General features: G+C 49.5%; 2 protein-coding genes across 4 annotated transcripts in view; both read left to right on the forward strand.

Annotated features, from left to right (window-relative positions):
- Positions 1 to 11,009, forward strand: part of OTUD5 (OTU deubiquitinase 5) — an 18,855-nt gene extending 7,846 nt beyond the window's left edge. For 2 of the 3 annotated variants that reach the window (XM_063433158.1, XM_063433156.1), the window contains exons 5-9: positions 4,992 to 5,140; positions 6,211 to 6,396; positions 6,603 to 6,801; positions 9,364 to 9,477; positions 9,571 to 11,009. In XM_063433158.1, the coding sequence (XP_063289228.1) occupies positions 4,992 to 5,140; positions 6,211 to 6,396; positions 6,603 to 6,801; positions 9,364 to 9,477; positions 9,571 to 9,689 (767 nt within the window). In that variant the 3' untranslated portion in view covers positions 9,690 to 11,009. The remainder of the gene's footprint in view (positions 1 to 4,991; positions 5,141 to 6,210; positions 6,397 to 6,602; positions 6,802 to 9,363; positions 9,478 to 9,570) is intronic. The other variant, XM_063433157.1, reaches the window with a different exon arrangement.
- Positions 11,010 to 24,845: 13,836 nt separating this feature from the next.
- Positions 24,846 to 46,014, forward strand: SLC35A2 (solute carrier family 35 member A2). Its single transcript, XM_063433159.1, has 5 exons — positions 24,846 to 25,009; positions 29,597 to 29,782; positions 30,325 to 30,476; positions 30,619 to 31,280; positions 45,597 to 46,014. Exons 1-5 carry the CDS (start codon positions 24,916 to 24,918, stop codon positions 45,622 to 45,624), a joined length of 1,122 nt encoding a protein of 373 aa, XP_063289229.1. The 5' UTR covers positions 24,846 to 24,915; the 3' UTR covers positions 45,625 to 46,014.
- Positions 46,015 to 71,133: the final 25,119 nt, after the last annotated feature.

The following is a 71,133-nucleotide window of genomic DNA, read 5'->3' on the forward strand; positions in this document are numbered from 1 at the left end:
TATACAGCTTAAAGGGACACTATAGTCACCCAGGCATGTCATTAAAGTGGTCTGGGTGCTGTGTCCCAGTTTCAGAGAAATTGCAATGTTTAGATTGCAGGGTTAAGACTGTCTCTGCTGGCTGTCTACCAGAGGCGCTTCCTGCAACGACGCAGGACTTTCTCACACCTAGCGTCTTCATACACCCTATAGGAAAGCATTGAATCCGTTCTTTTCTATAAGGATGGCTTAATGCTTGTGCGACACTCACCGTGCCCATTTATGTCATGATCCTAATGTATTGCAGAACGATGACAGTTCTATGAATATTTTCACAGGATGTCAAAACACGGTCACTGCCAACCATTCTGTTTTGTTTTCGTGACTTTTCTTGTTTTACACACACTTAGTATGTATGAAACTGAAAACTAGGAATAAGGAATTAAAACAAATCCAATGCTTTCCCATATCACTCAACCTTCCACCTGGCTGGATAACTTCCGTGCCTGCTAACCACATGACATCATTAGCCATCCTAGTTAGTATTGGAAGCTACAGGAAGAAATCAGGAATTGTGAAAAATGTTTAAATAACTGACATTCACACACTTTAGTTCATCTGGAAATCTTGGGTAAGAAACCGCTTGAATCGTTGCTTTCGTTTGTTTAGATTGAAGGAATTTTCATAGTAAAATGTCTAGTGGTAACAGCTGATATCATCTGATATTCTCCATGTTCTGAAACCAAACGCAAACATGTTGAACGTTTTAATGTCAGATTTTCATTATCGTCCCAGGTTTCATACAGAAAGCTAGATAAACGTTTGGAAGTATAACGATATTTAGGTTGTGGAGTTCTCTTCATCCGAATTCCTTTCATCCATCAGCAAACTAGCAAACTAACAATAAACTTATGATTTGCCAAAATAGCAGGTCTATAAACATTAATATTCCTGTAACATTTTCCATCTCCGTAGCAACTGGACAAGAAATTGTTACATTTTGGCATGTAAGGCATCCAGATCGTTCCATGCACCCACCAGACCACAATTTCCAAGCGGTTCTGTAATTGACTCTGGTTCCGGATGCCCAAGATTCCGAAAAGGATATTTTAAGCCAACTCTGAAAATAGTGAATTGCTAAATATTTTCTGTTTGGCTGTTAAATATTACAGGATGACCGTTTCTTTGTGGATCCTTTAAGATGTGACCCCCAATTCAGTAACCACCTCAGATAATTAATGCTAAATTCCACCAGTTTCTAAAACTACGGTGGTGTCACCAAAACTGTGTGACAAGGATTAGTGTCACCTTGTGGGATCTGATCTGAGATAACACTCTTGGTATCTTGACAAACAGAGGGAAAGCATCATTCCCTGAACAGTCTTGTAGAAACATATCCAAAGCTATCACCTTTGGATCTGGGCACCAAAGGAGTCTATCTCTAGAGGTCCCCTTGGCTTCAAGATTTCCTGAAAACTTGACAATTAACATCCATTTGCTCCAATCCATTAAATATCTAAGATTCCAATCTGCTACTACATTCTACAGGCCTGGAATATATTCTGCTGTCAGGATTATTCATCAATTGATACAAAAAATAAAAAAACACAGTTACCGGCACGCGCTGCCCTGCACGCCCAGTTACCGGCACGCGCTGCCCTGCACGCCCAGTTACCGGCACGCGCTGCCCTGCACGCCCAGTTACCGGCACGCGCTGCCCTGCACGCCCAGTTACCGGCACGCGCTGCCCTGCACGCCCAGTTACCGGCACGCGCTGCCCTGCACGCCCAGTTACCGGCACGCGCTGCCCTGCACGCCCAGTTACCGGCACGCGCTGCCCCGCATGCCCAGTTACCGGCACGCGCTGCCCCGCACGCCCAGTTACCGGCACGCGCTGCCCCGCACGCCCAGTTACCGGCACGCGCTGCCCCGCACGCCCAGTTACCGGCACGCGCTGCCCCGCACGCCCAGTTACCGGCACGCGCTGCCCTGCACGCCCAGTTACCGGCACGCGCTGCCCTGCACGCCCAGTTACCGGCACGCGCTGCCCTGCACGCCCAGTTACCGGCACGCGCTGCCCTGCACGCCCAGTTACCGGCACGCGCTGCCCTGCACGCCCAGTTACCGGCACGCGCTGCCCTGCACGCCCAGTTACCGGGTTTCTGTCACTGTTTTTTTTTCTCTGCTTGACAATCTTGACAAAAGAAGTGAAGCTTGTCTTAAACTACACGCTTTGCAAAATTGTCAAGTGTATGTTGTGCATTGTACAAACACTCCCTACTTTGCTTTGTTTAAGAGACAAAGATCAGAAATGAAGAAACACAGAACAGGTTTTGGAAAAGAAGAGGAAACAATAGGAGAAAGCTAATTCTCAGGTGATAGACCCATTGTACAGCGCTACGGAATCTGATGGCACTATATAAATAATAATAGACACTTTAGTGACATTCATGCGTTCTTTAGCCATTATTTTCCAGGAAACCGAAACTACTCTAATTCTGGTGGTGGTATTTTGCAAATTGTTTGTAATTGAAGGGTTATTCTTGATTGTGATGATCAAGAAGGATTCTCAAAACAAGTACATTTTCTGTGTTACTTGCAGCATCATTTCGGTCCTTTGGACCTACTTTCATAAATTTGGGATCTGGCGTCCAGCTGAAAACATTTAGTATTTAACAGTTCAGATTCGATAAAAAGAGGTCGATCTTCAAGGGGCCCCAGAGTTTCAATATTTCCTCAAATATTATCTTGTCTGTCTCCCTATGGCAGTAATCTGTCAAGTAACTGCCGATACTATCTGTGGCTGTGTTGGAAAGTTTAGGCTTTCCCCAAACTGATGCCATAGATCTATCCGAATCACCAAGAATACACATAGTACACGTTGGATTTCTGCCATCTAATGAAGGAATTTAGAACTGGGTCTTACTGGAAATAAATGGCTTTAAAAGCCTTCTCGTGTCCTTGCAACTTGCATAATTGTACCTTTCCTTATTCTTTGACCGTTTAGTTTATCAGCTACTCTCTAAGGACAAATGAAACCGTGGTGTATAAATCTATTGTGTAACCTGTGATAAACTTTAGAATCCGCTTGTCTGATGTGATTAGAATGTCATACTGTCTACTCAATCATTCAAGGAAAGATTGGATGATATACAGGGCTATTTACTAAATACGAGTTCCAAATGGATTCTAAGCATCAAAACAACTTTATCTTAATGAAGCAGTTTTGTTGTATAGATCATGCCCCTACAGTCTCACTGCTCGATTCTCTGCCATTTAGTAGTTAAATCATTGTTTCTGTTTGTGAAGCCCTTGTCACACCTCCCTTGGCTGTGACTCACAATTTGCATTTAAAATATGGTTTAATTTTCAATCAGGTCTTACAGCACAGTGTATTTACTTTAGAAGTTTTCTCTGGCTCTATTGATTGAACTTTAATCACACACTGGAGGCTACTGCAAGCTCTAGCAGTTAACAGAGCTGGTGATAAATTTTAAATTAGACTGCAATAAAGGATGTTTAAAATGTAATCTCTTTTTCAGGAATCTTGTAGGAAGGCTATTCAAATTACTGCAAGGGGAGGTGTGGTTAAGGCTGCAAAAACAGTGGTTTAAAGGAACAGTCCAAGCGCCATAATAAGTAGTCAAACGGTTTAGTACTAGTTCTTCACGGCCCTCTTCTGCACTAAATCCCAATCCCCCCCTCTATACTAATTCCCAATACAATCCCCCCCCCCCCACACTAAACTCCGGCCTTTGTTTTAAAAAAAAAAACAATATTAGCCAACAAGCAGACTTCACTCACATTGCCGCTGCAAGTATGCAAATCTGGAGTCCAGCTTCTGGTATACCCCCAATGGCGCAGTCCGCACCCTGTGCCAAAGCCGTTCTTCCTGCTTCTTGAAACCATGTGAAAGTGGAGCACATTGATGTCCCGTCTGAATGTGACTTGGCGTTGCGTGCCTCGGTGTACCTCCAGGTCCTCCACTGTCCAACCGTGGCCGTCGCAACACTGACACAGACACACACACTCACTCTCTAATAGACGCATTCACTGACAGACGCACGCACGCACTCACGGACATCATTTTCCTTATTGCTCCCTACCTTTGGGTGCTGGTGTGGGGCCTCTCCATGGGGTCCAGTTGGGGATCTTCTCTTGGGAGCTCAGTCTTCCTGCTTCCTCATGCGCAGTTTAGTAATGCCGGGTGCCGGAATGACATCATATTCTGGCACCCGGCATCACTACAGAGGGTGCGTGCACAGTGAGGAGCAGGAAGACTGAGCTTTCTCGCTGCCGCCAGGGACATCCCCTCCGGCCGGTACTGGGTAAATTTTAGCAGCGTAGGCACCTCCAATGTGGTGAGAGCAGGTGCCTACTCTGCCTTAATAAGCATGTCTCAAACTTGCGGCTCGCCGGGCCACAAAAATATTCATTGTGGGCTGTGATTTTGACATGCTTGACTTACAGCATGATCTCATGGATATGGTGTTTGCAGTGTTCCTTTAATTCCTAAATAGGTGAAATAAAACGGTAAAATTGCTTTTAAAACTATTATCTTTTCCACTTTTATTCTGGATCGCAATACCTCGATTCATTTTACTGATGGATTGTGGGTAAATGTAATTGGTAATTGAAACTGATCCTTGGTGTAAGCTCCACCCGTTATCACAGTTATAAATGAACATAATGTAAAGGTATTCCTGACTCTTCTTTACAAATGTTATTCAAACTAGAAAGTTTAGGGAAAATAAAACGCGATTTCAGACACAGGGAGATATCGAGCAACAGATTAGGTGACAGAGCTGATTTAATAAAAATTATCTTTAGTGTGGGCATAGATATGTATGAGAAAATCTGAATAAATAACTAACTATTAATGATATACTATATAGCGGGCACTGAGCAGATCATGTATAGCCTATACTGTATACTTGTGCAGTTCACGTCTTGTCCGGAGGGCAGCATGCGACTAGTTTCTTGGCATGTAATTGGTGTGTGTCTTTTTCTAGAACCAATCAACACATTTCATGGCATCCAGAAGAATGAAGATGAGCCAATCAGAGTGAGCTATCACCGGAATATCCACTACAACTCTGTTGTGAACCCCAACAAGGCCACAATAGGCGTAGGCCTGGGGCTGCCGTCTTTCAAACCCGGGGTAAGTGCTGGTGACTACCATGGTGCTAAGCCTAGGCTCATTGAGAAATACACAGGGTTACCCACTCAAGTGACATTTCATAGTGAATTCAAAGTGACATCTCAAATTTGAGGCAAAAGTAGCCAAACTGAGAGCTTAGCTGCATAATTCCTCCAGAGTTTACATTTGAATTCCACATGACCGTGTTCCACATGTGCAAATAATGTGGTGGTTGCTCTGGAACATTTTTCTCACTAGTTTCTTTGTAAATGAAAGCCCTTGCTTCTGCATGACATGCTCATTCATGAAGAGCACGCACCCAAGTTATTAATAAGTATGGTATGGGGTACATATTCAAACATTTGGGGGGTACTGTATCAGCTGCACTTAAACCTATTCACAATCTATTCTCGCCTAGCTGCTTAAAGTGGCGCACTTAGCACCAGAACAACTTTAGCTTAATAAAACAGTTTTGGTGTATAGATCATACCCCTGCAATCTCACTGCTCTATTCTCTGCCATTTAGGAGTTAAATCACTTTGTTAATGCAGCCCTAGTCACACCTCCCTTGTCTCTCACTCTGAGAGTAAACACATAAAATAGTTTAACACAATGTATTTATTTTAGAAGTTTGTATCTCCTGCTCTGTTAATTGAACTTTAATCACACACAGGAGGATCCCGAAGGGTATAGCAGGCTTTAATCAGCGCAATAGATACAAAATTTTAAATTAAATTGACTGCACAAAAAGGAACTGTAAACATTAGATCACTCTTAACAGGAAGTGTTTAGGAAGGCTGTGTAAGTCGCAGGCATGGGGGGGGGGGGGGGGCGGCGGGGCGGGGATGACTAGGGCTGCATAAACAAAGTGATATAACTCCTAAATGGCAGTGAATTGAGCAGTGAGACTGCAAGGCATGGCCTATGCACCAAAAGCCCTCCATTATGCTAAAGCAGTTTAAGTGCCTAGAGTGTTACTTTAATGCTAAATCATGTAGTATAATGATGCCCCACTCTGTATAGTGCTTCATTGCCTGTATATGGGCACATGCTGCATCTCAGTGTTTGTTGTATTTGCTGTTTGTCTGCAGTATGCTGAGCAGTCACTGATGAAAAATGCCATCAGAACCTCTGAGGAATCCTGGATTGAGCAGCAGATGTTAGAAGACAAGAAAAGGGCTACAGACTGGGAGGCTACGAATGAAGCCATTGAAGAACAAGTAGCACGGGAGTCCTATCTACAGTGGTTAAGGGACCAAGAGAAGCAAGCAAGACAGGTGATGAGCAATATCTCTTCCTGACATTAGTTTAACCCCCTGAAAGAACCTGGGTTAAAACATTGTACCCTCAGGGAAGCAGTCCTGGCCTGAATTAATAACTTAATCCGCTGCTTAGTCCTGTTAAAAAAAAAAAAAAAAAAAGCTGCATTTTTCGGCTTCCCCTGCTTTATTCTGTCACTGATCTTTCTTCTTCCGTCCTACAGCCTCGTAAAGCAAGTGCCACGTGCAGTTCGGCCACAGCAGCGGCATCAAGTGGACCTGAGGAATGGAGCAGTCGCTCACCAAGGCAGCGGAGTACCGCAGGGTCCCCAGAGCATCCGGACATCCATGGAGAACACAGTGTGAAGCCTCCTTCCCCAGGGACCCTAGTATTAGCCAAGCCTCCCTCTCCCTGTGCGCCAGGTAACACTGCCACCATGTTCCCTTTCCGGGACCTCAGTCCGGGTGCTTTTAATAAATGTTGTCAAAACCCCTCATGAATAGGAATTAATAAGAGACAGGGCTTTAAATTGCGGGGTGTTGGTGTAGAGTGGGTTGTGTTTAAGATATGATGTGTGTTATTAGGCTCAATGATACAGATATGTTAAATTATAATTAAATACTTCTAATTGGCTAAATATTACAGCAAGAACTGATCGCATTGCTCTGTAGGCATAGAGGGAGCGTATTATTAGCCCTGCGTTAGGGGCTGGATGGAATATTAATTAGCCCCACAATAGATAATTCGCTCCGCATTGGGTAAGAAGGAGAGGATTGATTAGCTCTGCATTGGGAAAGCAGGAGAGAGGAATGATTAGCTCTGCATTGGGTAAGAAGGAGAGAAGGGGGTAGAATGGTTGTCCCATGCACTTGTTCAGATGATGGGGAGGAGTGGTTTGGCCCATGCACCCATTGGGATGAGGGAGTAGAAGGGTTGGCCCATGCACTCTTTAAACGAGGGGGGGGGGGGGGGAGAATAGTTAGCCCATGCACTTGTTGGCAGAGGAGGAGGAATGAGCCCATGCACTTGTTAGAGAGCGGAGGAATGGCTTGCTGAGCCACGTCCCTACCTAGAAGGGAGTCTGTTAAAATACAGAAAGACCCAATTCCCACCCAGTAACCGGACGACACACTGTCCTGGGGGTACAACAACTACTTTATTGGCCACATGCGTCTTTGTACTTTTCCCCATGCAAGGGGTGGATCACCCAGAAAGACCATGTCCCCTCCCATGTCCCCTCCCAGGGGGTCGCCTCCCAGTCCCTTTGTCCTCTATTACCGTCACTCAGTGTCCCCTCCCAGGGCCCTCCACCTTCCAGGGGTCTCCTGACGGAAACGGAACTCCAGTCCCTTTGTCCCCTGTTCCCGCCACCCATCCCTCAGGGTTTCCCACCTCCGGGGACAGGGGGTCTTTATCCTGGCAGCCCCAGCACGGGAAAGCTTTCTGCCTCCTGGACTCCCAGTCACAGCCCACCAAACCATCATTGTCCCCACCAATCTCAGGGACCGCCAGAAATGTGACTGCCACGAGCAGCCTCCATTCACGGTGTCCCTGGGTAAAACCAGGCAAGGGAAGCATCTCCTTTCGGGGCATGAATGCCCCCCCCCCGGGCGCCGCCCATCTATACCAACAGCGGCCACCCAGGGGAGCACTCATCAATTACTTCCCTTGCGGTTTCACACTTATGTTGCAAGTTGCCAACATTCTAATTGATTGGTGCGAACATTCCAAAGGTCCTCGTTTGGGAACCGAACGAGGTGGGAAGCAATCCACGAATGCTCCCCCTGGACGGAGTTCGTATCACGAACGGGCCGTCACCCGGGGAGGCACTCACTGAGGATTCCCTTGCGGTTTGTGGTTTTGACACCTCGTTAAGAGGTGCGAACGTTATAACCCAACATTCTAAATGAGTTGTCGGGGTGGTCTCAGTTCGGGAGGGGAATGCATTCTCTTTATGTTGAACCTCCCGAATGGGGAGCAGACACATTCATAAGAAATGTACAGGGAAATACACAGAATATAACACAGCAATTCATGACCAGGCAGCGGTCCCACCACATGGTTGGCCCATGCACTCGTTAGGGAGGGGAGGAATGGTTGGCCCATGCACTCGTTAGGGAAGGGAGGAATGGTTGGCCCATGCACTCGTTAGGGAAGGGAGGAATGGTTGGCCCGTGCACTCGTTAGAAAGGGGAGGAATGGTTGGCCCGTGCACTCGTTAGAAAGGGGAGGAATGGTTGGCCCATGCACTCGTTAGAAAGGGGAGGAATGGTTGGCCCATGCACTCGTTAGGGAGGGGAGGAATGGTTGGCCCATGCACTCGTTAGGGGGGGGGGGGGGGAGAGAGGAGGAATGGTTGGCCCATGCACTCGTTAGGGGGGGGAAGAGAGAGGAGGAATGGTTGGCCCATGCACTCGTTAGAAGGGAGGAGGAATGGTTGGCACATGCACTCGTTAGAGAGGGGAGGAATGGCTGGCCCATGCACTCGTTAGGGAGGGGAGGAATGGCTGTCCCATGCACTCGGGGGGGGGGGGGGGGGGAGAGAGAGGAGGAATGGTGGGCCCACGCACTCGTTAGGGAGGGGTAGGAATGATTGGCCTGTGCACTCGCTAGGGAGGGGAGGAATGGTTGGCCCGTGCACTCGTTAGGGGGGGGGGAAGAGAGAGGAGGAATGGTTGGCCCATGCACTCGTTAGGGGGGGGGGAGCGAGGAAGAATGGTTGACCCGTGCACTCGTTGGGGGGGGGGGGGGGAGGGGAGCGAGGAAGAATGGTTGACCCGTGCACTCGTTGGGGGGGGGGGAGCGAGGAAGAATGGTTGACCCATGCACTCTCGTTGGGGGGGGGGGGGAGCAAGGAAGAATGGTTGACCCGTGCACTCGTTGGGGGGAAGCGAGGAAGAATGGTTGACCCGTGCACTCGTAGGGGGGGGTGGGTTAATGGTAGGGTTGGAGGGGCATTCATTTAAGCCTGTTTGCTGCCACAGGCCCCAGCAACCAGCCATGTGCGGGAGGTGACAGAGCCACCTCACCCCTTGTATCCTTGTACCCGGCCCTGGAGTGCAGAGCCATCATGCAACATATGTCTCCCACAGCTTTTGGTGAGTGTTTGACACTATGGCATGGTCTGCCTGCGTCAGGCACTGGGGGGGGCGACCCTTTATGCCTCTAACAGTAATAATTATTTTCCTCAGGACTTCATTGGGATGAAGATGAAATTCTGGCTAAAGTCTTGGCTGTATCACAGCAGGAATACTTGGACACGGTGAAGAAAACTTCCTTACGCAGAGAACCCTCCCCCGACCACAGCTGATATCCTGGAAAATTATTTTGGCTGTTCCCTGTCCTGCCTAGGGCAACCTGTTATTTGTGCAATGCACTCAACTCCTGTCCTTCACTATGTCTGTCCGTGCTTGCCATCCCCTCCCTCTCTGTATCATGCTCTTCCTGTGACCTCCACATGTGTAAATGTACTTTACTGTTACCCCACCGAGGACTTTATAGCTGCATGCGACGGAGGAAATTCATCCATGAATGGGATGCTGCCTGATAGGTGCTTTTTAAACCCAAACCTCCTTCCTGTTCCCTTGGCGGGGGAAAGCCTGACTTTGTGTCCCCACCTTTACCTTTTGGACCGTAGTACACAGGGGAGATTTGTTTTTTAATTAAAGACTAAGTCGGCAGGTGTGTTCTGGGACTCTCCACACGTGTACCACTTTTGTAACTTTTTTTTTTTTTTTTTTTTTTTGTATCTTAAGAGGAAGATCCAATCACTTAGGAATAACTTTTCTTATTAAGAAGGAAATACCCAATGAAAAAAGAAGCATTATTGGTACTGCTTGGAATTAGCGAGGTTGCCTGTGGTGATCATGTGATATGTCGGGAGCTCGGCTCTCGGACATTTGATTTCACTGGTGCATGACTGTCACAATATGCGCTCTGCCTCAGAGACATTGATTTAGGGACACAGGAGCTCTGGCAATAATGATTCTGAAGAGGCCACTTTCGTGTGGATCCATGTTTCCTGGACGAGATGCTACATGGTGAACGCTGTAATTAAACTGACTGCCAGTGCCACCTGGTTTTGCTATATGAGTGAATGTTGCTGCACCTGTGTGTTTGATAAGCACATGGGGAGAGCAGTCGTATTGCTCTGGGAAGGACGACACAAAAGAGAGGATCCTGGTAGCAGTGGGCAATGTTTAAAGGCAGTAGGGCTCTATCTCCCTGATGTGGCTAAATGAGTGGGACATTCCATTAAATAAGCATAAGTGAAGAGACAGATGTAATATACCAACGAGGGCTTACTATGTGCTGTCTATAATCCAAGAACTCATCAAATGAGCCAGACCACCTGCTGTGTACGCCTGGTGCGGGCTCCAGCAATTAATGGCAAGTAGAACAGAAATGCCACCCAGTGTTTACAGGATACAGTCAATGTATTAAAGTGTCACTGACTTGGTATGTGTCCGTCAAAGCCAGGACGAGCGGAAGCTGAGTTACTATGTACAGCTAGCTGCACTGTGCTATACACGTTATTAGATCCTGCTATTGCGCTAAAAATACCCACCATCCTATTCTGGCATTATATGTACTGTGTACAAAAAAAGTCGCATTTAGAATTAAAAGAAAAAAAAAAATCTATTTTGCCTCTTTGTTCTCCTATAAGACTTGTTTGGGTACTCTGAGAGGGGTATCTTTGTGAGCGTTCTTCTTGAAGGGGGCAGCTTTCTGTCAGCCTGGTCTCTGGCGTTTCCTTTCAAGCCAGCATAATGTATAAAAGGTTTGGTGAGAGCTAGAGGGTCCACACAGGTTGCCCTTGGGGGATATACTGTACAGATAGTACACATAGACTTTTCATCCTTCTCTCTAAGCTTGCAATACACTCTTACGTACATTTCTATGTTTTGCACCGTAAATGGGGACATTCGTAGATTAAACAACAATTAATCGCTGGAGAAAAGAATTTGGGCACAAGTTGTCTGTAAACGTGTGCTATACTGGTGTTAGGAACAGGGTCCATTATACAATCTGCTTCACTAAACTCTGCCTTGACAGAACACAAATCCAAATGGCAATCTGTGATCTGGGGAAAATGAATTGTCATTCCTTTGGGATTATACATACAAGTATAATAACGAGACAATAACACAGCTTAATCATTGTCTGCGCACACAAGGAAAATATATATAAAAGGCACAATAGACATCACAAACCTATACAGACAGGTGAATTGGGCGACATGGTAAAATGAAAAGTATCTGATGTTGTGGTTCTGGATACTGCATTGTTATGGTGACATGCAGGGGTCAAGATTTCCAGAAACCCCCCTCCAGCGTATCCCATGCGCAGAGCCCTGCTGTACTGATCTCCTATTGGTGAAATAACATGTTTGTTTTGTGCAGTGCCAATGAATGTAATGTCATACGTGCACTGCATTTGTTGGTGTCTTGTCTCTGGACTACACATAGGTGGGATACCATAGAACGAATTTGGGCAGGGCTGGTGTGTTTGTAAAGGGCATTTTCTTGTGTGCTTTGTGTGTAAAGGTCTGTTTGAGGTGTGCTAGGTGCCATAGTATGTGTGTGTGCATGCAAGTGTAGGGCTGTAGAGATTCTGTGTGTGTTAAGGGCTGCAATGTATGTGTATTGGGGTTGCATTGTGTGGGTGTGTAGGGGTTTTAATGTTTAAGTATAAGGGGTATAATGGATGTCTGGGGGTTGCACTATGTTTGCTGTGGGTTGTATAGTGTGTGCGCTCATTGCTCTGTGTTTGGGTGTCGAGTAGAGGCTTTAATAATCAACTAACTTTGTTTAAAATGATATCCTCCTTGTTCTTCTTTTGGAGGAGGGGGGGAGGGCATTCCGCGGGCTGCCTACCCACCAGGTGCAGCAAGGGGGCCAGGAAATTTCTCTTTTGGAGCACTGGCAGTTACGGTCTGATTGCTGTGGGTTACCATGGTAACACTTGGACACAGGGAGTGGGAGCTCACGGGGAGGGGGAGACCAGTAGAATTATTTAACAAAGTAACAAATACAATGTAGAACAAAACTATCCCCCCAAATCCAGCACTACGTTCCTCGGAATAGTGGGCATCTTCAGAGCATGGGGGCAAACCGTACACTGAGGGCATCCTTGGCACAGGTGCGTTTCTGCATGTATGATTATATTGTTTTATCTCCAATAGTTGAAGATTTTGGCATTCGTTAGGACTTTGGTAACGCGTAAGATTGATCAGCTTAGGTCTAGTAGAAAGGTATAAATATAAAGTAAAAAAGGCACATTATCTCTGGCGACAGCCATCACGCCAGTCCCGCCTCCCTTATAGTGAAAAATAATCAAGGCATCTCTATGTATGACTGCAGGGCCGTATCAGGACAATGAAGCCCAGTATTCTGTCGCAATTAAGCCCTTGAGCTTGTTTTAAGCAGTAAGATAGGGATTCAGATCCTCCAAGAAAACCCATCAAATCACTAGTTGCAACCAACTCCGTAATGCTCCACAACTTGAGGTTTGTCCAAGGGCTCTTCCTGCAGGATAAAACTGATTGTGTTTCCTTAATGCTTAGAAGTCATGGACTGCTGTTTGCCTGCCAGTGTATGACCATGGAGATATCAGATCTGGAAATCTCTCACCATCGCCATTTCACAATTAAAATGGGAGCAAATTATTTTTAGAAGTTCCAAGATGTCTTCTTTTGTAGTAGGTGAATCGAGGTAAGTAAAGGGATTTTCGTTGGCAGGAATATTGTCCAATGTGTCTAGGACGTCATTATCGGAAGAGGTGGAGCAAAACTCTGGTTTGTGCGCCATTTTTGCCTGTGAACTTTGTAGTAACAAGAAATATCTGCATGATTCACCCGACTAGGCTTTCAACTTCTTATTCCGTTGCCCATGTTGATTATTGGTGGCTGAAAAAATAAAGTTGGTTTGGTGGTAAAAAAAAAATGAAAGAATTAAAAAAATGTATTAATAACATTAGTTCTTTAATAAACGTTTAGGTAACCGGGCCAGCGCAGATAGGATTTATTTACCTTTCAGCTCTCGCAGTGCCAGACTTCTCCATGAAGAGCCACCTCTCTGGCTGAGATCATCAATCTTACTTTCCCAGAGGAAAGCATATGGAGGCTCTTGCACATGCACGGCAAAACACTGCGCTGCACGTCTGACTAAAATAGGGTTTTATTGGGTGTAGCGGAGCCCTAGTCCTAGCAGGTACTCTTCTCCGCTCGATCCACAAAAGTATACTCTGGAACAAGTAAAACCCCAAAGGACTATCCCACCTCCTCCCTAGCAACTGGACGACACACAGTTCGGGGAGTACGCGACTTTTGGACCCGGTCCAATTGAAGGGAGAGGTTTACCAGTGTTTGCGCGAGTGCCTAGCCGAAAAGAGTTCCAGGCACTTGACGACCAAGTACCGCTGCCCACCTTCAGGAGAAGATGGCAGCCATTCTCTCTGCCACGTGTTCAGTTATACGAAATGGCGGCAACCCAGGGGAAGCACTAATTCATTGTTTCCTTTGCAGTTTCGCACTTGAGTGGCTGGTGTCAACGTTCTAATGGGGCACAGTGTGGTCCTCGTTCGGGAGACGAAGGGATTGTGTTTGTATGAAGTTTCTGCAACAGGGGGGTACCGACAGTTGAAAAAGCGTAATATAAAGTGTCTAGCAAGCGTCCATTCTGCTACACCATGGAGATTTACCCCGGGAGGGCATACCATGACTTGCGTTGGCGGGTAGAGATTTACCCCGGGAGGGCATACCATGGCTTGCAGTGGTGGGTAGAGCGCAAAATTTATACATACTTCAGCAAAAGAAAATCCTGTATAAATATTTTAATACTAAATTCATGCAGATATGAAGAGATGATACAAGTTACCTTTGACCTCTACAATTACTAGAGGTGCTCAAAGTGTTTGTCATTGGCATCCAGACACTGATTAGTATGGAAAACAGCTGCTCGGGTAATGTTGCCCAACGACTCCAGTGTGATCATTACAGAGCTGTGTGTGTGTGTTAGTATGGAAAACAGCTGTTCAGGTAATGTTACCCGACGACTTCAGTGGGATCGCTACAGAGCTGTGTTTGACACAGTGTGTGTGTGTTACATGGGGTGTGTAGGTGTGTTACATTGTTGTGGCGGAACCAACCTCGCCACTGTGAACTGGAGAAGCCTGGTGGCTAGCCTCCTGCCCTGCGACTATGGCCCTGGGGTGTATTAACCCTTTAAGAAGTGTATTTGGGCACAATGGATTTTTGTATGCTGTTCCTGGCCCTTTAAATACTTGGGAGCAGTATTACAACTTATAAACTGGCACTTCGAATGCAGTCGAAGTGCCGAAGTCGTCGAAGTGGCCATTTTAACTTATTCGAACACGGTCAGCGGTGTGTGCAGCCAAATCTATGGAACTGTTTGCAGCTACCCAATTGCACGAACACCGTTGACCCGTACCTTCTTCGACACCGCAGCTGGAGACTAAGTCCCGTTCGAAGATTCAAACACTCGTTCGAATGGGACTTAATCGTGTTCTCGGTGTAAAATAGACCGACCGCACAGCCCAAATCCATGGAACTGTTTTGGGCATGAAAATGTACCTGCGGTCGGTCAAAAGTGACTTATATCTATCTCCTGAATGGCTGAACGGATTCGTATGATTTTGGGGTATGTTTGTATTTGGAATGTGCTGATTAATAATATGTAACTGTTATTAATATTGGATGTATGGTTTTAGAGTTATGAAAGTTGGGTAAAAAGTATGTTTAAATTGTACGTATAATTGGGTTACCTCTCAGGATAAGGGGAGGGAATCTGTGGGTTGTAACCATTGTGTGATTGGGTAATGCATAATTGTATGTGGGCGTCTCTCTTGCAGGGGAGAATCGCATAAAAGCAGAGTGTGTGTCATTAAACCTGAGTTCTACTTTACCCTCAATTTGGAGTGCCGTCTCTTATTGGGGGAATCTGCTACAAGGGATTGCTATGCTTGCCATACACCCTTGCTAAATCACTGCTAAGCTCTTGTAAGAGCTGGTTCCTGTTTTGCTCTCTGGAGGAGTCTACAGTGGTTATGGTGTCTGCTGCAGTGCTTGGAGTCCTCGGGAAACGCTAGGAGCATTCAACGGAGGTACCCAGTCGGGGTGCCATGTGATCCGTTACAATTGTGTTGTATGTGGTCTGTACAGAGGTGTCACACAGTACAATGTCACGTGACTGCACAAGCCCCTCCAATTCCTCCAGTAAGATGGCAGTTACACTGTGTGTGTGTGTGTGTGTGTGATTTACACGGGATGTGTGATTAACACGGTGTGGGTGTGTGATTTTATCAGTATATTTACGGTAGCAGACATTTTGTAGGACAGAAATTAAAGTGTATACTGTAAGTCACCTTCAGAACAGCAGTGACTCCATTTTGTACCACAATGCAAAGACGGACACATTTTTTTTTCCATCTGTACTCTAGTCACTCAAGTCTGAACTAAGGAATGCGAGTAATGTAAACATTGGCAGAGATAAGACATGATATCTGCAGCAATAGGGGTTTAACACAACCCAGAGACAAATTATATATATATATATATATATATATATATATATACACACACACACATATATACACACACACACACTATCCACATATAACAAACTATAATTATATCATGGATTATATCATGGATATAATATCAATGAAGAAATTTCATATTATTTAGTGGAATATGTGTTATAGACATGTATAGATCACGTGTAACATTACTATGTGCTACACACAGTTTCACACAAGAAAACCAGACACAGGATTACCAATGACAGATAACACTAAGTAATTAACTTTACTTTTTAAAAACTAACGGAATCTTACAAAGTTCTATTGTATAGAGAGGTGAAGAAGAGTTTAGGACGTGTCAGAAATCTAACGTATAGCCAAAATTGCAGACACAAGTCTGGTTGAATCCAACCAAACCTCTTTGAAGTGTGACAGCTTTTTGATAGACTGGCATCATAAAGATAACCAAGATGACGTCAAATGCATCACAAAATTCGGTTAACCCTGTAACGGACCGTTTCACTTACAAGAGGATAAAACCCAGTTTAGGCGATATCCCCCTTTTCCATAGACCAGCAGCTACAGCAATCACCAATCTCCCGAACTGCAAACTGTACGAATTCTGGAAACTCCCGAACTGGAAACACACGAACCCTGGAATCAGCCGAACAGGAAAAGCATACAATCCGCTTACACTCCTGGCAGTCAGCATACAATCCAATTCCCCCAAAAACAAGACGACACATCGGTTTGAGGGTCAAGCAGAATCTGAGGTCTGGAACACCCAGCCTGCTTTTTATTACAGTTGTGGGTGTGTGGGTGTTACAGTGTGTGTGTGTTACACTGGGTGTGTGTGTTACACTGTGTCTGTGTGTGTTACACTGGGTGTGTGGGTGTTACACTGTGTCTGTGGGTGATACACTGGGTGTGTGTGTGTGTGTGTGTTACAGTAGGTGTGTGTTACACTGGGTGTGTGTGTGTTTGTGTGGGTGTTACACTGGGTGTGTGATTTATACTGTGTGTGTCTGTGTGTGTTACACTGGGTGTGTGGGTGTTACACTGGGTGTGTGTGTCTGTGTGGGTGTTACAGTGTGTGTGTGTTACACTGGGTGTGTGTGTGTCTGTGTGGATGTTACACTGGGTGTGGGTGTGTTACACTGGGTGTGTGGGTGTTACAGTGTGTGTGTGTTACACTGGGTGTGTGTGTGTGTATGTGTGGGTGTTACACTGGGTGTGTGTGTGTGTGGGTGTTACACTGTGTGTGTGTGTGTCTGTGTGGGTGTTACACTGGGTGTGTGTGTGTTACACTGGGTATGTGTGTGTGTTACACTGGGTGTGTGTAAAACTGTGTGTGTGTCTGTGTGGGTGTGTGTGTGTTACACTGGGTGTGGGTGTGTGTGTTACACTTGTAGTAGATTATTTTATGCAAACCAATAAGTTTGAATGACTATCTGTTCCTGTCCAAATTAAAAATAATAAAGTTGCGTGCACGCTGAAATAAATTCACACTGAGACACGTGGTTCAGGTTAAATGAAAGAACTTCGAGAAAATGTAATGGCATCTGTTAAAAAGTGGGTGCGCAGACCCTTATAAAGCACAATTACATCATAAGCATTGGCAGAGATAACATTGATTTATGCATTAATAATTGGTTTAGGTGTTAAGTGGTTAGTTAAATGCCCTCCCATCAAGAGGTGGTGACATCCTTGTCACGAGAGTGGACACAAGGTGTAAGTGTCATCCCGTTAGCATGAGGTGTCCCTTGATGGGAGGGGGGCTTTGGCAGCAATTTTGAGTAGTTTGCATTATTAGTTCGGTTAACCCTGTAACGGACCGTTTCACTTACAAGAGGATAAAACCCAGTTTAGGCGATATCCCCCTTTTCCATAGACCAGCAGCCACAGCAATCACCAATCTCCCGAACTGCAAACTGTACGAATTCTGGAAACACACGAACCCTGGAATCAGCCGAACAGGAAAAGCATACAATCCACTTACACTCCTGGCAGTCAGCATACAATCCAATTCCCCCAAAAACAAGACGACACATCGGTTTGAGGGTCAAGCAGAATCTGAGGTCTGGAACACCCAGCCTGCTTTTTATTACAGTTGTGCACATACAGGACACACCCAGGGGGAGGCATAAAACAACCAATCAAGTAATAGAACAACCCACACATCCCCTCCCCTCAGATAAGCAGTTAACATAATTTATTACATACAGTAAAAATACAGTTTCCACACATACTCTGTAACTTTAAAACCATACATCACATTCACATAAAAAAATACATATCCACAATCAATCCATTCAGGGGAACAACATATTAAAAAATGGAATGAATCAGACCAGGGGTTCAAAAGTTAGTAAAAGTATATTTTGTTCCCCCTGGCTGGCAGTATTTTAATCTGGCTCAAACAGTAAAAGTAAAACACCCCCACAATGCATCCTGGCTTCCTCCCTTCTGCCCTGGAGATAATTGGAGAAGTAATCCAATTATCTCCCAGGTCAAAGACAAAACTCCATTACACATGTGGGGACCTAAATACAGGATTATGTTTTAAAATATATAAAGTTACTTTTTATACATTAAACACAGACATGTAACATATCCCCAGATAGCTCAGGTCTGCGTGCACATTAGGTGAATGGCACGCAGACCACACAAATACAGTTTAATTGCCATGGAGCCAAAGTCTTTCCCATAGTCTTTCATTATATGAATAGGCTCCATGGCATAGCTATCTTCCTTAAACACAGCAAGTACCGAATGGCCCCACTGTGCTTAAAGGGCCAGAATGAGTGACATGCACTCTGTTAGGGCCGAATACATTTTGTAAAAGGGCCCAATCTCACAGGGCCATAGTCCAAAGGCAAGAGGCGGGCAAGCAGCCCCCTCCAAGGACACGTGGCGAGGTCGGTTTTGCCACAGTCTGTGTGTGTGTGTTACAGTAGGTGTGTGGGTGTTACAGTGTGTGTGTGTGTGTGTTACACTGGGTGTGTGTGTGTTTGTGTGGGTGTTACACTGGGTGTGTGATTTATACTGTGTGTGTTACACTGGGTGTGTGTGTGTGTGTGTGTTACAGTGTGTGTGTGTGTGTTACACTGGGTGTGTGTGTCTGTGTGGGTGTTACAGTGTGTGTGTGTGTGTCTGTTACACTGTGTGTGTGTGTGTCTGTGTGGGTGTTACACTGGGTGTGTGTGGGTGTTACACTGTGTGTGTGTGTTACACTGGGTGTGTGTGTGTGTTACACTGGGTATGTGATTTATACTGTGTGTGTCTGTGTGTTACACTGGGTGTGTGGGTGTTACAGTGGGTGTTACAGTGTGTGTGTGTTACACTGTGTGTGTGTGTGTGTGTGTCTGTGTGTGTTACACTGGGTGTGTGGGTGTTACACTGTGTCTGTGGGTGTTACACTGGGTGTGTGTGTGTGTGTGTGTTACAGTAGGTGTGTGTTACACTGGGTGTGTGTGTGTTTGTGTGGGTGTTACACTGGGTGTGTGATTTATACTGTGTGTGTTACACTGGGTGTGTGGGTGTTACACTGGGTGTGTGTGTCTGTGTGGGTGTTACAGTGTGTGTGTGTTACACTGGGTGTGTGTGTGTCTGTGTGGGTGTTACACTGGGTGTGGGTGTGTTACACTGGGTGTGTGGGTGTTACAGTGTGTGTGTGTGTGTTACACTGGGTGTGTGGGTGTTACAGTGTGTGTGTGTTACACTGGGTGTGTGTGTGTGTATGTGTGGGTGTTACACTGTGTGTGTGTGTGGGTGTTACACTGTGTGTGTGGGTGTGTGTGTGGGTGTTACACTGGGTGTGTGTGTGTCTGTGTGGGTGTGTGTGGGTGTTACACTGTGTGTGTGGGTGTTACACTGGGTGTGTGTGTGTTACACTGGGTATGTGTGTGTGTTACACTGGGTGTGTGTAAAACTGTGTGTGTGTGTCTGTGTCTGTGTGGGTGTGTGGGTGTTACACTGGGTGTGTGTGTGTCTGTGTCGGTGTGTGTGTGTTACACTGGGTGTGGGTGTGGGTGTTACACTTGTAGTAGATTATTTTATGCAAACCAATAAGTTTGAATGACTATCTGTTCCTGTCCAAATTAAAAATAATAAAGTTGCGTGCACGCTGAAATAAATTCACACTGAGACACGTGGTTCAGGTTAAATGAAAGAACTTCGAGAAAATTTAATGGCATCTGTTAAAAAGTGGGTGCGCAGACCCTTATAAAGCACAATTACATCATAAGCATTGGCAGAGATAACATTGATTTATTCATTAATTGGTTTAGGTGTTAAGTGGTTAGTTAAATGCCCTCCCATCAAGAGGTGGTGACATCCTTGTCACGAGAGTGGACACAAGGTGTAAGTGTCATCCCGTTAGCACGAGGTGTCCCTTGATGGGAGGGGGGCTTTGGCAGCAATTTTGAGTAGTTTGCATTATTAGTTTCAAAGTTAGTTTTTCAAGGTTCTTTTAGTAAACATACATTTTATGATTCAGCTGACACATATTTTATTAGGACCAAAATGTAGCTCAGTTGTAACAATGTTTCATTAAACAGAAACTCATTGTTCCACTGACGCACACTTCCTCCTGACACAGCATTCTTTAAAGACAATTTTTATGAGGCCTAAAGACAATTTTTATATGAGGCCTAATAATTCTACAACACACTGTGTGTGTCTGTGTGTGTGTGTGTGTGTGTGTGTGTTACACTGTGTGTGTGTGTGTGTGTTACACTGGGTGTGTGTGTGTGTCTGGGTGTGTGTGTGTGTGTGTTACACTGGGTGTGTGTGTGTGTGTGTGTTACACTGTGTGTGTGTTACACTGGGTGTGTGTGTGTTACACTGGGTGTGTGTGTGGGTGTTACAATGGGTGTGTGGGTGTTACAGTGTGTGTGGGTGTTACAGTGTGTGTGTGTGTGTGTTACACTGGGTGTGTGGGTGTTACAGTGTGTGTGTGTGTTACACTGGGTGTGTGTGTGTGTGTTACACTGTGTGTGTGTGTGTGTTACACTGTGTGTGTTACACTGGGTGTGTGTGTGTTACACTGGGTGTGTGTGTGTTACACTGGGTATGTGATTTATACTGTGTGTCTGTGTGTTACACTGGGTGTGTGGGTGTTACAGTGGGTGTGTGTGTGTTACACTGGGTGTGTGTGTGTTACACTGGGTGTGTGGGTGTTACAGTGGGTGTTACACTGTGTGTGTGTGTGTGTTACACACTGTGTGTGTTGGGGGGGTTACACTGTGTGTGTTACACTGGGTGTGTGTGTGTTACACTGGGTGTGTGTGTGTGTTACACTGGGTATGTGATTTATACTGTGTGTCTGTGTGTTACACTGGGTGTGTGGGTGTTACAGTGGGTGTGTGGGTGTTACACTGGGTGTGTGTGTGTGTGTTACACTGGGTGTGTGGGTGTTACAGTGGGTGTTACACTGTGTGTGTGTGTGTGTGTGTGTTACACTGTGTGTGTGTGTGGGGGGGGTGTTACACTGTGTGTGTTACACTGGGTGTGTGTTAGACTGGGTGTGTGTGTGTTACACTGGGTGTGTGTGTGTTACACTGGGTATGTGATTTATACTGTGTGTCTGTGTGTTACACTGGGTGTGTGGGTGTTACAGTGGGTGTGTGTGTGTTACACTGGGTGTGTGTGTGTTACACTGGGTGTGTTGGTGTTACAGTGGGTGTTACAGTGGGTGTTACACTGTGTGTGTGTGTGTGTGTGTTACACTGTGTGTGTGGGGGGGGGGGTTACACTGTGTGTGTTACACTGGGTGTGTGTGTGTTACACTGTGTGTGTGTGTGTTACACTGGGTGTGTGTGTGTTACACTGGGTATGTGATTTCTACTGTGTGTCTGTGTGTTACACTGGGTGTGTGGGTGTTACAGTGGGTGTGTGTGTGTTACACTGGGTGTGTGTGTGTTACACTGGGTGTGTGGGTGTTACAGTGGGTGTTACACTGTGTGTGTGTGTGTGTGTTACACTGTGTGTGTGTGTGGGGGGGGTGTTACACTGTGTGTGTTACACTGGGTGTGTGTGTGTTAGACTGTGTGTGTGTTACACTGGGTGTGTGTGTGGGGGGGGTGTTACACTGTGTGTGTTACACTGGGTGTGTGTGTGTTACACTTTGTGTGTGTGTGTGGGTGTTACACTGTGTGTGTGTGTGTGTGTGTGTTACACTGTGTGTGTGTGGGGGGGGTGTTACACTGTGTGTGTTACACTGGGTGTGTGTGTGTTACACTGGGTGTGTGTGTGTTACACTGGGTATGTGATTTATACTGTGTGTCTGTGTGTTACACTGGGTGTGTGGGTGTTACAGTGTGTGTGTGTGTGTTACACTGGGTGTGTGTGTGTTACACTGGGTGTGTGTGTGTTACACTGGGTGTGTGGGTGTTACAGTGGGTGTTACACTGTGTGTGTGTGTGTGTGTGTGTGTGTTACACTGTGTGTGTGTGGGGGGGTGTTACACTGTGTGTGTTACACTGGGTGTGTGTGTGTTACACTGGGTGTGTGTGTGTGTTACACTGGGTATGTGATTTATACTGTGTGTCTGTGTGTTACACTGGGTGTGTGGGTGTTACAGTGGGTGTGTGTGTGTTACACTGGGTGTGTGTTACACTGGGTGTGTGTTACACTGGGTGTGTGGGTGTTACAGTGGGTGTTACACTGTGTGTGTGTGTGTGTGTGTGTTACACTGTGTGTGTGGGGGGGGTGTTACACTGTGTGTGTTACACTGGGTGTGTGTGTGTTACACTGGGTGTGTGTGTGTTACACTGGGTATGTGATTTATACTGTGTGTCTGTGTGTTACACTGGGTGTGTGGGTGTTACAGTGGGTGTGTGTGTGTTACACTGGGTGTGTGTGTGTTACACTGGGTGTGTGGGTGTTACAGTGGGTGTTACACTGTGTGTGTGTGTTACACTGTGTGTGTGTGGGGGGGTGTTACACTGGGTGTGTGTGTGTTACACTGGGTGTGTGTGTGTTACACTGGGTGTGTGGGTGTTACAGTGGGTGTTACACTGTGTGTGTGTGTTACACTGTGTGTGTGTGGGGGGGTGTTACACTGGGTGTGTGTGTGTTACACTGGGTGTGTGTGTGTTACACTGGGTATGTGATTTATACTGTGTGTCTTTGTGTTACACTGGGTGTGTGGGTGTTACAGTGGGTGTGTGGGTGTTACACTGGGTGTGTGTGTGTTACACTGGGTGTGTGGGTGTTACACTGTGTGTGTGTGTGTGTGTTACACTGTGTGTGTGTGTGGGGGGGGTGTTACACTGTGTGTGTTACACTGGGTGTGTGTGTGTTAGACTGGGTGTGTGTGTGTTACACTGGGTGTGTGTGTGTTACACTGGGTATGTGATTTATACTGTGTCTGTGTGTTACACTGGGTGTGTGGGTGTTACAGTGGGTGTGTGTGTGTGTTACACTGGGTGTGTTGGTGTTACAGTGGGTGTTACACTGTGTGTGTGTGTTACACTGTGTGTGTGTGTGGGGGGGGGGTGTTACACTGTGTGTGTTACACTGGGTGTGTGTGTGTTACACTGTGTGTGTGTGTGTGTTACACTGGGTGTGTGTGTGTTACACTGGGTATGTGATTTATACTGTGTGTCTGTGTGTTACACTGGGTGTGTGGGTGTTACAGTGGGTGTGTGTGTGTTACACTGGGTGTGTTGGTGTTACAGTGGGTGTTACAGTGGGTGTTACACTGTGTGTGTGTGTGTGTGTTACACTGTGTGTGTGGGGGGGTGTTACACTGTGTGTGTTACACTGGGTGTGTGTGTGTTACACTGTGTGTGTGTGTGTGTTACACTGGGTGTGTGTGTGTTACACTGGGTATGTGATTTATACTGTGTGTTACACTGGGTGTGTGGGTGTTACAGTGGGTGTGTGTGTGTTACACTGGGTGTGTGTGTGTTATACTGGGTGTGTGGGTGTTACAATGGGTGTTACAGTGGGTGTTACACTGTGTGTGTGTGTGTGTGTGTGTGTGTGTGTGTGTTACACTGTGTGTGTGTGTGTGTGTGTGGGGGGGTGTTACACTGGGTGTGTTACACTGGGTGTGTGTGTGTTAGACTGTGTGTGTGTGTGTGTGTGTTACATTGGGTGTGTGTGTGGGGGGTGTTACACTGTGTGTGTTACACTGGGTGTGTGTGTGTGTTACACTGGGTGTGTGTGTGGGGGGGTGTTACACTGTGTGTGTTACACTGTGTGTGTGTGTGTTACACTGTGTGTGTGGGTGTTACACTGGGTGTGTGGGTGTTACAGTGGGTGTGTGTGTGTTACACTGGGTGTGTGTGTGTGGGGGGTGTTACACTGTGTGTTACACTGGGTGTGTGTGTGTTAGACTGTGTGTGTGTGTGTTACACTGGGTGTGTGTGGGGGGTGTTACACTGTGTGTGTTACACTGGGTGTGTGTGTTATACTGGGTGTGTGTGTGGGGGGTGTTACACTGGGTGTGTGTGTGGGGGGTGTTATACTGGGTGTGTGTGTGGGGGGTGTTACACTGGGTGTGTGTGTGGGGGGTGTTATACTGGGTGTGTGTGTGGGGGGTGTTATACTGGGTGTGTGTGTGGGGGGTGTTACACTGGGTGTGTGTGTGGGGGGTGTTACACTGGGTGTGTGTGTGGGGGGTGTTATACTGGGTGTGTGTGTGGGGGGTGTTACACTGTGTGTGTGTGTGTGTGTGGGGGGGGGGGGGTGTGTGTGTGTGTTACACTGTGTGTGTGGGTGTTACACTGGGTGTGTGTGTGGGGGGGGTGTTACACTGTGTGTGTGTGGGGGGGGGGGGGGTTTGTGTGTGTTACAGTGGGTGTGTGGGTGTATTGGGGTCACACAAGCCCCGCCCATTCCTCCAGTAAGATGGCCGCTGCGCTCCTCCATTATTCCATAAAGGCCGGAAGTGACGGAGCTCTGGTTGCCATGGTAGCCGCACCGGAAGTGAGCTGGCGCTGTCGCCGTGGAGCGGCGGACCCGGAAATGCAGTGTTACCGGGAAACATGGCCGGCTCGGTGGGAACGGCGGAGGGAACCATGGAGGAGAGAAACATGAAGGAACCCGGGGGACTGGACGGGAGAGCGCACTCCGGGGAGAGTGAGTGAGGGGGGAGGAGAGTGCACTCCGGGGAGAGTGAGTGAGGGGGGAGGAGAGCGCACTCCGGGGAGAGTGAGTGAGGGGGGAGGAGAGCGCACTCCGGGGAGAGTGAGTGAGGGGGGAGGAGAGTGCACTCCGGGGAGAGTGAGTGACGGCTAGTGTTAATAGCGAGTGAGGGGGGCGGCTAGTGTTAATAGCGAGTGAGGGGGCGGCTAGTGTTAATAGTGAGTGAGGGGGCGGCTAGTGTTAATAGTGAGTGAGGGGGACGGCTAGTGTTAATAGTGAGTGAGGGGGACGGCTAGTGTTAATAGTGAGTGAGGGGGGCGGCTAGTGTTAATAGTGAGTGAGGGGGACGGCTAGTGTTAATAGTGAGTGAGGGGGACGGCTAGTGTTAATAGTGAGTGAGGGGGGCGGCTAGTGTTAATAGTGAGTGAGGGGACGGCTAGTGTTAATAGTGAGTGAGGGGGGCGGCTAGTGTTAATAGTGAGTGAGGGGGCGGCTAGTGTTAATAGTGAGTGAGGGGGACGGCTAGTGTTAATAGTGAGTGAGGGGGACGGCTAGTGTTAATAGTGAGTGAGGGGGACGGCTAGTGTTAATAGTGAGTGAGGGGGACGGCTAGTGTTAATAGTGAGTGAGGGGGGCGGCTAGTGTTAATAGTGAGTGAGGGGGACGGCTAGTGTTAATAGTGAGTGAGGGGGACGGCTAGTGTTAATAGTGAGTGAGGGGGCGGCTAGTGTTAATAGTGAGTGAGGGGGACGGCTAGTGTTAATAGTGAGTGAGGGGGACGGCTAGTGTTAATAGTGAGTGAGGGGGGCGGCTAGTGTTAATAGTGAGTGAGGGGGACGGCTAGTGTTAATAGTGAGTGAGGGGGCGGCTAGTGTTAATAGTGAGTGAGGGGGACGGCTAGTGTTAATAGTGAGTGAGGGGGGCGGCTAGTGTTAATAGCGAGTGAGGGGGGCGGCTAGTGTTAATAGTGAGTGAGGGGGACGGCTAGTGTTAATAGCGAGTGAGGGGGACGGCTAGTGTTAATAGTGAGTGAGGGGGACGGCTAGTGTTAATAGCGAGTGAGGGGGACGGCTAGTGTTAATAGTGAGTGAGGGGGCGGCTAGTGTTAATAGTGAGTGAGGGGGGCGGCTAGTGTTAATAGCGAGTGAGGGGGGCGGCTAGTGTTAATAGTGAGTGAGGGGGACGGCTAGTGTTAATAGTGAGTGAGGGGGACGGCTAGTGTTAATAGCGAGTGAGGGGGGCGGCTAGTGTTAATAGTGAGTGAGGGGGGCGGCTAGTGTTAATAGTGAGTGAGGGGGGCGGCTAGTGTTAATAGTGAGTGAGGGGGGCGGCTAGTGTTAATAGTGAGTGAGGGGGACGGCTAGTGTTAATAGTGAGTGAGGGGGACGGCTAGTGTTAATAGCGAGTGAGGGGGGCGGCTAGTGTTAATAGTGAGTGAGGGGGGCGGCTAGTGTTAATAGTGAGTGAGGGGGGCGGCTAGTGTTAATAGTGAGTGAGGGGGGCGGCTAGTGTTAATAGTGAGTGAGGGGGACGGCTAGTGTTAATAGTGAGTGAGGGGGACGGCTAGTGTTAATAGTGAGTGAGGGGGGCGGCTAGTGTTAATAGTGAGTGAGGGGGACGGCTAGTGTTAATAGTGAGTGAGGGGGGCGGCTAGTGTTAATAGTGAGTGAGGGGGACGGCTAGTGTTAATAGCGAGTGAGGGGGCGGCTAGTGTTAATAGCGAGTGAGGGGGACGGCTAGTGTTAATAGTGAGTGAGGGGGGCGGCTAGTGTTAATAGTGAGTGAGGGGGGCGGCTAGTGTTAATAGTGAGTGAGGGGGACGGCTAGTGTTAATAGTGAGTGAGGGGGACGGCTAGTGTTAATAGTGAGTGAGGGGGGCGGCTAGTGTTAATAGTGAGTGAGGGGGGCGGCTAGTGTTAATAGTGAGTGAGGGGGACGGCTAGTGTTAATAGTGAGTGAGGGGGACGGCTAGTGTTAATAGTGAGTGAGGGGGACGGCTAGTGTTAATAGTGAGTGAGGGGGACGGCTAGTGTTAATAGTGAGTGAGGGGGACGGCTAGTGTTAATAGTGAGTGAGGGGGACGGCTAGTGTTAATAGTGAGTGAGGGGGACGGCTAGTGTTAATAGTGAGTGAGGGGGACGGCTAGTGTTAATAGTGAGTGAGGGGGACGGCTAGTGTTAATAGTGAGTGAGGGGGACGGCTAGTGTTAATAGTGAGTGAGGGGGACGGCTAGTGTTAATAGTGAGTGAGGGGGCGGCTAGTGTTAATAGTGAGTGAGGGGGACGGCTAGTGTTAATAGTGAGTGAGGGGGGCGGCTAGTGTTAATAGTGAGTGAGGGGGGCGGCTAGTGTTAATAGTGAGTGAGGGGGACGGCTAGTGTTAATAGCGAGTGAGGGGGGCGGCTAGTGTTAATAGTGAGTGAGGGGGGCGGCTAGTGTTAATAGTGAGTGAGGGGGGCGGCTAGTGTTAATAGTGAGTGAGGGGGGCGGCTAGTGTTAATAGCGAGTGAGGGGGGCGGCTAGTGTTAATAGCGAGTGAGGGGGGCGGCTAGTGTTAATAGCGAGTGAGGGGGACGGCTAGTGTTAATAGCGAGTGAGGGGGACGGCTAGTGTTAATAGCGAGTGAGGGGGGCGGCTAGTGTTAATAGTGAGTGAGGGGGGCGGCTAGTGTTAATAGTGAGTGAGGGGGGCGGCTAGTGTTAATAGTGAGTGAGGGGGGCGGCTAGTGTTAATAGTGAGTGAGGGGGGCGGCTAGTGTTAATAGTGAGTGAGGGGGACGGCTAGTGTTAATAGTGAGTGAGGGGGACGGCTAGTGTTAATAGTGAGTGAGGGGGACGGCTAGTGTTAATAGTGAGTGAGGGGGACGGCTAGTGTTAATAGTGAGTGAGGGGGACGGCTAGTGTTAATAGTGAGTGAGGGGGACGGCTAGTGTTAATAGTGAGTGAGGGGGACGGCTAGTGTTAATAGTGAGTGAGGGGGACGGCTAGTGTTAATAGTGAGTGAGGGGGACGGCTAGTGTTAATAGTGAGTGAGGGGGACGGCTAGTGTTAATAGTGAGTGAGGGGGACGGCTAGTGTTAATAGTGAGTGAGGGGGACGGCTAGTGTTAATAGTGAGTGAGGGGGACGGCTAGTGTTAATAGTGAGTGAGGGGGACGGCTAGTGTTAATAGTGAGTGAGGGGGACGGCTAGTGTTAATAGCGAGTGAGGGGGACGGCTAGTGTTAATAGCGAGTGAGGGGGACGGCTAGTGTTAATAGCGAGTGAGGGGGGACACTTTGTATTCCTGATCGGTTACTGTGAAGGTAGGTGAATGAATGGTGATTGGGTTTGGCTGCTGAGCTGGAATTGCTAATAGGAGAGAGCCAGTAGAACTGGTTTCTTAAGCAGCTTATCCAGGGTGGATATTGTCTTTTTTTAGTTTTATCCTTATTGTCATTGTTAAGGTGTTCAGGGCCGTGGTCACACACAGTCTGTCTTTGCCAATGATCCATTAAATACATGGGTCACTTGCTTTAAGGGTGTAGTCTAAGCACTATAGCCCCTTATAGTGATTATGGTTCTATTGGTACTATGATGCTGCCTCACAGTAGGGAGTGACATCTTTTTGGGAATTATTATAGACAACAAACTATGCAACAATGTGCAATGTCAATCAGCAGTGGCTAAGGCCTGTAAGGTATTGTCCTGCATGAAAAAGGTATTTTTAAATCGCTGGTAAGCCACAACTTGAATATGCTGTGCAATTTTGGGCACCTGTTCTAACAAAGGATATCATGGCACTAGAAAAGTGAAGAGACAAGCTACAAAATTAATAAAAGGAATGGAACATATCAGCTATGAAGAAAGGTTAACAAATTTAAACCTCTTTAGTTTAGAAAAACGTCGCCTGAGAGGGGATATGATAACATTATACAAATATATTCAAGGCCAATATAAACCATTGTGTGGAAATCTATTTACAAACCGGACTTTACATAGGACATGGGGCCATGCGTTTAGATTGGAAGAAAGAAGATTTCGTCTAAGGCAAAGGAAAGGTTTTTATACCATAAGAACAATAAGGATGTGGAATTCTCTGCCTGAAGAGGTGGTTTTATGAGAGTTCATATAGATGGTTTAAAAATAGAATATTCAAGGATATAATTTTTCAATGTAGGGTAATAGCTTCTTGATCCAATCATTAATTTGACTGCCATTCTGGGGTAAAGAGGGATTTTTTCCCTAGTTTGTTACAAAATTGGAAGTGCTTCAAACTGTTTTTTTTTTTGCCGCCTTTTGGATCAATAGCACAAAACAGATGTTACAAAGACGCGTCCATCAAGTTCAGCCTCTTTTCAGCTATGTAACCTTTAAATATAAGTTCATCAGGCGTCTGAGGTGCATGTGGCTACTTTATATGGAGATCCTGTTGTGCTTTAGCAATATCATTTATGTTCCTATTCATGATGGCTGTGCCTTTTGGAGACGGGGTGTGTGTGTAACATGGTTTGTTATTGTAGAGGAAAGGTTGCAACTATAAGGGGATCTGCTGGGGGGGCCCAATATCTTGTTTAGCTACTGATTTATTTGCTCTTTAACACAGGGGGAAATCGTCGCCTGAAGTATGTCAGTTTGGCCGTGTTGGTTGTACAGAATGCCTCGCTGATCCTAAGTATCCGATATGCACGTACTCTTCCTGGGGAACGGTTCTTCTCTACCACAGCTGTAGTAATGGCAGAGATTCTTAAAGGCATTACATGTCTCCTCCTTATCCTGGCCCAGAAGAGAGGTGAGGAGTTAATGTACATTTCTAATCCACAAATATTTCCACTGCAGATATTGGGCCTAGAGTTCACTCCACCTTTGTGAACAATAGAATCTGTTAACCTGAAAGAAACACTGTAGTCTCTTTAATGATAGCACAGTGAAGTGGTTATAGTGCTCTGAGTCCTCTGGCGCTGTCTCTCCATTCATTTTTGAGCAGTTTAACACTGAATGAGGGCCCCTGGCTTCCCATTGTTCTACCCCCACTAGAGGTGTGACTAAGGCAGAGATTACACACTTCCTTCTAGCCATACAGAGTCATACCAGAAATGTGTGCTGTGATAGGCTGATAGCGGTCAACTGACACACTCAGCCAACCACAGCTGCCTATTGCTACTCAGCTGGGGACTTATCTTTAAAAATAGTTTAACACTGAATGGGAAGATGGTGCCAGGGGACTCCAGGCAGTGATTTGAAGCAGTTGCAGTGCCTACAGTGTCCCTTTAATTCCTGCAATGTATGAATGGGTGCTAGTGCTTCTTGACTTATAATGCTGTTTTCTTTTAGGAAATGTAAAAGAGTTGGTTGTATTCCTGTACGAGTCGATCATTGTGCAGTACATAGATACACTGAAGCTGGCTGTGCCCTCCCTAATCTACACCCTACAAAACAACCTGCAGTATGTGGCAATCTCCAACCTCCCAGCAGCCACCTTCCAGGTTCGATCTCTTGGTTTCCAATCCTTCCCTTTCTCTCCCTCCTTCCTCCCTCCCCTTTGTTGCCGCCTCTTCCTTCCCCCTTCACTTTTATTTAATTTACATGTTTTTCACTTACTGATTTTCTTTCTATTTACATCGACAGGTCACATATCAACTGAAGATTTTGACAACTGCCCTTTTCTCAGTCTTGCTTCTGAGGAAGAGTTTATCCCGGTTGCAGTGGGGTTCTCTGGTAATTCTGTTTGCCGGTGTCGCTATTGTTCAAGCAGAGCAGTCTGGTGGCAAGGAGAGTGTGACGGCCAGCGATCAGAGCTATGTTGTTGGCTTGGTTGCCGTGTCTGTTTCCTGTCTGTCCTCTGGATTTGCCGGTGTGTACTTTGAACGCATCCTGAAGGGTAGTTCTGCGTCCGTGTGGTTACGCAATGTTCAGCTGGGCATCTTTGGCACTGCCTTGGGACTTGTAGCCATGTGGCAGAAGGATGGATCGGCTGTGGCTGAGCATGGTTTCTTCCACGGTTACACACCTCTTGTCTGGTGTGTCATCTTCAATCAAGCATTCGGAGGTCTCCTTGTGGCTGTGGTCGTCAAGTATGCAGATAACATCCTGAAAGGCTTTGCCACGTCACTGTCCATTGTGGTTTCAACTGCGGCTTCTGTCCATCTTTTTGGCTTCCATGTGGATGTTCCTTTTGCACTTGGAGCAGCACTAGTGATTGGGGCCGTTTATCTGTACAGCCTCCCAAGAGCACCAGACTGTCCTCCAGCACCTCAGACAGCCCAGCTTAAGGAGTCCTTCCTTCCCAAGTCAGTTCTCACCAAGTGACAAACAGTGTTACCCTGTGAAATCATGAAGTACAGTGGACTGGGGTGGAATTCTAGGAGTTCAGTTTGATTCGCTCCTAACCTATATCCTCTCTCCTCTCCCATAACTCAGCTTGCTTGTATTAACAGGCTATTTCCAATAACCATTTAGTTTGAAAGCAGTTCACCACCATCTATTCTATTGCTAATCAAGGCGTGGAGAGCCAAGATCCGAGAGATACATTTGGGCAAGGACAGCCGATATTATTTCTCCTGGCAGAATTTGAATTCTATGCTATGTTTTCAAATTGTGTAATCTAACGTAGAGATTGGCCAGGGACTGACTCCACCCTTCTAGTAGCTCTCTCCTCCAATGGTATCAGCCTGGTCACTGTCCACATATGTATCACGTGTGGTTTGGCAATATTGAACTGTAGGTATCACGTGTGTGGTATGGCAGTATTACATGGTGAGCTGTTTCTATCTGTAAATATTATACAGAACTATATTTGTATATATGGGGATGAAGTGATATGATAAATATATGGTCACTGGTGCGGAGAGGTGTATATAGGGACTCTGCCTGGGAAAACACTAATCGGTGTGATTGCATGGTACTTGGTAATGTGGTGTGTGTGTGTTGCACTGGGTGTTTTTCTGCCATTGCTGTGGTGCAGTGTATGCCAGTGTGGTACAAGCATACAGGGCAGTATATTATTGGATTATTGTAAATCAGAGAGCTGTTGGGTATCGTGGCAATGAGAGGATTTACATGGGGTGACTGCTTCTTCAATGCATGTTCATTTCTTTCTCTTGTACTAAAAATGTTTTAAATGTAAAATAAAATCATTTGTATTTATTCTACTTTCTCTTTTTCATTAGTGCCTGTTTCTTTACTGACCCATTAACCCTAAATTAGCCAAATCCCAGAATCACTGTTTATATTGATCGCTTACTGGACATCAAACTGACTCCACACAATCTGTTTATCTGTCTGTGTTGTGTATTAACCGGGGATGTGTCCTTTGTATTGTGTTACTGGCCATATGACTAACTTTTACCTCGCCCATACATTACTGACTGCTAAAACTGAAAACAAGATAGGCCCTCTCATAACCAGCAACAAAAGGACATTTTTGTTAGACTTAGAGTAAAAGAACAAATGTCATTGTTTATTTAGGGCTGATGTTCTGTAATGTGAAGCATTATTTTCTACAATCCACTCAGGGATTGCCATCTGGGACGCTGCAGCCAATGCTGGTTACCAAAACCCCACCCCTGCTGGCAAGTCCTCTGCTGGTTACCGAGACCCCGCCCCGTCAGTCCCCTGCTGGGTGACGATAGACCCCCCTGCCTAGTCAGTTTCCTGCTGGGTGTCGATAGACCCTGCCCAGTCAGTCCCCTGCTGGGTGACAATAGACCCCCCCCCGCCCAGTCAGTCCCCTGCTGGGTGTCGATAGACCCCCCCCGCCCAGTCAGTCCCCTGCTGGGTGTCGATAGACCCCCTGCCCAGTCAGTCCCCTGCTGGGTGTCGATAGACCCCCTGCCCAGTCAGTTCCCTGCTGGGTGTCGATAGACCCCCCTGCCCAGTCAGTTCCCTGCTGGGTGTCGATAGACCCCCCTGCCCAGTCAGTTCCCTGCTGGGTGTCGATAGACCCCCCTGCCCAGTCAGTTCCCTGCTGGGTGTCGATAGACCCCCCTGCCCAGTCAGTTCCCTGCTGGGTGTCGATAGACCCCCCTGCCCAGTCAGTTCCCTGCTGGGTGTCGATAGACCCCCCTGCCCAGTCAGTTCCCTGCTGGGTGTCGATAGACCCCCCTGCCCAGTCAGTTCCCTGCTGGGTGTCGATAGACCCCCCTGCCCAGTCAGTTCCCTGCTGGGTGTCGATAGACCCCCCTGCCCAGTCAGTCCCCTGCTGGGTGTCGATAGACCCCCCTGCCCAGTCAGTCCCCTGCTGGGTGTCGATAGACCCCCCTGCCCAGTCAGTCCCCTGCTGGGTGTCGATAGACCCCCCTGCCCAGTCAGTCCCCTGCTGGGTGTCGATAGACCGCCCCGTCAGTTGCCTGCTGGGTGTCGATAGACCGCCCCGTCAGTCGCCTGCTGGGTGTCGATAGACCGCCCCGTCAGTCGCCTGCTGGGTGTCGATAGACCGCCCCGTCAGTCGCCTGCTGGGTGTCGATAGACCGCCCCGTCAGTCGCCTGCTGGGTGTCGATAGACCGGCCCGTCAGTCGCCTGCTGGGTGTCGATAGACCGCCCCGTCAGTCGCCTGCTGGGTGTCGATAGACCGCCCCGTCAGTCGCCTGCTGGGTGTCGATAGACCGCCCCGTCAGTCGCCTGCTGGGTGTCGATAGACCGCCCCGTCAGTCGCCTGCTGGGTGTCGATAGACCGCCCCGTCAGTCGCCTGCTGGGTGTCGATAGACCGCCCCGTCAGTCGCCTGCTGGGTGTCGATAGACCGCCCCGTCAGTCGCCTGCTGGGTGTCGATAGACCGCCCCGTCAGTCGCCTGCTGGGTGTCGATAGACCGCCCCGTCAGTCGCCTGCTGGGTGTCGATAGACCGCCCCGTCAGTCGCCTGCTGGGTGTCGATAGACCGCCCCGTCAGTCGCCTGCTGGGTGTCGATAGACCGCCCCGTCAGTCGCCTGCTGGGTGTCGATAGACCGCCCCGTCAGTCGCCTGCTGGGTGTCGATAGACCGCCCCGTCAGTCGCCTGCTGGGTGTCGATAGACCGCCCCGTCAGTCGCCTGCTGGGTGTCGATAGACCGCCCCGTCAGTCGCCTGCTGGGTGTCGATAGACCGCCCCGTCAGTCGCCTGCTGGGTGTCGATAGACCGCCCCGTCAGTCGCCTGCTGGGTGTCGATAGACCGCCCCGTCAGTCGCCTGCTGGGTGTCGATAGACCGCCCCGTCAGTCGCCTGCTGGGTGTCGATAGACCGCCCCGTCAGTCGCCTGCTGGGTGTCGATAGACCGCCCCGTCAGTCGCCTGCTGGGTGTCGATAGACCGCCCCGTCAGTCGCCTGCTGGGTGTCGATAGACCGCCCCGTCAGTCGCCTGCTGGGTGTCGATAGACCGCCCCGTCAGTCGCCTGCTGGGTGTCGATGGACCCCCCTACCCAGTCAGTCCCCTGCTGGGTGTCGATGGACCGCCCCCTCAGTCGCCTGCTGGGTGTCGATGGACCGCCCCCTCAGTCGCCTGCTGGGTGTCGATGGACCGCCCCTCAGTCGCCTGCTGGGTGTCGATGGACCGCCCCCTCAGTCGCCTGCTGGGTGTCGATGGACCGCCCCGTCAGTCGCCTGCTGGGTGTCGATGGACCCCCCCGTCAGTCGCCTGCTGGGTGTCGATGGACCCCCCCGTCAGTCGCCTGCTGGGTGTCGATGGACCGCCCCCTCAGTCGCCTGCTGGGTGTCGATGGACCGCCCCCTCAGTCGCCTGCTGGGTGTCGATGGACCGCCCCCTCAGTCGCCTGCTGGGTGTCGATGGACCGCCCCCTCAGTCGCCTGCTGGGTGTCGATGGACCGCCCCCTCAGTCGCCTGCTGGGTGTCGATGGACCGCCCCCTCAGTCGCCTGCTGGGTGTCGATGGACCGCCCCCTCAGTCGCCTGCTGGGTGTCGATGGACCGCCCCCTCAGTCGCCTGCTGGGTGTCGATGGACCGCCCCCTCAGTCGCCTGCTGGGTGTCGATGGACCGCCCCCTCAGTCGCCTGCTGGGTGTCGATGGACCGCCCCCTCAGTCGCCTGCTGGGTGTCGATGGACCGCCCCCTCAGTCGCCTGCTGGGTGTCGATGGACCGCCCCCTCAGTCGCCTGCTGGGTGTCGATGGACCGCCCCCTCAGTCGCCTGCTGGGTGTCGATGGACCGCCCCCTCAGTCGCCTGCTGGGTGTCGATGGACCGCCCCCTCAGTCGCCTGCTGGGTGTCGATGGACCGCCCCCTCAGTCGCCTGCTGGGTGTCGATGGACCGCCCCCTCAGTCGCCTGCTGGGTGTCGATGGACCGCCCCCTCAGTCGCCTGCTGGGTGTCGATGGACCGCCCCCTCAGTCGCCTGCTGGGTGTCGATGGACCGCCCCCTCAGTCGCCTGCTGGGTGTCGATGGACCGCCCCCTCAGTCGCCTGCTGGGTGTCGATGGACCGCCCCCTCAGTCGCCTGCTGGGTGTCGATGGACCGCCCCCTCAGTCGCCTGCTGGGTGTCGATGGACCGCCCCCTCAGTCGCCTGCTGGGTGTCGATGGACCGCCCCCTCAGTCGCCTGCTGGGTGTCGATGGACCGCCCCCTCAGTCGCCTGCTGGGTGTCGATGGACCGCCCCCTCAGTCGCCTGCTGGGTGTCGATGGACCGCCCCCTCAGTCGCCTGCTGGGTGTCGATGGACCGCCCCCTCAGTCGCCTGCTGGGTGTCGATGGACCGCCCCCTCAGTCGCCTGCTGGGTGTCGATGGACCGCCCCCTCAGTCGCCTGCTGGGTGTCGATGGACCGCCCCCTCAGTCGCCTGCTGGGTGTCGATGGACCGCCCCCTCAGTCGCCTGCTGGGTGTCGATGGACCGCCCCCTCAGTCGCCTGCTGGGTGTCGATGGACCGCCCCCTCAGTCGCCTGCTGGGTGTCGATGGACCGCCCCCTCAGTCGCCTGCTGGGTGTCGATGGACCGCCCCCTCAGTCGCCTGCTGGGTGTCGATGGACCGCCCCCTCAGTCGCCTGCTGGGTGTCGATGGACCGCCCCCTCAGTCGCCTGCTGGGTGTCGATGGACCGCCCCCTCAGTCGCCTGCTGGGTGTCGATGGACCGCCCCCTCAGTCGCCTGCTGGGTGTCGATGGACCGCCCCCTCAGTCGCCTGCTGGGTGTCGATGGACCGCCCCCTCAGTCGCCTGCTGGGTGTCGATGGACCGCCCCCTCAGTCGCCTGCTGGGTGTCGATGGACCGCCCCCTCAGTCGCCTGCTGGGTGTCGATGGACCGCCCCCTCAGTCGCCTGCTGGGTGTCGATAGACCGCCCCCTCAGTCGCCTGCTGGGTGTCGATAGACCCCCCTGCAGGGGACTGACGGGGCGGGAAGAACAAATGTCATTGTTTATTTAGGGCTGATGTTCTGTAATGTGAAGCATTATTTTCTACAATCCACTCAGGGATTGCCATCTGGGATGCTGCAGCCAATGCTGGTTACCAAAACCCCACCCCTGCTGGTAAGTCCCCTGCTGGTTACCGAGACCCCGCCCCGTCAGTCCCCTGCTGGGTGTCGATAGCCCCCCTGTCCCGTCAATCCCCTGCTGGGTGTCGATGGACCCCCCTGCCCCGTCAGTCCCCTGCTGGGTGTCGATGGACCCCCCTGCCCCGTCAGTCCCCTGCTGGGTGTCGATGGACCCCCCTGCCCCGTCAGTGCTGGGTGTCGATGGACCCCCCTGCCCCGTCAGTCCCCTGCTGGGTGTCGATGGACCCCCCTGCCCCGTCAGTCCCCTGCTGGGTGTCGATGGACCCCCCTGCCCCGTCAGTCCCCTGCTGGGTGTCGATGGACCCCCCTGCCCCGTCAGTCCCCTGCTGGGTGTCGATGGACCCCCCTGCCCCGTCAGTCCCCTGCTGGGTGTCGATGGACCCCCCTGCCCCGTCAGTCCCCTGCTGGGTGTCGATGGACCCCCCTGCCCCGTCAGTCCCCTGCTGGGTGTCGATGGACCCCCCTGCCCCGTCAGTCCCCTGCTGGGTGTCGATGGACCCCCCTGCCCCGTCAGTCCCCTGCTGGGTGTCGATGGACCCCCCTGCCCCGTCAGTCCCCTGCTGGGTGTCGATCGACCCCCCTGCCCCGTCAGTCCCCTGCTGGGTGTCGATCGACCCCCCTGCCCCGTCAGTCCCCTGCTGGGTGTCGATCGACCCCCCTGCCCCGTCAGTCCCCTGCTGGGTGTCGATCGACCCCCCTGCCCCGTCAGTCCCCTGCTGGGTGTCGATCGACCCCCCTGCCCCGTCAGTCCCCTGCTGGGTGTCGATCGACCCCCCTGCCCCGTCAGTCCCCTGCTGGGTGTCGATCGACCCCCCTGCCCCGTCAGTCCCCTGCTGGGTGTCGATCGACCCCCCTGCCCCGTCAGTCCCCTGCTGGGTGTCGATCGACCCCCCTGCCCCGTCAGTCCCCTGCTGGGTGTCGATCGACCCCCCTGCCCCGTCAGTCCCCTGCTGGGTGTCGATCGACCCCCCTGCCCCGTCAGTCCCCTGCTGGGTGTCGATCGACCCCCCTGCCCCGTCAGTCCCCTGCTGGGTGTCGATAGACCCCCCTGCCCCGTCAGTCCCCTGCTGGGTGTCGATAGACCCCCCTACCTAGTCAGTCCCCTGCTGGCTGTCGATAGACCCCCCTGCCTAGTCAGTCAACTTCTGGGTTTAGGTAGACCCCCCTGCCTAGTCAGTCCCCTGCTGGGTGTCGGTAGACCCCCCTGCCCCGTCAGTCCCCTGCTGGGTGTCGATAGACCCCCCCTGCCCCGTCAGTCCCCTGCTGGGTGTCGATAGACCCCCCTGCCCCGTCAGTCCCCTGCTGGGTGTCGATAGACCCCCCTACCTAGTCAGTCCCCTGCTGGCTGTCGATAGACCCCCCTGCCTAGTCAGTCCCCTTCTGGGTTTAGGTAGACCCCCCTGCCTAGTCAGTCCCCTTCTGGGTGTCGATAGACCCCCCTGCCCAGTCAGTCCCCTGCTGGGTGTCGATAGACCCCCCCTGCCCAGTCAGTCCCCTGCTGGGTGTCGATAGACCCCCCCTGCCCAGTCAGTCCCCTGCTGGGTGTCGATAGACCCCCCCTGCCCAGTCAGTCCCCTGCTGGGTGTCGATAGACCCCCCCCTGCCCAGTCAGTCCCCTGCTGGGTGTCGATAGACCCCCCTGCCCAGTCAGTCCCCTGCTGGGTGTCGATAGACCCCCCCTGCCCAGTCAGTCCCCTGCTGGGTGTCGATAGACCCCCCCTGCCCCGTCAGTCCCCTGCTGGGTGTCGATAGACCCCCCTGCCTAGTCAGTCCCCTTCTGGGTTTAGGTAGACCCCCCTGCCTAGTCAGTCCCCTTCTGGGTTTAGGTAGACCCCCCTGCCTAGTCAGTCCCCTTCTGGGTGTCGATAGACCCCCCCTGCCCAGTCAGTCCCCTGCTGGGTGTCGATAGACCCCCCCTGCCTAGTCAGTCCCCTGCTGGCTTTCGATAGACCCCCATGCCCAGTCAGTCCCCTGCTGGTTGGCGATAGACCCCCATGACCAGTCAGTCCCCTGCTGGTTGGCGATAGACCCCCCTGCCCAGTCAGTCCCCTGCTGGGTGTCGATAGACCCCCCCGCCCCGTCAGTCGTGGCGATAGACTCCCCCGCCCCGTCAGTCCCCTGCTGGCTGTCGATAGACCCCCCGTCAGTCGCTTGCTGGCTGTCGATAGACCCCCCCGTCAGTCGCCTGCTGGCTGTCGATAGACCGCCCCGTCAGTCGCCTGCTGGCTGTCGATAGACCGCCCCGTCAGTCGCCTGCTGGCTGTCGATAGACCGCCCCGTCAGTCGCCTGCTGGCTGTCGATAGACCGCCCCGTCAGTCGCCTGCTGGCTGTCGATAGACCGCCCCGTCAGTCGCCTGCTGGCTGTCGATAGACCGCCCCGTCAGTCGCCTGCTGGCTGTCGATAGACCGCCCCGTCAGTCGCCTGCTGGCTGTCGATAGACCGCCCCGTCAGTCGCCTGCTGGCTGTCGATAGACCGCCCCGTCAGTCGCCTGCTGGCTGTCGATAGACCGCCCCGTCAGTCGCCTGCTGGCTGTCGATAGACCGCCCCGTCAGTCGCCTGCTGGCTGTCGATAGACCGCCCCGTCAGTCGCCTGCTGGCTGTCGATAGACCGCCCCGTCAGTCGCCTGCTGGCTGTCGATAGACCGCCCCGTCAGTCGCCTGCTGGCTGTCGATAGACCGCCCCGTCAGTCGCCTGCTGGCTGTCGATAGACCGCCCCGTCAGTCGCCTGCTGGCTGTCGATAGACCGCCCCGTCAGTCGCCTGCTGGCTGTCGATAGACCGCCCCGTCAGTCGCCTGCTGGCTGTCGATAGACCGCCCCGTCAGTCGCCTGCTGGCTGTCGATAGACCGCCCCGTCAGTCGCCTGCTGGCTGTCGATAGACCGCCCCGTCAGTCGCCTGCTGGCTGTCGATAGACCGCCCCGTCAGTCGCCTGCTGGCTGTCGATAGACCGCCCCGTCAGTCGCCTGCTGGCTGTCGATAGACCGCCCCGTCAGTCGCCTGCTGGCTGTCGATAGACCGCCCCGTCAGTCGCCTGCTGGCTGTCGATAGACCGCCCCGTCAGTCGCCTGCTGGCTGTCGATAGACCGCCCCGTCAGTCGCCTGCTGGCTGTCGATAGACCGCCCCGTCAGTCGCCTGCTGGCTGTCGATAGACCGCCCCGTCAGTCGCCTGCTGGCTGTCGATAGACCGCCCCGTCAGTCGCCTGCTGGCTGTCGATAGACCGCCCCGTCAGTCGCCTGCTGGCTGTCGATAGACCGCCCCGTCAGTCGCCTGCTGGCTGTCGATAGACCGCCCCGTCAGTCGCCTGCTGGCTGTCGATAGACCGCCCCGTCAGTCGCCTGCTGGCTGTCGATAGACCGCCCCGTCAGTCGCCTGCTGGCTGTCGATAGACCGCCCCGTCAGTCGCCTGCTGGCTGTCGATAGACCGCCCCGTCAGTCGCCTGCTGGCTGTCGATAGACCGCCCCGTCAGTCGCCTGCTGGCTGTCGATAGACCGCCCCGTCAGTCGCCTGCTGGCTGTCGATAGACCGCCCCGTCAGTCGCCTGCTGGGTGTCGATAGACCCCCCCCCCCCGCCCAGTCAGTCCCCTGCTGGGTGTCGATGGACCCCCCTACCCAGTCAGTCCCCTGCTGGGTGTCGATGGACCGCCCCCTCAGTCGCCTGCTGGGTGTCGATGGACCGCCCCCTCAGTCGCCTGCTGGGTGTCGATGGACCGCCCCCTCAGTCGCCTGCTGGGTGTCGATGGACCGCCCCCTCAGTCGCCTGCTGGGTGTCGATGGACCGCCCCCTCAGTCGCCTGCTGGGTGTCGATAGACCCCCCTGCAGGGGACTGACGGGGCGGGAAGAACAAATGTCATTGTTTATTTAGGGCTGATGTTCTGTAATGTGAAGCATTATTTTCTACAATCCACTCAGGGATTGCCATCTGGGATGCTGCAGCCAATGCTGGTTACCAAAACCCCACCCCTGCTGGTAAGTCCCCTGCTGGTTACCGAGACCCCGCCCCGTCAGTCCCCTGCTGGGTGTCGATAGCCCCCCTGTCCCGTCAATCCCCTGCTGGGTGTCGATGGACCCCCCTGCCCCGTCAGTCCCCTGCTGGGTGTCGATGGACCCCCCTGCCCCGTCAGTCCCCTGCTGGGTGTCGATGGACCCCCCTGCCCCGTCAGTCCCCTGCTGGGTGTCGATGGACCCCCCTGCCCCGTCAGTCCCCTGCTGGGTGTCGATGGACCCCCCTGCCCCGTCAGTCCCCTGCTGGGTGTCGATGGACCCCCCTGCCCCGTCAGTCCCCTGCTGGGTGTCGATGGACCCCCCTGCCCCGTCAGTCCCCTGCTGGGTGTCGATGGACCCCCCTGCCCCGTCAGTCCCCTGCTGGGTGTCGATGGACCCCCCTGCCCCGTCAGTCCCCTGCTGGGTGTCGATGGACCCCCCTGCCCCGTCAGTCCCCTGCTGGGTGTCGATGGACCCCCCTGCCCCGTCAGTCCCCTGCTGGGTGTCGATCGACCCCCCTGCCCCGTCAGTCCCCTGCTGGGTGTCGATCGACCCCCCTGCCCCGTCAGTCCCCTGCTGGGTGTCGATCGACCCCCCTGCCCCGTCAGTCCCCTGCTGGGTGTCGATCGACCCCCCTGCCCCGTCAGTCCCCTGCTGGGTGTCGATAGACCCCCCTGCCCCGTCAGTCCCCTGCTGGGTGTCGATAGACCCCCCTGCCCCGTCAGTCCCCTGCTGGGTGTCGATAGACCCCCCTACCTAGTCAGTCCCCTGCTGGCTGTCGATAGACCCCCCTGCCTAGTCAGTCAACTTCTGGGTTTAGGTAGACCCCCCTGCCTAGTCAGTCCCCTGCTGGGTGTCGATAGACCCCCCCTGCCCCGTCAGTCCCCTGCTGGGTGTCGATAGACCCCCCTGCCCCGTCAGTCCCCTGCTGGGTGTCGATAGACCCCCCTGCCCCGTCAGTCCCCTGCTGGGTATCGATAGACCCCCCTACCTAGTCAGTCCCCTGCTGGCTGTCGATAGACCCCCCTGCCTAGTCAGTCCCCTTCTGGGTTTAGGTAGACCCCCCTGCCTAGTCAGTCCCCTTCTGGGTGTCGATAGACCCCCCTGCCCAGTCAGTCCCCTGCTGGGTGTCGATAGACCCCCCCTGCCCAGTCAGTCCCCTGCTGGGTGTCGATAGACCCCCCCTGCCCAGTCAGTCCCCTGCTGGGTGTCGATAGACCCCCCCTGCCCAGTCAGTCCCCTGCTGGGTGTCGATAGACCCCCCTGCCCCGTCAGTCCCCTGCTGGGTGTCGATAGACCCCCCTGCCTAGTCAGTCCCCTTCTGGGTTTAGGTAGACCCCCCTGCCTAGTCAGTCCCCTTCTGGGTTTAGGTAGACCCCCCTGCCTAGTCAGTCCCCTTCTGGGTGTCGATAGACCCCCCTGCCCAGTCAGTCCCCTGCTGGGTGTCGATAGACCCCCCCTGCCTAGTCAGTCCCCTGCTGGCTGTCGATAGACCCCCATGCCCAGTCATTCCCATGCTGGTTGGCGATAGACCCCCATGACCAGTCAGTCCCCTGCTGGTTGGCGATAGACCCCCCTGCCCAGTCAGTCCCCTGCTGGGTGTCGATAGACCCCCCCGCCCCGTCAGTCGTGGCGATAGACTCCCCCGCCCCGTCAGTCCCCTGCTGGCTGTCGATAGACCCCCCGTCAGTCGCTTGCTGGCTGTCGATAGACCCCCCCGTCAGTCGCCTGCTGGCTGTCGATAGACCGCCCCGTCAGTCGCCTGCTGGCTGTCGATAGACCGCCCCGTCAGTCGCCTGCTGGCTGTCGATAGACCGCCCCGTCAGTCGCCTGCTGGCTGTCGATAGACCGCCCCGTCAGTCGCCTGCTGGCTGTCGATAGACCGCCCCGTCAGTCGCCTGCTGGCTGTCGATAGACCCCGCCCCGTCAGTCCCCTGCTGGGTGGCGATAGACCCCGCCCCGTCAGTCCCCTGCTTGGTGGCGATAGACCCCCCTGCCTAGTCAGTCCCCTGCTGGGTGGCGATAGACCCCCCTGCCCAGTCAGTCCCCTGCTGGGTGGCGATAGACCCCCCTGCCCCGTCAGTCCCCTGCTGGGTATCGATAGACCCCCCTACCTAGTCAGTCCCCTGCTGGCTGTCGATAGACCCCCCTGCCTAGTCAGTCCCCTTCTGGGTTTAGGTAGACCCCCCTGCCTAGTCAGTCCCCTTCTGGGTGTCGATAGACCCCCCTGCCCAGTCAGTCCCCTGCTGGGTGTCGATAGACCCCCCCTGCCCAGTCAGTCCCCTGCTGGGTGTCGATAGACCCCCCCTGCCCAGTCAGTCCCCTGCTGGGTGTCGATAGACCCCCCCTGCCCAGTCAGTCCCCTGCTGGGTGTCGATAGACCCCCCTGCCCCGTCAGTCCCCTGCTGGGTGTCGATAGACCCCCCTGCCTAGTCAGTCCCCTTCTGGGTTTAGGTAGACCCCCCTGCCTAGTCAGTCCCCTTCTGGGTTTAGGTAGACCCCCCTGCCTAGTCAGTCCCCTTCTGGGTGTCGATAGACCCCCCTGCCCAGTCAGTCCCCTGCTGGGTGTCGATAGACCCCCCCTGCCTAGTCAGTCCCCTGCTGGCTGTCGATAGACCCCCATGCCCAGTCATTCCCATGCTGGTTGGCGATAGACCCCCATGACCAGTCAGTCCCTTGCTGGTTGGCGATAGACCCCCCTGCCCAGTCAGTCCCCTGCTGGGTGTCGATAGACCCCCCCGCCCCGTCAGTCGTGGCGATAGACTCCCCCGCCCCGTCAGTCCCCTGCTGGCTGTCGATAGACCCCCCGTCAGTCGCTTGCTGGCTGTCGATAGACCCCCCCGTCAGTCGCCTGCTGGCTGTCGATAGACCGCCCCGTCAGTCGCCTGCTGGCTGTCGATAGACCGCCCCGTCAGTCGCCTGCTGGCTGTCGATAGACCGCCCCGTCAGTCGCCTGCTGGCTGTCGATAGACCGCCCCGTCAGTCGCCTGCTGGCTGTCGATAGACCGCCCCGTCAGTCGCCTGCTGGCTGTCGATAGACCGCCCCGTCAGTCGCCTGCTGGCTGTCGATAGACCGCCCCGTCAGTCGCCTGCTGGCTGTCGATAGACCGCCCCGTCAGTCGCCTGCTGGCTGTCGATAGACCGCCCCGTCAGTCGCCTGCTGGCTGTCGATAGACCCCCCCCCCCCCCCCCCCCCGCCCAGTCAGTCCCCTGTTGGGTGTCGATAGACCCCCCCCCTGCCCAGTCAGTCCCCTGCTGGGTGTCGATAGACCCCCCCCGCCCAGTCAGTCCCCTGCTGGGTGTCGATAGACCCCCCTGCCCAGTCAGTCCCCTGCTGGGTGTCGATAGACCCCCCTGCCCAGTCAGTCCCCTGCTGGGTGTCGATAGACCGCCCCGTCAGTCGCCTGCTGGGTGTCGATGGACCGCCCCGTCAGTCGCCTGCTGGGTGTCGATGGACCGCCCCGTCAGTCGCCTGCTGGGTGTCGATGGACCGCCCCGCCAGTCGCCTGCTGGGTGTCGATGGACCCCCCTGCAGGGGACTGACGGGGCGGGAAGAACAAATGTCATTGTTTATTTAGGGCTGATGTTCTGTAATGTGAAGCATTATTTTCTACAATCCACTCAGGGATTGCCATCTGGGATGCTGCAGCCAATGCTGGTTACCAAAACCCCACCCCTGCTGGTAAGTCCCCTGCTGGTTACCGAGACCCCGCCCCGTCAGTCCCCTGCTGGGTGTCGATAGCCCCCCTGCCCCGTCAGTCCCCTGCTGGGTGTCGATAGACCCCCCTGCCCCGTCAGTCCCCTGCTGGGTGTCGATGGACCCCCCTGCCCCGTCAGTCCCCTGCTGGGTGTCGATGGACCCCCCTGCCCCGTCAGTCCCCTGCTGGGTGTCGATGGACCCCCCTGCCCCGTCAGTCCCCTGCTGGGTGTCGATGGACCCCCCTGCCCCGTCAGTCCCCTGCTGGGTGTCGATGGACCCCCCTGCCCCGTCAGTCCCCTGCTGGGTGTCGATCGACCCCCCTGCCCCGTCAGTCCCCTGCTGGGTGTCGATCGACCCCCCTGCCCCGTCAGTCCCCTGCTGGGTGTCGATAGACCCCCCTGCCCCGTCAGTCCCCTGCTGGGTGTCGATAGACCCCCCTACCTAGTCAGTTCCCATCTGGCTGTCGATAGACCCCCCTGCCCAGTCAGTCCCCTGCTGGGTGGCGATAGACTCCGCCCCGTCAGTCCCCTGCTGGGTGGCGATAGACCCCGCCCCGTCAGTCCCCTGCTGGGTGGCGATAGACCCCGCCCCGTCAGTCCCCTGCTTGGTGGCGATAGACCCCCCTGCCTAGTCAGTCCCCTGCTGGGTGGCGATAGACCCCCCTGCCCAGTCAGTCCCCTGCTGGGTGGCGATAGACCCCCCTGCCCAGTCAGTCACCTGCTGGGTGGCGATAGACCCCGCTGCCCAGTCAGTCCCCTGCTGGGTGTTGATAGACCCCGCCCAACCCACTGTGGGTTACCGATAGCCACCCATGTGTATGCTGGATAAATCATGGCACATGCTGATAGATAATGACAGTCTTTGTTTACTCTTAGGAAATATTAAAAGACTTCAGTTGTAATAATGCAACAAGATACCTGACGTGCATTCGATATATTTTGTCATGTGTGGTTTTTATTTTATTTTTATTTTCAAATCTCAGTTTTGCTAAATAGAAGAAAAATGTTTTTTGGTTTCATACAGGAAAACCTTTAGCCACGCCCACTCTTTTTACAACTTTTTAATAGATTTATTATGTACACTGCTCACCCAATGAGATATCAGTGTCCCCACAGCCAATCTCTGAACTCTCATTGACTGAGATACACGGTTTCCCTGTCAGTGAGGCTTTAAGCACCATAACCACCACAGCATTAGGTGTGGGTCAAATAACTGTAGCCAGAGCAGTTTCCATGGTAACTAAAGAATGACTTGTAGAGTAGAGTCTCGAATGCAACCTGCAAATACCGAAAACCGTTCCCAGCCAATAGCAGCACAAATCCACACAGCATGTGACTGGCTTCAGGTATTTGGTCATATAAAATCCTGTATGTTACTCTTTGTGTGCCATTTTTCTGGGGATGTAAATCCTCATGTCCTGTCTGCTTTTTGTCTTTCAGGAACATTTCCAAACAGAAAGGGTGTTGAAGTGTTTGCGTGGACACCCTCAGTCTGGTTGTGACATACAAAGCGTTATCTTCTTCCCTTGTATAGAGGATGATGGGAGACTGTCAGGAACCTTCTTCCCTACCGTAGAATTCACAGGCTTGGACAATGCTGGGGTGGAGCAAGCTCTGCAGTCCACATCCCTGGCTGATTCCATTATTATTTTATCCAACATTGATAGTCATGTATTCTGTACTTTACTATAAAAACCGTTAGCTTTGTTCTACACGACTAATTCATGGAATGTCTATACTGTCAGCTGTGTTTGAGAAACAGATTGGCAATGTTGAAGGGTTTATAATGGACCGAGAGGGGAGGCAGCGGGCCATTGGCAAAAGATGGTCTGGATCTGTTAAATGTAAGGAAAACCGATAATTAGAATGTTTCTCAAAAGAATGCTGTGGAATAACATGTTTAACCCCTTAAGGACCAAACTTCTGGAATAAAAGGGATTCATGACATGTCACACATGTCATGTGTCCTTAAGGGGTTAAGGTCATGCAGAACCATGGCAGCCAATCATCTTGCAGTGTTTGATAAAGTGTATAAACCAGACCAGGGTTTCCATGGTAATTGGACAAACTGACGTCCGTTGTGTACATAGCGTTTCAGGATTGGTGGGCAGTGTGTGCTACATAGAGAATACTATTACATAGGCTGAAAAGAGACTTGCGTCCATCCAGTTCAGCCTTCCTCACAAATGCTTTTGCTGTTGATCCAAAAGAAGGCAAAAAACCCAGTCTGAAGCGCTTCCAATTTTGCAACAAACTAGGAAAAAAATTCCTTCTTGACCCCAAAATAGCAGTCAGATGTCTCCTTGGATCAAGCAGCTATTACCCCACTAATTAGAAATTATATCCCTGTATGTTATGTTTCTGCAAGTATTTATCCAATTGCAGTTTAACCCCTTAGTGGCCAGATCATTTTTCAATTTTCTTACTGTTAAGGACCAGTGCTGTTTTTACATTTCTGCAGTGTTTTTTTTATTTTTTTATAATCTTTATTTTTGTTGTGCTTTAAATTGACAAAGATATCACAGTATACGTTGTATGCAATGCAATGGATGAACATGTCATATTAGATTAAGTATAGAGATATTTCAGCACATTTTATAATCTAGCAGGAGCGATGTACACAGTGTGGCTTGAAAAGAAATGAAGACATTTTGGTGTCGATTAAACACTTTGTGTGCATCTGAGTATGCAAGCGTGTGGCAGGAGTTTATTGCCACTGGAGTGAGCCATTGAGTAAAATCAATAGTGTGTGTTAGCGATTGTTTGAGGTGGTTAACGTGTTAGTGAGGTTATCTATGCACGGCGATGAGACACTTTAGTATGTGTACTGTGTGCACCTTGTGGTTTATGGTCATGGTGGTGTGTGGCACTCTAACTGGGTATGTGTAAGCAGAGAGCAAAATATATACATAACATCATAATGGCCCAGCTAGAGAAGCGCTGGGTGTTTGGGTCAGAGCGTCTGTTTCATTCGATACCCCTTGTGGGGAGGCGGCTTGGGCCTATCGGTAGTTCGTGGGGATCCGCGGTCCAAGGGGTCGGTGAGGGTATCCTTCCAGCCCCGTGCTGATGTCGAGGCCTGCCTCTCCTGGCCACAACCTCTTCGGCTTCTCATGCCACGGGTTTTTCCTCGCTTGGTAGTGATAGAGGGACTGTTTGTGTACCGCCGTTTGCGTTCGGACCTCCGCTTCCACGGGCAATGCTTCCAGTATTGCACCCGCGTGGCTTTCAGTCCGGGTGGGCCAGAAGGAGGAATAGGGGTAGGTCGTACCTTTGTGAGACCCGAAGGTGCGGGGGTAGGAGGTGAGAGCCCCGAGGTATCCATGTTCAGGTCAGTCAGCTTGGAGAGTGGCCGTCTCTCCACAACTTGGATCTCCAGTAGGCCTCAGGTTTGTAGTGCAGGGTCCCGGTGGGTTACACGCTTGGATTCTGTGTCTGGGGGTTCACCCGGGTGGCCCTGTCTTGATAGCTCCACTCCAGAGTGCACTTGTGCTGTTTTTCTGGGTTTTACCCCCAATACATGCAGGTTTGAGCAGGAGCTGAAGCTCGGCACAACCACTCAGCCCGGATGCTAGGTTCCGCCCCCATTTCTGCGGTGTTTGTGTTTAGCTGTAATTTTCCTCTTACTCATTTACTGTACCCACATTATATACTGTTTTTCTCGCCTTGAAATGGTCTTTAAGATGCAATTATTTTCATCATAATTTACTGTAAAATTTTTTATAAAATATGATGAAAAAAGTAAGAAAAGAAAAAAAACTTTTTCTAACTTTGACCTTCCAAAATCTGTTGCGCATCTACAACCACCAAAAAACACCCGTGCTAAATAGTTTCTAAATGTTGTCCTGAGTTTAGAAATGCCCAATGTTAACCCCTTAACGCCGTTACGCATTCTATGCCGTCCCGCATTAAAAGGACTTTAAAGCCGTTGCGGCGGCATAGAACGCTATAACGGCTTGCAGCCCCAGGAGGTCCGGTGTATTCAAAGAGCGATCACATGGCCCCCTATAGCTGGCTGTGGATCTGCCAGCAGGGGGACTGTCTGAAATGTCACACAGTCCCCCTGATGTGGAATTATTAAAAATCTTTATTGTACTTGTATTGAATTATTGTACTAACTCCATTTTAACTTTATACTGTGACTTTGTCCTCCATTTTGTCCTCCTAACCTGACTTCTTCAATCCTCCATTTTGTCCTCATGACTTAACTTGTTCATTTTAAAACTACATTACGTGACTGAACTTCTCAACCCAATTAGTACAGTAGACAAAGACTGTGTTTCCTTCAAGGACAAGTACCAGGAGGTGCTGGCTACTCCTTAAGACTTGCTGGCTACTCCTTAAGAGCTTGTAAGATAGTACAGTTTGAAGGCCATAGAACACAGTAGTAATGAAATGTTCTATTCATAAGAAACCTTGCACCTGGACATAAAGCCTGATATCATTGACCGTGTAAAATGACGCTTAGGACCCCCTTGTCCCCCACCCGTGTCCAGAATAATCCCACCTCTGATGGGTGGGCACGGGACTAACCTCTTAATTTTACTAACCAATAGGTAAGACACTAACTCCGTCACTTAACAATAATCCAATTGATGATGTTTATTTGCTGATATTCTAATAATCAATGATGACGCAAAATGCCTCTTAAAAGGGCCTGCGCGCCCGCTTTTTCTTCACTTGCCAATAAACTTTCTCGAAGTTATTTTAACCTGAACCTCGTGTGTCAGACTTAATTACTTCAGCGTATATACGCAATTTAATTTATTGATTTGGACAGGAACAGATAGACTTTGAACATTTTGGTTTACTTTCAAAAAGTACCATAACAACTTGGCGCCCAACGTGGGGCATCGGGCTATGTCCGGCCGGTGAGCCGTCCTAAGGAAGACAAGGGTGGACGGAGGAATCCAGGGGGAAGGAAGGGAGATTGATCACCTCCAGATACACGGTAGAGACTTCTGTTGAGCCACCGGTACGTTCCGGCCCCTTTGATTGACCCGTCCACGTGTCTGTGACTGCTTCCCGGGAGGACATCAAAGACAGGTAATATCTTGCCCGGTGTCCCGTTACTCACTTGCTTACCTGCATTTTAGTCTATCTGTTGCCTGGGTGTGTTTGAATCGTTTGCCTGTTTCCCCATTTTGAGATAAAGGGGGGGTGGACCTACAGGGGATTTGCCTGGGGTTCTGTCTTGCTTGTTTTCCCCTTTTTGGGATAAAGGGGGGTGGACCTGAGGGGACTTGCCTGGGTCTTCAGTGTGTGTGTCTATCTGTTTGTATTTTACCTCTTTTGGGATAAAGGGGGGTGGACCTGCGGATTCGTTCCTGGGGGTCTTCTGTTGCCTGTTTTACCTCTTTTAGGAACCACGGTGTTGTGGTTGTAAGGAAAAAGGGGGGTTGACCTGCGGATGCGTTCCTGGGGGTCTTCTTTGCCTGTTTACCTCTTTTAGGAGCCTCGTGGCTGTGGCTGTAAGGAACAAGGGGGGTGACCTGCGGATGCGTTCCTGGGGGTCTCTGTTGCCTGTTTCACCTCTTTTAGGAACCACGGTATTGTGGTTGTAAGGAAAAAGAGGGGTTGACCTGCGGATGCGTTCCTGGGGGTCTTCTTTACCTGTTTACCTCTTTTAGGAGCCTCGTGGCTGTGGCTGTAAGGAAAAAGAGGGGTGTTGGAACTGTGGATTTTGTGTAGACTCATAATTTCCTGTGATCCTTCTTGTGTCACTTTGAGAGCCTAGCTAGCTTCTTTGTGCACATGGTATTTCTGTTTATTTGTGAGGGGGCTTAGTCTTGTGGCAGAGGACTTTGTTTCCTGGGGGGATTCAAGTAGGCATTGCTTGTTTTCCGCATCACGTGGTAGTGAGACTTATAAGTGGGTTTTATAGGGGCACTACGGGAGTGAGGATAGACGTGGCCACATTCTTGTGGACTGCAGAGTAGAGAGAGGCTGACGGAACTCGGACCGGTGTCAGTTGTTTTCCGTGGCCGCTGGTAGTGAGACTTACGAAAGTCGTTCTCCGAGTGGAGACACTACGGGGTTGAGGGAGGTGACTTTGGAGTAAGCACACGAGTAAAGGAAAGGGATTATTGTTGATTTCATTTGAACTGTGATGCATGCACTGTATTTCAATTGTATTGTTGTCTTGTTTGTCTAATTAGGAGTCTCATGAACTCCTGTGTCTGTCTCTAAGGATTTTCCTTGTCTTTCATCTTTTCTATACTTCCTATATTATTATACTATCCACTCCCATTCCTCTTAAAAGAGAAGTGATTGGTCACACACTTCTCACTTCGCTCCAATCCGTGTCTACCACCCCGGGTAGGCGGATTCAGTGACTAGTCTACGTTTTGGGAAGACGCACCTGAGAAAGTCCCACGATTCTCGGGTGGCAGTCGAGCATTGTAGACGTTCTTGTTCAGTTTTCCCTCTCTCTCCCTATATCTAGGACGCTGGTATAGGGGTAAAGGGATTATGGGACAGGATTTAAGCAAGCCCAGTAAGGGCTGGTTAGCATGTGATTTAGTCGAAGACAGAGAGGGTGAGGAAATGGTTAAAGGTGTTGAAAAAATTGCAAAAGTATGTAGAATTGCTGTACCGACATGTGGAAGATTGCAACCAGAAAGTTGGCGTAGGTTACTGACAGAAAAGAAAGGCAAGCTTACAGATAATGGTTTATTAAAGACTGCTGAAGCATGGTATAGAGTAGCGAAGGCTATTCAGCTAGAAGGTTGGGTTGAGGAAGAGATAAATCACAAAGGTGTGAAATTGTTTGTGTATCATAATAATTGTGTTGCTGGGGTCTACCCCCAGCCAGCGCCCAAAACCGGCGCCCAGGGAATGTCTATCCCCAAGGTTCAGTCAGCAATAAGTGATAGCCAGCTGACTATGTTCCCCACTCCCAATACCCATCCCATTACCTCCCCTGTCTGCCCGGTCCTGAATTCTGATGGATCTTTCTTTTCCCCTGCCCCATCTTTAACATTCCCATCATCCTCATCCATCCCTACGCTACCTGCTATACCTTCCCCTAACATTTCATCTGCCATTTCTTCCCTACACTCCCTCTCCATTAGTGATCCCCTCCCCTCTTCATCCGCCCAGCTAACCACCTCTTCCACACTCACCCCGGCTCCTCCCTCTACACCCACCCCTACCAATCCCTCTCCGTCCCCTCCCATCTCCGCCCCAGTCCAATACCCCACCTCCTTTCCCTCCCCAGCCTGGCCCTACCCCTTCCCATATCCCATGGCCCTGCCCTATCCCGGATATCCACTACCCCTTCCCCAAGCCACTCCCCAGGTTCCGGTTATGCCCAGTCCGGCACAGGTTGCTCCGGATGTGCCCACATCTAACATGGCCGCCACTCCTTCCCCTAACCCTAATGTAACACCTTTTCCGGCCACCAATATGGCGGCCCCCAGTTCGGCCCTGATGCCGGTAATTCCCGGTGACTACCTATCCCCAGGTTATGACTCGCTAGCCACCCCTGCATCTGGGGCCCGTTCCCAACCACCGATCCTTTCACCTCATGCGGGCCCTGCACCGCGCAAAAGAGCCAACATCATTGAATTCGATGATGACGAGATGGACAGAGTGTCCCATGTCTCATCGGAGCTTGCCGCGGGAGCCCCAACTCATCGTTCTATCGATGACCCCTTTGGCCACAAGGGTCGGGGAGAACAGGCCCCTCCTAAATATGTTGCCTTCAACCCCACTCAAGCTAGTGCTCTAATGAAATCACTCCCTGACCCAGAGAAACAGCCTATGCCCTTCTACCGAGGGATAGTTCAAATTCAAAAGACTTATTCCGCCGCATGGCGTGATTTGCTGAGCATTTGTGCTATTAAAGCAGGGGATGCATACTGGCCGAGCATGGCCCGTCACCTCAGTACAGATCTGCTTTCCAGTGATGTTGACTACCCTTCCGGGGTAACCTTTTGCACCCAATTAAGAGAATGGGCTAAGGATAAACTTGCAGATCAGGCTGCTGGCCTTACTGATGTTATTCAAGATAAAGGAGAATCAGTGGAAAGGTTTCATGCAAGACTGTATCAAATGTTCACAGATTTGGGATTTGATCTTACTGACAAAATTCATTCACAAATGCTGTCAGGTGCGTTTGTCCAAGGCGTTAAAGACTCTATACGCAAGGGAATCATTGCCGCACGCCCTGAATATAAGGTTGTTCCCCTGGATACCCTGCTTTTAGTTGCTAGAGGTTTGGAATCCGTTCAGACCCCAAGGAGACCTACTTCAGCTCCTCTCATGGTGTCCCGCTCCGCTCCAGCCCCAAGAGGTCCCAGACCGGAGGAGGGGGGACATTGCTTTAATTGTGGAGCAAAGGGTCACTTTAGGAATGACTGTCCAGAACCTAAAAGGGAGCAAAGGGAACCCAGAAAACTACCCAAGCCTGCCCCGGCTCCCAAAGCCACCAAACAGGTTCCAATAGTTGAGGAACCCGATGAATAGGAAATTGGCAAGCCTGTGTCTGTGACCCCTGTCATGGCAGTGTCTACAGGGGACAAAGGGGGGCCACTTGCCACAGTGACTTTACCCATTGAAGGCCACCCCACCACATTTCTAGTTGACACAGGTGCAGCCCGTAGTGTTCTGCGAGAACAAGACCTGCCAGACCCATCCTTCCTATCCAATATTGATGTCTCTTGCGTTGGAGTGGATGGTCAGCCAAGACATAGCCCTTTAACAACTCCACTACGAGTTGGCTCTAGCCTGCTTGCTCGCTTTGTGGTATCCTCCACATGCCCAATTAACCTATTAGGTGCTGATGTCCTCTCACGCCTGCAAGCATCCATCACCTTCACCCCAGACGGGCAAGTAGAAATGTTCACACCTCTATCTGTATCAGATACCTCAGCCCTGTGCTCCTTGCCTCTGATGCTGCATTTAGAAAAGCCCCGTGAGGAAGCAGCAGAATTAAGGTCCAATTTCCCGGAGGAATTAAAAACACAGGTGCCCGCCAAGTTATGGTCCTCAGGCCCAGAGGACATAGGTCACCTAAATGTTCCCCCTGTGGTGGTAAAGCTTATTCCAGGAGCTAAGTTACCAAGAAAACCACAATATCCGTTAAAACCAGCCCAGTCTGCTGCTATTTCTGTCCACATCAAGGCACTCTTGGAGAAGGGTGCCCTGGTGAAATGTAAATCTGAATGCAACACCCCATTATTTCCTGTGAAAAAGAAAACTCCAAAGGGTGAGCCAGAGAAGTACAGGATGGTTCAGGATCTCCGTGCTGTTAATGAAGCTACTGTCCTGGACACCCCTCTTGTACCAAATCCCCATACTCTGCTCTCTGGAGTCCCACCATCTGCAAAATTCTTCACAGTTATTGACCTGGCCAATGCCTTTTTCAGTGTCCCACTGGACCCATCCTGTCAATACCTGTTTGCTTTCACTCATGAGATGCAACAGTATACCTGGACTGTCATGCCCCAAGGGGCGCAAAATTCTCCAAGTCAATTTGCAAAGGCCATGGGTACCATTCTTGACCCATGGCAAGCTGAGCACCCAGAAGTTGTCCTGCTTCAGTATGTGGATGATCTACTGCTGTGTGGAGATGATATTCCCACTACTGAAAGGTGTTCAATCAGTCTTCTTTCCTATTTGGCAGAACAGGGATGCAAAGCTTCACTCATCAAGCTACAATTCTGTCAATCTTCAGTGATCTTCCTTGGACATTGCCTATCTCAAGGTACCAGACATCTTACTCGGGACCGGGTAAGAGCTGTTCTGGACATTCCACCTCCAAGGACTTCAAAGTCTCTTCATGCCTTCCTAGGCCTCATTTCCTACTGCAGGGCATGGATCCCAGAAGCCTCTCTGCTTATGCAACCTCTCTATGACGCTCTTAAATCTGACCCGTTTTGTCTGACCAATGAAGCCCTGGACAATTTCGATGCTTTAAAACGTGCCATCGCTTCAGCTCCTGCCTTGGGCCTCCCTGACTACTCCAAACCTTTCAAATTATTTGTCTCTGAAAGACAAGGCCATGCTACTGGAGTTCTCACCCAAACTAATGACTTAAGAGGCCGTCAGAGGCCTATTGGATATTTCTCATGTCAACTGGACATTGTGGCCAGAGGGACCCCTTCCTGTCTCAGGGCTGTTTTTGCTGCTAGAGAACTCATAGAAAGAACCTCGGACCTGGTCCTTGGCCACCCTCTGGTTGTTCTAGCCCCTCATGACATTTCTGCTATTGTCAACCAAGTCCAGCTCAAGCACGTGTCTCCGGCCAGACACCTGCGCCTACAGTGTCATCTTCTTTTGCCTGACAACATTTCCATCCAAAGATGTCAAGTGCTTAATCCATCCACTCTTCTTCCACTCCCTGAGGGGGGTATCTATTATGGATTTATCACAGATGAAACCTACATTTATCTGCTCTGTGGATGTATCAAGAAAGTCATGCATCCACATTTGACATTTTATGAAGATGAGACACCTCTTTGTGAAGGCCCGGATTACGCCTTCTGTACCATGTGGTACAAGCCAAGCATTACTCCCGAACCTTGCTATGAAGATGAGCTTTACCACTGGACCGATGTAAAGCTCACTGCACAAGACTTCTATTGTGACTCTGAAGGTAATAGCATGGTCTTGGTCCAGCTACCTCAACAACTCAACTACCTCTACCGCCATTGGGATACCGCTATCCCACATATTCCTGTTACCAAGTTGAAAACAAGGTCATGGAATGATCTTGGGCCCATGGCAAAACTATGGGCCACCATGAATAAAGAACAGCTACAGGAAAATGGTATTGCCAAATACCCAACAACTGACCTTCTAGAAGCATGGCCACGCCATTTCCTGGAAAAGGAATTTCAAGACCTGGTCATAAAGAATGATTATGACCCAGAAACACCTCATGACTGTTTTGAACAGATGAAAATGGAAACAGTGCACTTACCAACTGTGCATGAGAATCCATTACCAGATCCGGATTTTACCCTGTTTGTGGACGGATCAAGATATGCCGATGAAGGAGGAACATATCACACAGGATATGCCGTAACCACAACAGACGAAGTCATCAAATCATCATCCTTACCGCCAGCAATGTCTGCGCAAGAAGCCGAATTACAGGCTCTGACTTCAGCATGCAGAATTTCCGAAGGAAAACGTGCCAACATCTATACAGATTCAAGATATGCTCTAGGCGTGGCACATGACTTCGGCCTAATTTGGAAGACTAGAGGATTTCTTACCACCGCCGGTACACCAGTCAAACACAGCACTGCAATCAAGGAGCTAATGGATGCCCTCCTACTTCCCAAAGAAGTGGCCGTTTTGAAAGTCAAGGCCCATGGGAAATTGGATACAGATGAAGCAAGAGGCAACCATTTGGCTGATCAGGCTGCTAAGCTAGCGGCCAGGGATCTGCAGGAAGTGGATGAAGAAGTGTCCGGACAAGAAGAAGAAGAAGTCCCTATTTTTGCTTTGCAGACTCTTCCTACTGATTTGCGAATTTTACAAGAACAACAAGCTGCAGTCACTCCTGAGGAAATCCAGAAATGGAAAAAGAAAGGAGCTGTCCAAAAGGACGGAATATATTACAACAACTTCAAATTTTGTCTTCCCAGAAATTTATACCCAGCAGTGGTCCAATGGGCACATGGGCCTGCACACCTGTCAAAAGAACTGATGGCCGCCCTCATACAGAAGTATTATGAAGCACCCGGAATCACAACATTGATAAGCAACTTCTGCAAAGCCTGTGTTATTTGTGCAAAATGCAATCCGGGAAGACCAGTCAAGGTGCCTGCAAAGAGCCTGGCAAAGCCCATGTACCCCTTCCAACGAATTCAAATTGACCACATCCAAATGCCCAAGAGTGGGCCCCATGAATATGCACTAGTAATAGTGGACATGTTCTCAGGCTGGCCAGAAGCCTACCCAGTGGCCAATATCACTGCAAAAACAACCGCAAAGCGCCTACTTACAGATATTGTATGTAGATTCGGACTCCCAGAAGTCATTGAGAGTGATCAAGGCCCAGCCTTTACAGCAACTGTGACTAAAGAAATTTGGACTGCTCTAGGGGTGACCCTAGCCTTCCATACCCCTTACCACCCACAAAGTAGTGGTAAAGTGGAGCGCATGAATGGCACTCTAAAAACCAGAATGTTAAAAATGTCACATGAAACAAAGATGCCCTGGCCAGAAAGCCTGCCAATAGCTTTATTCAGTGTTAGGCACACACCTAGAGGGAAGCATTCACTATCCCCATATGAGGTTCTATTTGGGACAGCACCCAGACTAGGTTGTTATTATCCGCAGCAGTTGCAACTCCAATCAGATGTTTTAGTAGACTATGTAACTGAACTTGCAAATGTCCTAAACAAAATACATGCCCAAGTTTTCTCTTCAATTCCAGATCCCGAATTGGATACAGGTTCCCATAACCTACTTCCCGGAGATTGGGTCCTGGTTAAGAAGTTTGTGCGGAAAAATACCCTGGAACCAAGATTTGACGGTCCATTCCAAGTTCTCCTGATTACCGCAACCTCCGTCAAATTGGCCGGTAGGCCAAATTGGGTCCACGCTTCCCACTGCAAGAAATCTCCTGCCCCAGAGGAAGCGAATATCGCACAAACATGTATCTCTGGTACATCTTCTCCTTAATTAGCCTTATGAAGGCCCAGCAAGTAGCCATTACCAAAGACATTAGTGGGTACACCTTCTGGTATAATTCATCATGCACCCAGGTGGCTACTTATACCTTTGACTATTGTGATATTGTAGAATGCCCATTTCCCACACCACAAATCCAGAGCATCTATAGAGATATCCCTCATTCGAAAGACCCATATGTTTGTGTAGTTGACAAACAATGGGGGCACAATTGTGATCATTGGGGGGCAGCGGGATGGAATGCCGGGCCTGCCTGGGGTTACAAACCAAAAAGTGCCGTAGCTAAAGTAGATGATCATGGTAGATCGCTTCTCCAGAGAATGACTCTGAGAAAGCCTGGGGGGAGCACACCAATGAAATTAATCCTTAACATTGAGCACCCAAGCCCAACAGATGCGGACCAGTATGTGATGGGAATGTACTGGAAAAGGGGTTCCTACCAGAAATTAGGGCATTTCTACCTCAAAGATATGTGCAACTCTTCTGAGTGGCAAGGGGCCACCCATATGGTCCCTAACCCATTAAAACCCCATATCCAGACCTTTCAGGACATGATGGCCATTGCTAACCCCACTTTTGAAGATACCATGGCCGCTGAAACAGGTTTTAATGATGTAAATTTATGGTTAGAATGGATGAAATATAATGCTAATAAGCATAATAGAACCGCATGTTGTGTGTGGCGGTGCCCGGCCTCACCTGGGTACCGTACCTTTAATCCTACCTGTAGATATAGAAGAATGTATTTTAAGCCTTTTTGCCTATCACTATAATTTTAACAGGTCCATATGTATTGCATGGACAAAGGAGTATCCTCTCCTAGCCAACGATGTCAAACCCCCTGATGGTATTACCGTATATAAAGGTAATTACACTTGCTATGCCATGTACGATGGTATTGGTAAATTTGTGGGTAACTTTTCCAAAGGTTATTGTGCTACATACAGAACTGTTCCTGTACGCTTGCTGCAACACCATACTAGGTCACTAGGAGACATTTACTGGTTGTGTGGGGATTTACAGCTGAGATCCAGAATGGACACAGCGTGGTGGGGGGAGTGTACGTTGACTAAGGCCATTATGCCTATCCACATTATCTCTGACACACACCTCAACACCCATGGGCCCAGCCACACTAAGGTTAAACGTGAAGCCCCAGTAAAAGGAAGTTTTGACCCTCACATTTACATTGATGCCATCGGGGTGCCTAGGGGGGTACCCAATGAGTTTAAAGCAAGAGATGAGGTTGCTGCAGGATTTGAATCAATTTTTACCATAGTTACCGCAAACAAGAATCTAAATTGGATAAATTACATTTATTATAATCAACAGCGTTTTGTCAATTACACCAGAGACGCCCTCCAGGGGTTGGCCGAACAGTTGCAGGCCACATCCCAAATGACTTTCCAGAATAGAATGGCCCTAGATATGATCTTAGCCGAAAAAGGAGGGGTTTGTAAGATTTTGCCCGACACTATGACATGTTGTACCTACATCCCAGAAAACACAGGCCCTAATGGTAAAGTCACACTAGCTATAGAAAAATTAAATGACCTGTCTGAAGAGTTAAAAAGGAATTCTGGGATAAAAGATCCCTGGGAAAGATGGTTTGGTTGGATGACAGGATGGCAAAAGGCTTTAATGCAGATTGGTATGGCTATACTAATTTTTCTTTTTATTTTTGCTCTTCTCTTTTGTTGTGTCCTCCCATGTCTGAGAAAATCCCTCATGAAGACTGTTGACCAAGCAGCACCCACTTTGACCCATCTCGAAGTTGATGACCAAGAATTCCAAGACATCAACTCACCCTGTCTGCCGCTGCAAACATTCCCTTTTGTTGATAAAGTGCAGGAATTCTAGGAAGGGACTAGCTCAGGGACAGCATCTGTCAGTGAATGGTAAAGGCCCCATGTGGAGAAGTGGTGGGTTAGCTGCCATGGGATACCCTTGGGTGTGAAGCGTTCGAGAGCCATACTGACGGATGGTTAGCCTATTAGGGTCAGATCTAGGGACAGCCTTGCACTTTGCATTAACATCTAGCTAGCGGCCACGGGGTTTCTGTGCCTTCGGGTTAACACGTCTTCTGATACTAACATAATAAAGTTTTATCTCTTAGAATCTAACATTTCATAGGGGGGACTGATGTGGAATTATTAAAAATCTTTATTGTACTTGTATTGAATTATTGTACTAACTCCATTTTAACTTTATACTGTGACTTTGTCCTCCATTTTGTCCTCCTAACCTGACTTCTTCAATCCTCCATTTTGTCCTCATGACTTAACTTGTTCATTTTAAAACTACATTACGTGACTGAACTTCTCAACCCAATTAGTACAGTAGACAAAGACTGTGTTTCCTTCAAGGACAAGTACCAGGAGGTGCTGGCTACTCCTTAAGACTTGCTGGCTACTCCTTAAGAGCTTGTAAGATAGTACAGTTTGAAGGCCATAGAACACAGTAGTAATGAAATGTTCTATTCATAAGAAACCTTGCACCTGGACATAAAGCCTGATATCATTGACCGTGTAAAATGACGCTTAGGACCCCCTTGTCCCCCACCCGTGTCCAGAATAATCCCACCTCTGATGGGTGGGCACGGGACTAACCTCTTAATTTTACTAACCAATAGGTAAGACACTAACTCCGTCACTTAACAATAATCCAATTGATGATGTTTATTTGCTGATATTCTAATAATCAATGATGACGCAAAATGCCTCTTAAAAGGGCCTGCGCGCCCGCTTTTTCTTCACTTGCCAATAAACTTTCTCGAAGTTATTTTAACCTGAACCTCGTGTGTCAGACTTAATTACTTCAGCGTATATACGCAATTTAATTTATTGATTTGGACAGGAACAGATAGACTTTGAACATTTTGGTTTACTTTCAAAAAGTACCATAACACCCCTGCTGGTGGGAAAGTAAAAAAAAATATATATTAAACATGTTTAAAATAAAATAGAAATGTGTGTGTATATAATGATATATGTAACGTCATTCTAAGTGTTTTTATATAAGTATATATTAGTATTAAAATACACTTAGAATGACGTTACATATATATAATATGTATGTATATACACACACACTGTAACGGCACCCCCAGGCATAAAAAGGGGTTGTGGCGAAACCCAGGTGTAGTAACTGTTTATTGTGGGTGGGCTGCTCTGCTGTTTCTGTCTTGTGGGTGAGCTGCTGGACTAACAAGGGCACTGACCGGCAGGAGGTCAAGTACCCTGTTAGTCTGGGGGGGTAAAGGGGAGAAGTGTGGCGAAACCGACCTCGCCACGTGTCCTTGGAGGGGGCTGATTGCCCGCCTCTTGCCTTTGGACTATGGACCAGACTTTATGGGAATGTGATACCCCAGATAGCCATACCATGGAGCCTATTCATATAATGAAAGACTATGGGAAAGACTTTAGCTCCATGGCAATTGTACTGTATGAGTAGGATCTGCGCGCTATTCGGTAGTTTTGTGCGTGCAGATCCCAGCTATCTGGGGATAGGTGAAATGTCTGTGTGTTATGTGTAAATGTGACTTTATGTATTTTAAAGTGTTTTATGTTGTTTTGCAACCATGTGGTTAATGGAGTCTGCCTTTAGTCCTGGGTAATTTGATTACTTCTCCAATTAACTCTAGGGCAGAAGGGAGGAAACCAGGGTGCATTGTGGGGATGTTTTTCTGCCAGCCAGAAAGGAACAAAAGATACTTTTAGTAACTTTTGAACCCCTGGTCGGATTCATGCCATTTTTTAATATGTTGTTCCCCTGAATGGATTGATTGTGGATATGTATTTTTATGTGAATGTGATGTATGGTTTTAAAGATATGAAAGTTGTGTAAAAGTATATTTTACACTGTATGCATAATGGGATTATGTGTCACACTAAGGGGAGGGGATGTGTGGGAGGTAACATCTATGTCATTGGTTCTTTTATGCCTCCCCCTGGGTGTGGCCTGTATGTGTGAGTTGGAAATAAAAGCCAGGCTGGATGAGCCAGTCCAGAGTTCCTGTTTTACCCTCAAAGTGATGTGTCGTCTCATTATTGGGGGGAAGGATTTATTGCATGCTGTTCCAGTTGACTGCTAGGAGTACAAGCCTATTCGTATGGTTCCTATTCAATGGTCTACAGCATTCATAGGCTTGGGAGAATTTAAAAGGTTTCTCAGATTCGGTGATTGTGGTGTCTGCCAGAGTGCTTGGAGTCCTCAGGAAGCACTAGGAGCATCCATTAACGGAGGTACCGAGTCGGGGTGCCAGGCGATCCGTTACAGGGGTTAACAGCCGTTTAGTAGATCTTCCAGAGACACAGACACAGCTACTGTAGACACCAATCCACCGAACCAGAGAAGCATATGAATGCTCTCAAACATACGAATGCTGTAAACAGCCGAATAGGAAAAACCATACGAAAGGTTTACACTCCTAGCAGTCGAACTGAAGCAGCATACAGGGTCAAGCAGGAACAGACAGAGCTGTGGGTTTATTGTTCTTACATACACATTCTTACACATTAGTACCAACCACAGGGTTTTGTAAAACAACCAACAAACACATACAATACACTCAGACACTCCCACACAAAATCCTCCCCTCTGCCTGTGATACAATTACCTTACACAATGGGTAATGTAATTATCACAGGCAGAGAAATAGGTTTTCCACATTATTCATAACTTTAAAAGTATGCATCACATTCACATACATTTTCAGAATCAGCATACTCCAAATACAAACATATGTCGAAATCATCCAAATTGGTCCATTGGTTCAAAAGATAGATCGAAGTCCTTTGTGACCAAATGAAGCATGGCTTTTCTGCCCCAAACCAGTCCCACAGAGTCTTCTATCCTGGAGATAATTGAGAAGTAATCCAATTATCTCCAAGGACAGAGGCAAAGCTCCATTAGCCACATGGTAGCAAAACACAATAAAACACACAAGGTTACATTTATTACATAAAATAAAGACATGCAACATATCCACAGATAGCTTAGGTCTGAACGCACATTATTACTGAATGGCGCTCAGACCACACACATACAGTTCAATTGTCATGGAGCCAAAGTCTTTTATTACACGAATAGGCTCCATGGCATAGCTATCTGGGTTAAATGAGTTAATTCAGTAAATCCGAGAATCTACTGAACGCCAGGGCAGAAATACATGAATAGACCTTTCTGCATAGGAAAATAAAGTATTTAAATGCTGGTCCATAGTCAAAAGGCAGCAGGCAGGCAGCCAGGCTCCTCCAGTGCACAGTGGCGAGATTGGTCTCGTCACATATACGTATAATTACAATAATAAATAAATAAAATATTGAAACAAAATTTAATATAAATTATATATTCATATGTAATTTCATTCTAACTGTATTTTGTTATTAATATATATATATATATATATATAAAATACAAATAACCGCAAATATATATATATATAGATAAATACATATAATAACATAACAGATTACATTAGTATACACGTAGAATTTAAATACCTATAAATGCATATATATTAAAATTCTACGTGTATATTTAAGTAATCTTTTAACATAATTATGTGATTTGATTAATTAAAATTTGATTTACATACCTGACAACACAGGGAGAAAGTGCAGAGAATTTAATTCGCAAGCACTATATTTGACCCTGTAACTCTCCAAGACACCATAAAACCTGTACATAGGGGGTACTGTTTTACTCGGGAGACTTCGCTGAACTCAAATATTAGTGTTTCAAACTGGTAAATTGTATTACAACGATGATATTTTAAGTAAAAGTGAAGTTTTTTGCATTTTATTTTACAAACGAACGGCGCTTTTATGGACTATATTATTGTTGTAATATGTTTTACTGTTTTAAAACACTAATATTTGTGTTTAGTGAGGTCTCCCGAAAATAACATTCCCCCCCATGTACAGGTTTTGTGGCGTTTTGTAAAGTTAGACAGTCACATATAAGGCTTGCATTTCATTTTTTTGACATTGAAATTTGCCAGATTGGTTATGTTGCCTTTGAGAGCGTATGGTAGCCCAGGAATGAGAATTACCCCCATGATGGCATACCATTTGCAAAAGTAGACAACCCGAGGTATTGCAAGTGGGGTATGTTCAGTCTTCCTTAGTAGCCACTTAGACACAAACACTGGCCAAATATTAGTTTTTTGTTTTTTTTTCACACACAAACAAATATGAACGCTAACTTTGGCCAGTGTTTTTGACTAAGTGGCTACTAAAAAAGACTAAACATACCCCTCTTTCAATACCTTGGATTGTCTACTTTTTCAAATGCTATGCCATTATGGGGGTAATTCTCATTCCTGGGCTACCACACCGTCTCAAAGGTAACATTACTAATCTGGCAAATTTCAATTTGAAAATGGAACGTTCTATATTTGACCCTGTAACTTTCCAAAACACCATAAAACCTGTTAATGGGGCGTACTGTTGTACTCGTGAGACATCGCTGATTACAAATATGTGCATTTTTTGCAGTAAAACCTAACAGTATTATGACATTTACAGCTAAAATGTCAGACGGAAATACAATTTTTTTTTAAAAAAATCTTATTTTCTCACATTTTTTTAAATTTAATTCATAATAAATTATGTTCCATATATGAATAGTTAATGATAAATTAAAGCCCTGTTTCTCCTGAACAAAATGATTTATAATAAGTGTGGGTGCACTTAATGTGACAGCGGTGAATTACGGTTGAACAGACATATAACGCAAATTCCAGTTTTTGTTTACGTTTTGTTTTGATTAGAACGTGTGCTATTGACTCCATCCTGAAGGGGTTAACATGTTCGTAGATTTTTTTTGTGTGCAAGTTATAGGGCTATAAATACAAGTAGCACTTTGCTATTGTGAGCAGTGTTACCCCAGATAGCTATGCCATGGAGCCCATTCGTATAACGAAAGACTATATGAAAGACTTTGGCTCCATGGCAATTGATGTATGTATGTGATCTGAGCGCCATTCAGTCATAATATGCACTCATATCTAAGCTATCTGGGGATATGTACCTGTTTTATGCAATAGCTGCACAGTTATATATTTTTATGTATTTTATTGTATTTTGCTACCATATGGCCAATGGAGCTTTGCCTCTGTCCTTGGAGATAATTGGATTACTTCCCAATTATCTCCAGGATAGAAGACTCTGTGGAACTGGTTTTGGGCAGAAAAGCCATGCTTCATTTGGTCAAATAGGACTTTCCCTTAACTTTTTAACCCCTGAACCGATTGCCCTGATTTTTGAGTATATGTATATTTCAAGCATGCTGATTCTGAAAATGTATGAATTTATGTGAATGGCATGTATATTTTGTAAGTTATTAATATTTTTTACAACTGTATTTCTCTGCCTGTGATAATTATATTACCCATTGTGTTCAGTAATCATATCACAGGCAGAGGGGAGGATTTTGTGTGGGAGTGTCTGTGTGTGTATTGTACGGATTGATTGGTTGTATTTCACAACCCTCTGTTGGCAGTACTATGTTTGTGGATTGTGAATAAAAGAGGCTGTGCCAGTACAGTCAGTTCTGCTTGACCTCAAAACGAAGTGTCTTCTCGTTATTGGGGGAAATGGATTGTATGCTGATTGCCAGGAGTGTAAGCTGATTGTATGCTTTTCCTGTTCAGCTGTTTACAGCAATTTATATGCATGAGAACATTCGTATGCTTCTCCGCTTCGGTGGTTGTGGTGTCTGCTGCAGTGCTTGGAGTCCTCAGGAAGCGCTAGGAGCATCCTTTAACGGAGGTACCCAGTCGGGGTGCCCGTCGATCCGTTACAGAATATAACAGAAAAGAGAGCAAAAAAGCCAGAAAGGAAATGGATAGGTCTAAACTATTCCCCTTTCAAGCTCTAAGAATATTAGAGCAACCCCACTATAAACTGGTAAAAACTACTAAAATAAAATATAACTTTTAATTTAGCTTAAGTAAAAAAAATCCCTATGTAACAAAATGAGATATATGCTAGATAGTGCTACCCCTTTCAGGTAATAGCAGCTATGGCACAGGGATTTTTTTTTAAAAGAAGACAACCTAAGGTATTAACCTTGGGGTATTTTTAAATATATATATATTTTTTTTTATGCAACCATTTTACCACCAATCTATGCCAAATTTAAAAAAAAACTAAAATAATAAATTGGGTATTTCTTTGACACACATGGCAATTTAGGAATACATGTACTGAGAACTGTAAGGGTTACTGCCAAAGAAAACCCCAATATGTGTTCAGTAACATCTCCTGAGTACAGTGATACCACCTATGTACAGGTGTGTCGGGTTCTCTGGGGGCTAAAAGACCTTATTTGGAGGGTGCGCATTCCAGTTTTCGAACTTGGAATTTTCACAGCTGGTCATCATGCACCCATGTCCTGTTTGGGACATTTTTTAAGTCGGCCAATGTAATTTACCCCCATCAAACCATATATTTTTGTAAAGTAGACACCCCAGGGTATTTCAGATGGTGGTATTTTCCATGCACTAATTCTACAACCAGTCTTTACTACCCAAAAGGTTGACAATTGTTTTGTGTTCTTTTTCTCTCACATTGTACTTTAGGCATGGATTCTCAGCTCCTGTTATATATTACTGCCAAAGTACACCCCAATATGTTTTCACCAACAACATCTAAGTACAACAGTACCCGCAATGTACAGGTTTTATGGGATTTTGCAAACTTACAGGGGTCAGATGTAGGGCTTTTCAATTTGCAAGATTGGTTTGTTGGGCCTATGTTGCCTTCGAGACCGTATAGCAGCCCAGGAATGAAAATTAACCCCATCATGGCTTACCATTTTTAAAAGTAGACAACCCACAGTATTCAAAATGGGGGTCTGTCTAGTCTTTTTTTAGTAGCCACTTAGTCACAAACCCTGGCCAAAATTAGCGTTTATATATTTGTGCTCGGAATTTATCTAATACATAATGAAATGTAAAGGGGAAGCAAAAGTTGTTTGAGGTGTGCCGAACCAACGTACGAGTAGGCCTGTAAAAAGAGGGCCCACAAAGGTGAGTGTTAATATAGATGGGTGTAGGTGGGTGGGGACAAACGGCTTGAAAGACAAAGGTAAGTAGGGGAGTAGGGTTTAAATAGTATCATTACTCCTCCCACAAATTCAGGCCAAATGGCCTTCCAACTTGTGCTCGGAATTTATCTAATACGTAATGAAATGTAAAGGGGAAGAAAAAGTTGGTTGAAGTGTGCCGAAACCAACGTACGAGTAGGCCTGTAAAACGAGGGCAAAAGAGGCTTCAAAGATACCACACTTTATTGCAAGTTAATACAGCATGAGTAACGAAAGCTTGTAAGGTGCTTCACTCTGATTGAGGTATGTAAGTACCTGAGCTGAAGCTTTTTGATGACCCCATTGTTTGTGATGTAGACTGGGGTGAAAGTGTTTGAAGCTGCTCGCGTAGTGCCTTTGAAGACGTAACCGCTGAATGACAGCATAGAAGGTTTTTTTTTTTTTTTTGTTTTTTTTTTATTAATTCTTTATTTTTGTAGTGCATATATTAATCACAGGCATACATATGGTACCCCAACGGCATTCCATATGCAGGTTTCAAGACATTAGTTACAGTAGGGGGTAGATAGACAATGCACTTTTTTTTTTTGTACATATATTACTGGACGCATTACTGGAATCAAGATTATATAAACATGCCTAAAGTACACATCTAAGCTATGCTTCCGACATAAGTTTGCAAAGGATTAACGCTCTAGATATGCATATAAACAGGTTAAAGTAAATAATTAAAGCAAGTTTCACAAATCTGACACAGAATAGGCTATAATAGCTGAGTTGCAGCAGGGTATTGAAGCAAGGCTTAAGTAGTAGGCCAAGGTTAAAGGCTGTGTGTCGTTTTAAGCCATACACTGCAATATTGTGGACTAGATTTAACGTTGAGTCACTTGAGATACAGTGAAAGAGAGTGTCCGTGGGTGCTTGCCTTGCGTTAACCGATGCCTCTTCTTAGCTGGGTGCACCCTTCCAGTGTGTGTGGGCTCAGGGCTCCTGTGTTGTGCGGCGATGTGGCTGCTTGTTGCGCTGGTTTCTCATGCCTGGAGCTGGAGCTGGAGCAAAGCCCTGTGCTTTTGGGTGCAGGTGCTTTCTTGGGTCTCTCGCCCCTCAGTCTCGCCTGTCGGGTCGTTCGCCTAGGCTGTGTGCGTGTGTGGAGGGGCTCCTCTGTCTGCCGTCCTGTCCGTGCCTTTGTCAACTCCCAGCTGCTCGGCATTCTGCTTTTGCCAGGAAGTGTCCTGTGGAGGCACTGGCCCTATCGCCTGTGCATGTGGCCTCCGCCATCTTGGTGGCTGAGTCTGGGGTTTGAGTCTTGGCGGCCCTGTAGTTTCGCCTGCCGTGCTTGTGGCGGTTGGGTCTTGAGAGTGGGGACCGGGATCACCCCCCCGGTCCAGGGGGGGGGGGTACGGGGCCGGTTCCCCGCGGGTCCGACTGAGCGCTGAACGGCGTGCGGCAGGGCAGCGGCCGTCCGCCCCGCTCGCCTCCGGAGTAGGCCTCAAACGTGTCGGGTAGGATTCCTCCCCCAGGGGACTGAAGCCTGTTGGGCCAGCCTCACCCTGGGTCCAGGGCTCTCTGTCCGTTGGGGGCCGCCGTTGCCGGTCAGTTTTGTGCCAGGGAAACTTAAATATAGTGCCTGTCAGGCCTCAGGTTGCAGGAGCTGGTCTCACTTGCGGCCATCCAGCTCGGCGGTCCGGCCCCGCCCCCAGCATAGAAGGTTTTGAGTAAGAAGCTTGGTTGTGAGTTTAAGAAAAAGGCAAAAATTTTTTACCATGATTATAACAGCAAGGTTCTCTAATTAAAGCCAGCTCCTGAATGTGTCATGGTGCAATATAGTAAGCCCTGGCATATGTTAAGGGAAAGTCGTGACCCTGCTTGAAGCGTGCGGACTTGTGCGAGGTGCAATTGTGTGCTTAGTCCCAGATTAGCTCATGGAAGTGGTGGGCCATGGGGAGTGCCTGGAAGAAAGTATCAAATTGGGAGCGTGACAGAGCGTCAGCTGCTGTGTTGTGGACACCAGGAATGTGGATACAGACTAGGAAGAACTGAGAGGTAGCTGCCAACCCCGTCAGCCTGCGAATCAGCCTCATAATTGTTAGGGAGGAGGACCGACCTTTGTTAATGATGTCTCAGGCTGCGGAGTTGTCGGAGAAGCATCTAACTGCCTTGTCGGACCAAAGGTGACCCCACGTGTGGGCGGCCGCTACGATGGGGTAGATCTCGAATAAAGTAGATGTCTCTCTAAAGGCCGGCAAGGCATCCGTCTCAGGGGGCCAGTCGTCCCTAAACCAGAGGTTGCCGCAGATGGCTGCGAACCCTGTGTGTGCTGCTATGTCTGTGTAAATCAAAGGTGAATGCTCTGAAAGTGGGGGAATAAACAAAGAAATACCATTCCAATCAGCCAGAAAACTACTCCACATGAGTAAATCCGCCCTAGCCGTATCGTCCAACACCATTGGGCATGAGTCGGGCACACCGTGGAGCAAGTTGAGAAGCCTGGAGACAAAAGATCTACCCTGTGGAATGATGTGCATAGCAAAGTTAAGGGACCCCAATAAGGACTGGAGGCTCCTCCAAGTGCACGCAACACTCCGCAGGAACAGGACAATCTCGTTCTTAATGTGGGACAGTTTGTCTGGTGGTAAACTGGCTTGAAAGGTAGTGGTGTCGAGTACTATGCCCAAGAAAACGAGCTTGGTGGAGGGGCCGAGTGTTTTGCTAGGTGACAAGGTGACCCCGAGTGTCGTGAAAAAAGCTGTGGTGGAGTGTATAAAGTGAGGGGATTTTGAACCTGGTTCTATTAATAGAAAATGGTCTAGGTAGTGGATGACAGAGGGGCACCTGAGTATATTTAGGAGCAGCCATCAGAGGGTTTCTGCAAAGATATCGAATAACCTGGGGCTGCTCCTAGAGCCAAACGTGAGCCGGGTGGCGAAAAAATACCTGTTTCTCCATTTAACACCATGTAAGTGCCATAGTGAGGGGTGAATAGGTAGTAGTTTGAAGGCATTTGTTATATCTGTTTTGCTCAACCAAGCTCCACTACCAGCTAATAAGATGGCCTCCATGGCATCATCAATTTTAGCGTTTTGCAGTGAGAACTCCGTGGCGGGAATGAGCGAGTTGATACTAGGAGTGGAGGAGGAGTGAGGTGTGAAGAGATCAATAATTAAACGTTTTTTGTTGGAGTATTTGTGAATGGCTATACCGATGGGATTGGTACGCCAAGATGAGAAAGGTGAAGATAGAACCGGGCCGATCATAAAGCCGGCTGTGATTTCTGAAGACAGAAGGTGGTCCACAGTGAGTGGGTCAGTGGAAGCAGATAAAAGGTTAGGGCATTCAAGTGTACCTGTGGGGATAAGGCCCGTGTGAAATCCCTGTGAAAAACCCGTCACCAGATAATCTACCAGGTGCCTAGCTGGATGTGACTGGAGATAGTATTCCAGTATGTCAACGTTGACTTCGGTCAGTTGTTTCTTAGGTGACAGAAGGGCTGGGCAAATGGACTTGGTGTGGGTTCTGAAGCAAGTGGAGCAGATTTGCAGTGCCCCGCATGTTGTGAGATTACATACCCCGGCGTTAAAGTCACTGCACACCCGAACCTTGCCTAGAAATGTAATGTGACTGTCTGGTGTGTCACTCCAACCGGCACCCTGACTAGTGTGTGGGGTGGGGGGTGAGTCGTGGAAGTGACTGTCGTACTAGTGAGCATAGTTTGGGAGGTCAGCAGTAGGGCCATGGAGTTGACATCATTACCCTTGGAAATGCCCTTACTGATGAAGTCAGGGACAGGGTGAGCCGGGAAAACGTAAGAAGTGGGTTTGGATGGGACCGTCAGGGGAAGGTTTGCCGAGCCCGACAAGGCACCTGGTGTGGCTATAGCGGATTCTAGTTTTGTTAGTCTGTGATTGATTGTTTGGAGGTTGGAGAGTATAGCAGCCAGGGTGTCTTGTGTGGAATACGAAGTGTGAGCTGGCAGGATTTGTGAACTACAGCCTGGCCTGGGAACGTAGGCTTGAGTGGTCATGAGCCTATATAGTTCTGGCTATGGCAGGAAAGGGGATACCCCTGCTTCTGAGCTCCACTGAGATTTTTGGAATGGTCCAGTATCTCAGGGACCTGTGGGTAAAAGGGGTGAGGGTTTTTTCCGGAGACCCAGGCCTGATTGGCGCTGGCTATATTGCCCGATGGTAGATTGGTGATTGACTTTTGAGACACCTGAAAGAGAATAATGATTTGAATAAGTAGGGTAAGGAGGAGGTGAGGGTGAGACCTCTGGAGAACTAGCCTGCTAGCTAGTGCCGAAGTGACAGGTGAGGCCCTGCTAGTGCCAAATGGCGGAGAGAGGCTCTACCTATGATTTGGCCCGAGGGGATTTTGTGGCCACATGCACGTGGTGGCGGGGTGTAGGCCTCTCAGTGACCGTAAAGAGAGTCAAAACGTGTGGCCGTGACTTGGGAAGCCCTAGCTATAGCCCACATGAAGGGCGAGCGAGGTGGCTAACTATGATTTGGTCGTGGGCCGAACCTCCGTGTATGAGGTGGGGGTGTAGACCTCGCGGGACCGGGTATTAATTAAATAGCTAAGGCTAGAACCTAACCCTAGGAGCCAGTTCTCTAAACTACTGGGGCTTGTCTCTCGTAGTGATGTATAAGTACGTATGTAAATACTTAACCTTGAGTATAAGACCTGTTTGTTCGGACAAAGCACAGGTAGACTTCAATATGGCTATAAATTAGCTTCTGCAGGAAAACAGGATTGATCCAGAACCTAAGGAAAAAGGAGATGCTAGTGGGCCTGAGGCGTGCCACCGGTGTGCCAAGTGTAAAAATTTAGAACGTATGGGTCGGTGTGTACCAGAGGTACTGTAACATAAGCATGAGTAAGCTGAGGGACCTGAACGTTGGTCCATAGTAAGAGACAAGCCCTTGGGTACCCAGGGATGTGAATTTATAAATGAAACGAAGGCAAGTGATGCCTTAATGAGAACGTAATGATCATGAGAAAGATAAAATACATAATACTGAATGCCGGAGGCCTGGTAGCAAGTTGGTTGATAATAACGTAGAGGAACTGCGTAAAATGGCGTAAGTCTAAGTAATATTAAGTAGAAACGATAAACAGGAAATGATATGTTAATACGATAGTAGCTCAGTTGAGCAGGTTAATGAGAGTAGTTGTTGTGGCGTTTTTAAACCTGGTGTGTATAAACATTTGGAACCCACTTTGGGAGGTGGGGGTGAGGTTTACGTAAGGCCGTGGAGGCTGAATGAGGCCT

This window comes from Pelobates fuscus, chromosome 9 (assembly GCF_036172605.1).
Source record: "Pelobates fuscus isolate aPelFus1 chromosome 9, aPelFus1.pri, whole genome shotgun sequence".
Classification (NCBI taxonomy): domain Eukaryota; kingdom Metazoa; phylum Chordata; class Amphibia; order Anura; family Pelobatidae; genus Pelobates; species Pelobates fuscus.

What these genes read in the sequence shown, in the direction of transcription:
- SLC35A2 (XM_063433159.1), top strand. Translation starts at nt 24,916, where the DNA reads ATGGCCGGCTCGGTGGGAACGGCGGAGGGAACCATGGAGGAGAGAAAC. An exon ending in GAGAGCGCACTCCGGGGAGA is followed by an intron (nt 25,010 to 29,596) that starts GTGAGTGAGGGG and finishes TCTTTAACACAG; the next exon opens with GGGGAAATCGTCGCCTGAAG. An exon ending in AAGGAGTCCTTCCTTCCCAA is followed by an intron (nt 31,281 to 45,596) that starts GTCAGTTCTCAC and finishes TTTGTCTTTCAG; the next exon opens with GAACATTTCCAAACAGAAAG.